This window comes from the organism of the source record quoted next, unplaced genomic scaffold (genome assembly GCF_019419815.1).
Source record: "Pyrus x bretschneideri cultivar Hongxiangsu unplaced genomic scaffold, Pyrus_bretschneideri_v1 Contig5, whole genome shotgun sequence".
Taxonomy (NCBI): Eukaryota; Viridiplantae; Streptophyta; class Magnoliopsida; order Rosales; family Rosaceae; genus Pyrus; species Pyrus x bretschneideri.
The window spans coordinates 514,680-579,292 of NW_025999787.1; the positions used below are offsets into that span (position 1 = coordinate 514,680).

General features: G+C 37.0%; 3 protein-coding genes and 1 pseudogene across 3 annotated transcripts; 2 read left to right on the forward strand and 2 right to left on the reverse strand.

Moving 5' to 3' along the window:
- Window positions 1–22,038: 22,038 nt before the first annotated feature.
- On the reverse strand, window positions 22,039–22,647 carry LOC103966391 (annotated as a pseudogene).
- Window positions 22,648–23,091: 444 nt separating this feature from the next.
- Window positions 23,092–24,894, reverse strand: LOC103966401 (peroxidase 60). Its single transcript, XM_048569041.1, has 4 exons — window positions 24,667–24,894; window positions 24,367–24,546; window positions 23,761–23,920; window positions 23,092–23,610 (listed from the first exon to the last, which is right to left on the reverse strand). Exons 1-4 carry the CDS (start codon window positions 24,892–24,894, stop codon window positions 23,168–23,170), a joined length of 1,011 nt encoding a protein of 336 aa, XP_048424998.1. The 3' UTR covers window positions 23,092–23,167.
- Window positions 24,895–30,166: 5,272 nt separating this feature from the next.
- Window positions 30,167–30,816, forward strand: LOC103966392. Its single transcript, XM_009379549.3, has one exon. The coding sequence runs from the start codon at window positions 30,182–30,184 to the stop codon at window positions 30,731–30,733; it is 552 nt and encodes a 183-aa protein (XP_009377824.2). The 5' UTR covers window positions 30,167–30,181; the 3' UTR covers window positions 30,734–30,816.
- A 10,684-nt stretch (window positions 30,817–41,500) lies between these two features.
- Window positions 41,501–48,928, forward strand: LOC125470199 (rho GTPase-activating protein 1-like). The gene is given in 7 exon segments (XM_048568873.1): window positions 41,501–43,013; window positions 43,016–43,297; window positions 43,300–43,318; window positions 44,020–44,140; window positions 44,310–44,429; window positions 47,315–47,545; window positions 48,056–48,928. Coding segments are annotated over 7 exon segments (1,488 nt in total). The 5' UTR covers window positions 41,501–42,898; the 3' UTR covers window positions 48,656–48,928.
- The last annotated feature ends 15,685 nt before the right edge of the window (window positions 48,929–64,613 follow it).

Here is a 64,613-nt window from a genome sequence, read left to right on the forward strand (position 1 = left end):
ATGGTGGGAATTATGGTGGATGGATGGTTTAGTGGATGTAGTTTAGGGTTTATTTAGGTGAATGTGGATGCATGGTTTAGTGGATGTAAAGGATAATGGGATGGTGTGGAATTAAAAGCTAAAAAAATGGGATAATGGGCATTTAAGTGTGAATGGAATGGTGGGATGCACTAATGGAAATTATGGAATGGAATGGTGGGATGCACTAATTAGGAGGAAGAATTAGGGTGAAGGGCTTAATGCATGGATTTTGGGCCTAAAATGCCCCCCCTTGCATGGCAAGGGAAAGGACTTGGGCTAAAGCCCACGACAATGGCTCTAAAATGGGCTAAGGTTAGGGTTTAGGTGCGGCATAGGCTTAGGGTCCACAAAGAGTTAGGGTTTAGGTCATCTAAAAGCCCAAAGCCAAGAATAGAAACTCACGACAATGGAAACCTCCAAGAATAGAAACTTCCAACTTTAGAAACTTTGGTTGCCAATTCCGACTTCTTTGCTCTTCACTTTCATTTCTTCATTTCTTGAACTCCTTTGACCTTCAACCACGTTCATTCCTCGTGCTCCATTTACATACACCACATTCCAGCTCAGTTTTGCTCCAAAAGCTCCAAATTGCATCATTTCATGTAATATGTCCTTTAAACCTGAAAACACATGAAAGTAGCTTAAAAGACTACTTTCAGGAAGAAAACATAACAAAAATGCATAAGAACTAGCTAACTAAGGCGCATAAATATGCTTCTATCATTGCGCAAACTGTTTAATTTAGTAATGATATATTAAACGAGAAATCAAATCAATACAAGTAACTAAACTGCTTGCTATACCATACAGAGGTATCTCCAACCGAACAGTTAGGCAAGACTACGATGCCGGGGTAAACATTCCGTTTACCAAACAAGACGTCGAGAGTTTCACTAAACCATTCCCCTAGGCCTACAGGCAAAGTGTTAGCAGGTGTAGCATCAACCAGTAATGCGTGGAGGATGGTAAGCTTTCTATGTGGATGGGACATATCAACAACGCTTGTGCGGGCCCCTGTCAATTCCATCTACTTGAATTTTCCGTAGGAGTAGCTAGGATCCACATACCAATCAAATTTTCACGACGTACCGGATTCCAGCGTCAATCCGATTTTATTGGTTGAACTATTGGCTGACAGACAGTATCGGACAGCAGGGGGAGTCAAATTTTCGACAAAAAAATTAATTTCAGTGCAGGAAGGTGGTTGATTGTTTTCAGTACTTACATATCATCTCAACATTGTACCAACCCTACCGGGCGGTTGCATTAGGTCGACGTTCAAAACAGTGTAATTACGTAACAAAGAAAGTAGTTTGTACTTTTATCCTTCATATATCTAAACTGTAATATGTGTCAAAAGAGAGATGGCAAGTAAAATACATGTAAAATGAGTAAATGTATTCATTCAGAAAATTGTGCAAAGGAATATGGTGAAAATTTAGGCCATTATATGATATTTTTAATATTAAAAAAAAACATTTATCACAAACAATTTTCTGTATTTTGTCAACTCATTAGTATGGTTATTTATGCTCATCAGTTCCGTCTCCTATTTTATACTCTGACCATTAATGTTGTTCATACCATTCAACTACGTAAAAAAACATGTTAGTTGATTGATGTGGCACCCATGTAGAGCTCATATTTGAGTAATGTTATTCATATTATATTTTCATATCATCTTAAATGGTATTTTATATGGACAGCCACATCATTTGAATTAATCAGATTTTTAAATTTAGTTCATTATTTAATAAACTAATAATTAAGAATTAAATAATAATTGCAGTATACAAGGAGCCTTTCTCCTTCATTTCCTTGTATTTTGAAAAATTTTCAAATGATGTGCTTGTTTACATCAAACCATCTCAGATGATATAGAAATACGATATAAAAACAAAGTATGAATAACATTACCCCATGTATGCTTAGCTAAATTGTATCATGGACCGGATTTGGAGTTCGAGATTTGAATCCGTAATAGGACGGGATTTGGGTCCATAACACGACCAAGGGTTATGAAGCCGATCACCTCCCCCTTCGTTGTCGTCCTCTCTACTTTCTTTGTTTTGGCAACAAATTATAATGTTCTTGCTTCCTCAACTTCGGCAAACTCACCTATTCGTTTCGCGGGACGGTTTCTCACCTCCCCTCTTCTGGTGAAATGGAGATTTGGTTTATTCGGTGTGGGTCGCGGGTCGTTGATTGTGGGTCGCGTGTTAAGAGCGGTCTGCGAGGGTTGCGGGTCTCGAGCAGCGGCGTCGCGAGTTGATTGCTGCTTCTAGGTAGGTCGCTAGCGGTTGTTGCGGAGAGAAGTACCAGCCTTTGTGCCTCTTTGTTGTTATTACCTTTTTATTTTTATTTGGTTTCGTTAATTTATTTTTCTGATTAGTTTTATTAGGGAAATGTTATTAATACTCCAAAAATTATATTTTATATTCCATATAAGTAGGCCTAGTAATTATTGACACAACTCGATAACCTAACACGACACGACATAAAATTAACAGGTGTTCGAGTTAACACGATAATGAATCGGGTCATTATCGGGTAACCCGATAAGCGTCTGTTAAGACAACGGGTTAGTTCGGATATACACGTGGGTAATACGATACACGATAAGCAAAATATTAATTTTATAATTTCATAATCCTAAAAAAACTATTATAATTATTTATATGTATATTAAAGTAAATATTAAAAATTGGTGACCATTGGATCGGCTTAAATATACATACCATTCAATTTCTTAAATATTATACGTACAAAATAAATAAATTTAAATTTACTTAATATATATATATATACCATTGAACTTGATGGGATACGAATTCTACGAAACTAATTTCAACGATCCAACCGTCAAACTTGTTTGTATATGCTTCAAGATCGTATCAGCAAAAAATCGCAAAAAACAAAAATTCAGAGATCAAGTAACGAAAAAAAACTTTTCAACGGTTATCAACGAAAAATCACGATTTAACGATTATTTTAACTCCGATTTTCATGATTTTTTACAACTACACTCCTTGATCCTATATGAATACAATGAATAAACTTGATCTTCAATTTAATATATTTACGTTGGTCGATACTACAAAATCTTATGTTATACTTAATGAAAGTACAAATAAACTCTTAAGTGTTAGTGAATCTATTGTTTTGATTGGATACGCATTTTACGAAACTAGTTTCAACGATCCAACAGTCAAATATGTTTGTATATATTTTGAGATAGCATATGCCAAAATTTGCAAACAACAAACATTTAAAGATCAAGTAACGGGACAAACTTTTTAACAGTTATAAATGTAAAATCACAATTTAACGGTTATTTTAACTCTGATTTTCATGATTTTTTATAGCTACACTCCTTGACCCTATACGAATACAATGCATGAACTAGACCTTCAATTTAAAATATTTACACTAGTGGATACCACAAAATCTTATGTTATACTTAATAAAAGTATGAATAAACTCTTTAAGTGTTAGTGAATATATTGTTTTGATGAGATATGCATTCTAGGAAACTAGTTTCAACTATCCAACCATCAAACATGTTTGTATATACTTCGAGATAGCATACATCAAAAATCACGAAAAACAAACATTCAGAGATCAATTAACTGGACAAAACTTTTCGACGATTATCAACAAAAAATCACGATTTAACGGTTATTTTAACTCCGATTTTCATGATTTTTTACATCTACACTCCTTGACCCCTATATGAATACAATGAACGAACTCGATCTTCAATTTAAAATATTTACACTAATGGATACTACAAAATCTTATGTTATATTTAATGAAAGTATAAATAAAGGGGTGTGATATCTCTCTCCGTCCTTTTCCTTCTATTTGAATAGTTACGGTTTAACTATGTTAACATCTTATATTGATTTTTTTATAAAAATAATAAGACAAAAAATAATATGTGAGAAGAAGGAAGGGAATGAGATAAGAATAGGAGGGAAAAGAATCCTACTCCATTCAAGATAGCTAGGTTCCCTTCAGACAGGACATGCCTAATAAATGTCGCACAGATTTAGGTCATAAAATTAATACTAACCAGGTATTAATAGGCCAATTTGTCAAGGAGATGGATCCATTTGTCAAACCACACGACCAGATGATCTATGCATCCAACTGATCAAGTGGTACTTGTATCGGGTAGGTCTTTTCAGAAAATTGGGTGGCGACTGTCCCTCCACCTCCGTGAACTGGTTATTCAAGATGGCTACGTTCCCTTCAGACAGCACACGCCTTGTAAATGGCTCACAGTTTTAGGTCCTATGCTGTGTTCAAGGCTGGGGTCTATCCATGTTTTTAGGAAAAGGATTCTCGTGGAATACTTTTTTAGGGGATCCGGAGATTTCGTAATTGTGTCTATCAATCGTACACTGTACGATCAATTTTCGTTAAGTAATATTTATATTTAATTTTAAATCTTAAATAATTTATGATCGCACGATATATAATAGATAAACACGATCATAAGATCCCTTGGATCTCCAGAAAAAGAATCCAATGAGGATCCTCTTCCATGTTTTTAAGTTTTCAGTCCCAACGTATCAATGTTCAAGGGTAATACCAAAATGGATTTAATTTAATCTCACTAGGGTAAAAATTCACTTTTACCGTTAGTTTCCTTGTCAAAAAAATTGTAATTTTCCTTGTCTCTTTTCTAGTCATCACAACATGGATCCATCTATTTATATTTATATCAGTGAGGAATCAGGGACACACTTTTGATGTATATTCTAACTAACGTTTTTGTGAAGCTTACTCTGTAATGCATTTCAATGACAGAAAACTGTCTATCTTTTTAAATCTTCTCTAAAAAATCATGTCTACCAAAAACCACTAAAATTCAAAATCATATGACTGTTCAATTAAATTTAGTGGTTTTTTTTTTTTTTTTTTTTTGTAGAACCGTATTCATCCATTTTTTAATTACAAATGAATGTCTTATTAATGAACCACAAAAACGTGATACAAAAGTGTGTGATCTCAGATCCTAACCCTACACACATGCTTGTGACATACATTTGTTCATCCATTTTTAGTCCCCCTTCGTAATGTATATCAGCGATCGGAACCGTTTATCTTTCATGTCTTACCTCAAACATCAAGTATACTAAAAATTATTGAAAACCATATGACCATTGAATTAAATTTACTAGTTCCTTGTAGAACCATATTCAATGTTCTTCACTAAGAATGTATTATTTGTTTTGAATTTGTCTACTTTTTTGCAAGAATGGTTTATGAATAATGTACTAAAATATAGATGGTTAGAATAGTTGAGATCCATTACGAAGTGAGACCCTACAAAATGACTGTCAAAATGTGTGTTAAACACGTGTGTCTCGAGATAGTCAACTAAGCTAGACTAATAGAAATAAAATACTAAAGCCATAGAGATATATAATATATATGCCTCACTTAAGAGAAAAATATAGATACATATTATGCCTACCCAATATATAGGCTTTTAGGTATTCGGAAATTTTCTATTCATTACATAGTTCCTCAAATCATGTGTTTTCTAATAGTCGGTTAGCTGGACCAACACATCCATCTCAACTTATATGTTTGTCTAACATTTGGTTGGCCAGACCAACAAATATGTTGGAACTTAATTCGCATACTGCTGAAGGAGGTAGAGATGCTTAAATCGAAGTAACCTGTAAAGAACACACAACCATGAGCAAGCCAAAGATCCCAGGGGCTGGGTGTGCCGGTCAAAGGTTCTCCGATTATCAAATTAGTGAGCAATACAACATTCAAGCAATGGACAAGAGAATAAGTATAGAATAATTGTGTTACTAAAGATGAACTCTACAAAGGTGTATTTATACTAGTCGATGATGAGACATTTTAGGATCGTAGAATTCTTATTAAATCAGGGAAATCCCATAAGATATCTAAGGAAAGATGTTGCATCTTCTTATGAGCATGAGTACTTGCGGCACACATTTATCCTTAGATTGTAAAGACTCCAAGCTTATAGGAAACCTGTTGATTCCTTGTTGGATTAGATTTCCGTATCTTGTGAAGGCCACTGATTCCAAAATAGGATGATGGTGGCGACGGTGCTCCATGTATTTAGCTCCGCAGTGGAGGTTATCGAATCCATGACCCAACTTCTGAGGGATGCGTATTCCAATCTGTCCTAGTTCGGTCCTAGAAAATCATGGTCCCACAATTGGCCCTAGCTATGTAACTGAAAGGATTTGAACCTCTTGAGGATGGATAGTTACCCAAAGACCATGCCTTTGGGAGTAAGTCAAAATGTGTACCATTTTAGTTCTTTTGACGTGTGTCATCTTGGCTTCAAACCTTATGAACCATGTGAATGTTATGATATACCGAATCGTTCTGCATTCATTTCCTTGCAAACCGTGCCATCAATATCTCAATGATGAAGAAGTCTTTGTTGCATGTGCACGAAGAACGAAGGTTTATATGTTACTTTCGCCAATTAAATTTAGCCGCCAAATTTGCTGATATCGAGGTATGATGATTTGGATTCAATGGTAAAATGATTCTAATATATCTCCTTTCAATATCTTTGAATTTCTTCCTCTAAAATCCCCAAATCACTTTCATTGAAGGATAAACACTGAACTTTTTCCCACTCTTTTGCCTGAAATTGATCACTTTTCCATCAACATCTTCTTGAATTTCTTCATTCTTTTTAATGGCTAAGTCTTCAAGAAAAACACCTGCAACGGTGCCCAATTCTCTTTAGGACCTTCCATTAATGAGAATAAGCAGTTAACAGGAGGGTTAAGCATTTGTCTACCGCCACAAGGATTTAGGTTGCCATGCCTAGACCTTCAAATCCTTTACGCTTATGCCCTAGAATCCACCCCTGATACTTGAACTTTAGAAAGGTATCTTGATTTGTTATGACATGGCCCTCTGTAACTTAGCTTCACCAGTCTTCAGGCTTATAACTTGCTTTAAATTACTAGACCAGTGGTATGGGGCTAATCTTAAACTTCAAAAATTTCGTATACTATACAGTGTGCGAAGAAGCTCTGATGGCCATTACTTTTTCTAGCCTATACCCAGTCTCATGTTGTCTTTATACATGGTAGAACAAAGATTGGTAGAAAGACATTCTTGTCATGGACGGCGACTGAAAAGGTGATATCTCCAGAGTTCGAGTTAAAAGCGTCCCCATGTCCAATCTTCGCCCTGACAGTGACTTGAAGAGTATCAGGCTTTGTCGACTGTAGTTAATAAAGTGTGCCTTAAAAGTTCTAGCGAAACACTATAGTTGGAAGTGGTGGACTTCTCCTGCTTAATTTACGGAGTGCCAAAAATATGCGAGAAGCATTGTTCCAAGTCTCCTAACCCTGATTTGGATTGGATTGTCACAAAAAAAAGTTCAGAAAGAAGTCCACACACTCAAGACCGCCAATTCCCTAAACCCAAACAAGAAAAAATGAAAGCAATCCAATGCGTATCTCTCAAGCCTCTTATAGAGTGGTCCCAAAAGAGAAAGCATTCAAGAGAGGAGGTTCCGAAGTTGTACTTAAGGACCTTGAAGTTAAGGAACCAAAAGAAGTTCCTCTAATAAGAATAATAGGTCTTCTAAGGCCTGAACGAGTGCAACTCGTGAAGTGGTGGACTAGCAACCCCTATTGGAAAAGCACCATTCTCCTCATTCTCTTCTTATACAACAAACTAACGCAACATCATCATTCACTCCTTATTCTCCACCGCAGCAACCAATACAACAACATCATGATCCTTTTTCTTCTCCGCAACAGCAGTGTTAAGCCTCTCAACCCAAGTCCAAACCTCTTTTGCTACAACAACAAACTACTCCATTACTAGCTCAAAGTGAAGTTTGGTACCCCAAATCTTCCTTTGCTCCAATTCTTTCTCTTCCCATAATCGAGAGCATACCCAGATCTATGCCATCGTTTATCAAAACTTAAGCTAAATGGGTGACACAACCGCTATTAGTTATTAGATTCTCATTGGATCTTGCTGTTATTCCCACAAATGCGAGTGGATTCCAAAACACAGATCATGCACATGTTCTTCTTTAGGCTGTAATCGCTCCAATAGACTACAAGGAAACCCGCTTATCCTTTGAAGACTTCTTCATGAAATGCCACAAACGCTGATACGCGGTTATTCTCTTCCTTGCTATTTGTTCACGTTTTGAATAATTGTTTATTTATATGCCCTATTGTTCATGTTTATGACAGCCATGCTCATGTTTGGACGCATGCGACCCTTTTAAGTCAAACAATATGGTTTCGTAACTTCGAAGTGGCTCAGCGAAACGGGTCTGAGATCAAGACTCAACTGGAAGAACAAATACTTGCCCAATCAGAGGAGCTATAAAAGGCATGCGTGAAGCAATAGGCTGTGTTTAAAGCATAAGAAGTTGAGGTAGAGAAGCTATATGAAGTCTAGATTTAAGTGTTTTGGCTTTCCTTGTTAAGATTGTATATATGTACCACATATTCTATAGTTAGTTTTCAGGATATATTAAGCCTTGTTGCTATTGGAAACCAATGTTCAAGAGGTTGGCTTATCTTTTCTAAGGTTTGTTCATGCATATGCATTTCACGTTTAAATTCCTGTTACATTATTTCTAGTTTTATTGTCTCGTCAGAATTACTCTTATTGTCTTGCGAGCTAGGCACGCAATTTAAGACAGCCCACATAGGCTGACTGACACATTTTTTACGAGAGTAAGCTTTTCACCCTTGATCTGCTCATATTGCTTTTCCCTTTCACAAGTGTCATTTCGTTCTTGTTGGCTGAAAATAGACAAGCCCTTGTGATAAAATATTCGTAGGTTTTCATCTACTATTTGGTTTATCTAGTTTTAGTTTTGCAAATAGAGAGATAAAGTGCATTCAAGCCTTAAGCTTCACCTCTTCCTCATTTCTGGAACCCTAGCTATCGAACTGTTTTTCAAGCAGAATATTCGTATTAACTTTCCTAATCATTGAGAAATAGGTTTGCACTGTTTCATAGTCTAGATTTAAGTTTCAAATCTTCATATAGACCTAGGTTGGATTCACATCAGTTTTTCTTCCTTCAATTGTTTGACTGGAAAAACCGACTCGTCATTTTTGAATCCATGTTACATATCATCTTCATCATCATATCATTTTGCATAGGTCATGTTTGGTCTCGATGCCACAAGGAGATAAGCTCAAAGGATGAAGTTGCCCTATTGTGAAAACTAAAGATTTCGCCAGCTACATGCAAAGTAAAGTTGCACAAAGGCAAGAGCTATTTCTTAGATTTAGGATTTGAGATTGTGGTGCTACATTGTATGAATTTTATTAGCACTAGTGGATTGGACTTTGTGGAGTCCCCAATTTTTGAACCCAGTTAAGGGTTTTTCCGGTCAAAATTTATTTTGTTCTTTCTTACTTAAACTTGTTCACATATCTAGTTTATAATCATATGTTGCACGCATTGTATGGTCTGTTATTTGATGTGTTTGTGTTCAAGTTATACTGCTTGATTATGATTAAAGAGCTATGTTGTTGTTGACTAGGCTAACTTCTTGTAAACTAAGTTCATTTCTTAAAATAAACTTAAAAAGAAGAAAATGAATCAATAGAAATTATACTAATTCAATAAAATAAAACCTTAATCATAATAAGAATGATTGAAATGTAATATTCCCCAGATTAAAGGCGCAGCTTCAAGAGTGTGTTGATAACGTGTTGTAGGCCTATTTAATTGAATTATAGAGAGGAGAGACAGGGTGCAGAGACAAGGTAGAGAGAGAATTGGTGAATTATGAGGTGTGTATTATCTCACCCCAATGTGCCATTATTTATAGTAGTATGGAAGTAAATTCCTTACCCATTAGGTATTACAATACAATCAATAAACTATCTAAAAGATGTTGTAGAATCCCAATAGGTTTTATTAGGATTTACACAATTACATTCCTAACTAAATTAGGTCTACAATAAATATGTCATTTTTTTAGTACCTTCAAGTTTCTCCAAAATTCAAGTTCAAATTTATCAACCTCGATAATGCTAGTCATGATGCCCTAAAATTTTAACCAGCTCGAAGGTTTGTGAAAAAGATTTACAATGGCTAACATATTCATTAGGGTAATCCTAAGAAAGCCAACTTTTTAGATCAAATTTTGTAAGTCATATGACGTGCTTGTTAATGATTGAATTAATACTTAAGTGTTGATTGATTAACATACTTATTTCCTATTGTGACCATATAATTTGCTTTTTTCCTATTGGTGACCATATAATTTGCAAATTTAGCCTACGAACTTGGTTTACTTAACATTACTCTATTTATTATGATTGTAAGACTTGTTTATGATATTTGCATTTATTATGATCATAGCCAGTTCCTTGATTGTAAAAGTTAGAGTTGAGAGTGAATCTCACATCGGGGGAAAAGAGACTTTGTATATTTATAAGTAGTTGGGTTACTTTCTATATTGCCATTGGTTTTATGGTAGAACCCCAACTTTCTTTATGGTATCAGAGCAAGTTGTCCCAATTGTGAAACTTAATGGCTACATGCGTTCTACGCCATTCGATTTGTTGCCCACGTGTTAGGCTTGATAATTCGTCACACAAGAAGGGGCATGTTGAGAGTGAATTCCCCATAAGGAAAAGAATGTACTTACACATGCTTATAAATAGTTGGATTACTCATTATATTACATCAGGGGCAGATCTACTAAGGGATCTGAATGATTCTGGGACCACTCAAAAGCTCAAATAAATAGTTGTGAGAACATCTGAAGACCACCCAAGAGTGGTGGAAGAGAGGAAGAGCTGCATAGTGTTCTAGGTGAGTCTTCTGCAAACTATAAGTTGAAAGAAGAAGAAAATGACCTTTTTTTTTTTTTTTTTTTGAAAACGAGCTAAGTCATTTAAGTAAAATAATGTATTTTGATGTATGGTTTGAAAACACCCTCCTTGGTCCTATCCCAAGCCATGTTTTTTTTTTTTCTTTTGTTTTTTTTTTCTTTTTGTGAACTGGAAATTCTCATTACCAAGGCAAAGATGCCAAAAGTACAAACAAAAGCCTACTGCGAGGCAAGCAAAATAACAAGGATGAAAACTAAGCAATGTAAAGGGGTTAAAGAGAAACCGACATTGCTAACAAAGCTAAGACGCCACCCGTTACACTACCAATACATTAATTTAAGGGGGGCAAGAGAATATAGGGGTCAATCAACCCAAGTAAAGTCACACATATCCAAACATCTTCGCGACGCCAGGTGGTTTGCCACCATATTGGCTGATCTTAGGATCCAAGATCAGCGACAATCTTGAAAGGATTCTCCCAGTTTCTTACTTTTTACCAGAGCGGGAAAAGCCTCCCAACTGCCATTTGTTAGCGTATCCCTAAGGCATGAAATTGACTCCGACGAATTAGATTCAATGATAACTGAGTTCAGACCCAAGGAAATACCCAACTTGCACCCCTGAAGAATGGTCAGTGCCTTAATCGTCGCAACGCATGAAGCAGAGAGACGATACCTACGAGCTGCAACGAAGCTACCATTTTGGTCCCGTGCAACAACCCCAGTAAACCCCACATGCGAAGTAGCCAACCAACATGCATTAACATTAATTTTGATGAACTGGGGGCCCAGTGGAAACCATTGGGCTGTCGTGGCTGCTTGACACCAAATTCAGAGTGAGAACACGAGAAGCTTCCATAAACACACTAGCGTTGGTGGAAATGGCTGCAATCACCTGTCTAGGGTTAATCGGTTGTTGTTGGAAAAGAAAGCAACATCTAGCTTTCTAGATATGCCAACATGAAAACGCAACATACAATAAGAATAGTCCTCGATCACATTTTGAGCCACTATTAAAGTTGATAAAAGCAAGAAACCAAGTAGCCCAAGTTTTGACTTCACCACGGTTAATTTTGTAGTTTAAAGCTCCACCAAACCACATCGTCTCCACCTATAGGCACAGTAGAAAAATGTGTTCTACCGATTCCTCTTGGGAGTTGCAAAGGGGCATAGTGGTGATGGAGCGGTTTTCCGCTTGAAGAGGACCGCCGTTGTAGCAAGGGTCTTATGAAGCATCTTCCACATGAAGCAACGTATTTTTAGGTGGGTTTCTAGCTTCCACACAGCTTTTCAAATAGGACCCGGGATGGATGTGGAAAAAGATGATCCGTAGTTTACCCTCAGGAACGCCTATGAGCGAGCCAATGATATCCTAACTTAACGGAGTAGATCTCCCTCTTATCAAGTGGCCGAACCAATCTTTCTCTAAGCATATGGTCTCCAATATAAGTGTCCAGGATTGCATCGCACTCCACTATCAAAATGAAAGGTCTCAAAAAATCAATATCCCACTCCTCATTTATCTAGCAAATTAAAGACTCTACCTAAGTATTTTGACTTACTTGGGCAGTGCCATGTGGGAAAGGGTGCCCAGTAGGAAGGGAGGGAAGCCATCTGTCAATCCACACCCGCACCTCCTTACCATTCATGATCTGCCAGTGCAACCTTTAAAGCAATAAATCTCTTTCGAAGAATAGACCAGACCATGCCCATGATGCACGCCATCCATGCTTAGCATTAATGAATGAACAATGTGGAAAGTAGCGGGCTTTCAAAACCGTTGCCCATAGGGAATTTGGATCTTAGATCAGTCGCCAACATTTCTTAGCCAGCAGGGCATCATTAAAATGCATAAAACATCTGAACCTAAGCCCCTCATTCCCCTTTGGCAGGCCCATCATCTCCTTTGAAACCGAATGAATGTGTCTTTCATCCCCTTTTGATCCCACCAAAAGTTGACAATAAGAGCATCCATTTCTTTACACTATAAGATGAGCACATACTTTGTGTGTGACCAATTTCATTTTCATTTTTGTTTTTTTATTAAGGAGTGTGATTATTTTTTAAATTTTTAAAAAGAGTATGAGACAATGATGATGAGATCTCTTAATAAAGGCATATTTTTCTTAATATTACCTAATTACCATTTTACCCTCTTTATGTAAATATTGTATACCAAAAGTGAGGGTAAAATAAGAAAAATGGGGATATGCTTGTCATTTTGTCAGAAGATACAAAATTACTATTTTGCCCTCATCATGTCAACATTGTGTATTGAAAACTAAGGGGCAAAAGTGAAAAAAAAAGGGAAAAAAAGTTGACAAGGGTCTTCTCTTAGAGCATTCCCACCGTTGGGTTTGGCTCGGGGGACAGGCTCCAAAACAAGGGCCCGAGGGCCGATGGGAGGGCTCCAGTGTGGGGTAGCCCGATGGAAGGGGGAGGCCCGAGCTCCGAGCCCGTGAGGGATTGCCAGCCCAAGAGCCCGAGGTGGGCGTGACGTCAGGCTGACGCCAAGGTGACGTCAGGCTGACGCCAAGGTGGCGTCAGCGCAGTATTTAATTTTTTTTGTGTCAGGCGCGTGCACCCCACCTGCGCGTGGGGGCGCATCGCCGACACAAAAATCAGAAGAAAAAAAAAAGCTGTCAGTTACTGTTGGGAAGCCACGTGGCTTCCCACGGTGCGTTAGATCTCAACAGTCAGTTAATTTGGACCGTTCGATCTCAACGGTAAAAAAAAAAAAATAAGTCAGATTTAATATCCACCGTTCGATCTGAGATCAACGATGGATATTAAAATGCTTTATAAATGAAAAAAATAAATGAAAAAATAGTTTTAAAAATCTGAAAAGTTACCGTTGTGACACGTGGCACAATCTGGAGTGTTGGAATTCAAATTTTTTTATATCCAACGGTAGAGATTAATTAATTGAATAAAAATTTAAAAAAAATGTAAAAAATTCAAAAAAAATCAAAAAAATATCTGAAATATCTGAAAAAAATTGTAAAAAAAATTGTTTTTACTTTTCTATAAATACCTTCTCATTATCATCTACCTTACACAACAATTTCATATTTTCTCAACTACTTTTAATCACATTCCTTTCTTTGTCTCAAAGTTTGAATCCATTTTTTTTCAACAAAACGACCATTGGTGCAGGTACGAATTGGTCGCTTATTGAAGATGTTGCGTTATGTACTAGTTGGGTTGAAGTTACTCATAGTTCGCTTACGGGTAATGAGATGCAGTTGCGAGAAATGTGGAGTCTTATTCATACCAATTTTCTTGAGAAAATTGGTGGGAAAAGAACCAAAGAATCGATGTCCAGTCGTTGGAAATTACTTAGCCAATCGTTTAGTACATAGAGAGACGCCTTGACACAAGCTAGTAGTAATATTCGAAGTGGGGAAAATTACTCGGATCAAGTAACAATATATTATTTATTTGATACCCAAATTTACATTATAATTATTTGTTTGTATTATTTATTTGTTATCTACATAATTTATTATTTATTGTTTGTATTATTTATTTGTTACGTACAAAATTTATTATTTATTGTTACTTATTTGTTACATTATAATTATGTTGTTTCTTACATTATAATTATGTTGTTTCTTACATTATAATTATGTTGTTTGTATTATTTATTTGTTTGTTACATTATAATTATGTTATTGTTACTTATTTGTTACATTTATTTGTTACATTATAATTATGTTGTTTGTATTATTTATTTGTTACTTATTTTCATTATAATTATTTATTTGTATTATTTATTTGTTACTTATTTTTATTGTGTAGGAACTTCAAGCACAAGCTTGGTACGCTGCCAAAACCAAAAGCAAAAATAATCATTCAATCGGTGGGAATGTTGGAATATTGTCAAAGATTGTCCTAAATTTAGAGTTGTGCCAGTCGGTCTAGAAGTGCACATGAACAGCACCCCTCTACACTCTACACCTGATCATGTTCATGAAGATGATGCAGAAGAAGTGCCCGAAACGCCCCTCCCTGAACAAGCGTCGGGTTCGACCCATTATCCAATTAGGCCTCAAGGTAAGAAAGCTTCAAAGAGAAAAGGGGGTGCTTCCAAGAATGATTATGCAAAGTTCATGGAAGAACTTACTCGCCAAGGTGAATTGACTTTGGCGAGGGAAATGGCGAAAGATGAGGCTGATAAGGCTAGAGAGGCAGCAAAAGCAACAGCTGTTGAGAGAGAATTTTATGCTAATGAGAGAGAAAGAGAGCTACTTAGGCAAGAAAGGGAACATGTTAGAGAAGAAAGACGGGCTCAACAAGATCATGAGATTATGAACATATCTTTAGAAGGGAAGTCTCCAAATTCTAAATTTTTTTGGAAGTCAGAGAAAGCGGACGTGGTGCGAAGGAGGCGTGCAAGAGAAACGATAGCAAGCCAAGGTGGTTCTAGCACCACAAGAGAAGATCATCCTAGCACCACAAATTGGTTAAGTGATGATGAATAGAGTACTTTTTGTAATCGGAGCCCATAATTTTCCAATCACTTTGGGTTGTAATTTATTATTTATTGTTTATATTATTTATGTTGTTTCCAATTTCTTGAATATTTATTCAAATTAATTTGGTAAGTTATTTATACTAAGAATTACCCTCTGCCTCCTTGGTAAGTTATTAACAAACCCTCTGCCTCCTTGCTTTATGCCAATTGTGATTTATTATTGTTTAAGCCCACTCTAATATTTTCTTTTATTGAAAAAAAAAAAGTGATTTTCTACTTGTATAAAATAATTAAAAGTCCATGACCATCGTTCTAATTATCTTCTTTTTTACATAGATTAAAACCCACACGAAGTGTGACTCTGTTTTCTTCTTATAATAAGAATTACATAAACATATACTAAGAATTACATAAACATAAACGTAAAAAAATTACATATACTAAGAATTACATAAACATAAACATAAAAAAATTACATAAACATAAACATAAACATACTAAGAATTACATAAACATAAACATAAAAAAAATTACATAAACATACCAAATAATAAAACACACCAAATAAAATAACATAAACATATCAAATTCAAAAAAACACACTAAATGAACTTAATTATCTTCAGCTTGTTTCAATGCCCACTGGTGCTCTATCAGGTCAATTTGTCGGGCATTGTGCATGTCTGGCATTTGAAATGCAGTATATCGTTGAATGAGCCTTTCATTGTAACGTCCATCCTTTGTAATGGATCATGTTGCACGGGCTCATCGGTGGCGTCGTGAGCACAATATATACGTGTTCTTGAATTGTTCATCGGGTCTGGCTCATATTCATCAACAGCTTCATAATCGTACTCATCTTCCACAATCATGTTGTGAAGAATGATGCACGTCATCATGATGGATCGAAACGACTCTACATCAAACAATCTGGCAGCACCCTTTACGATCGCCCAGCGAGCTTAGAGGATACCAGAACAACGCTCCACATCCTTCCTGCACCCCTCTTGACAGCTTGCAAAGTGTTTTTCCTTTGCACTCCGCAGACATGGCACTGTTTTGACAAATGTTGACCATCGCGGGTAAATGTCGTCAGCTAGGTAGTATGGCCCGTCGTACATACGTCCGTTGACCTCATACGTAACTTTTGGTGCCTTTCCTTGCAGGACATCCTTGAACACAGGGGATTGGCCAAGGACGTTGATGTCATTTTGAGCTCCCGGGACCCCTAAAAAGGCGTGCCAAATCCATGTATCAAAAAATGCCACCGCCTCCAGAATGATACTTTTTGCTCATTTTCTGTCCCCGTAAGTGCCTTGCCATACACTTGGACAGTTTTTCCACGTCCAGTGCATACAATCAATGCTTCCAATCATCCCAGGAAAGCACGCATCTCCGCCTTCTTCAACAGCCGCTCCAAGTCCATGTGTGTAGGTTTGCGGAGGTACTCAGCGGTGTAGATAGATTCGATTGCTTCGCAAAACCTCATCAGGGACTCAAGAATGGTTGATTTCCCCATCCTCGTTATCTCATCCACTTGGTCTGCAGATGCTCCATATGCAAGCATCCGCAAGGCAGCAGTAATTTTTTGCTCAGGCAGTAGACCCATAGCACCAAAAGCATCTTTCTTTTGCGCAAAATAAGAATCATGGTTGCAAATAGCAATCATGATTTTGTTGAACAAATGTTGTTCCATTCTAAAACGACGTCTAAAGTATGTATCAGGGAATGCACTATTAGGAACAAAATAATCATCCAAGAGTTCCACACCTCGTCGTTGCCTGCTTCTATCAAGGTTTCCGGAACTGCTGGGCCTGCAGATCTGAGCTGCAGCTTGGATGACTCGACAGGAATGTGAGGCTCTGCCCTTTCTTACTTTGTTATCTTTCCTTGGACACTCCTCATCCTCTTCCCTCTCATTTCTTACCCCCTGGTGATTGAACATTGCTTCTGATTCGTTAAACAATTCTTCCTCTTCCTGATTGAATTCCCACATCATCCTTGAGGAAGAAAAAGAAGACATTGTAAGAAAGAAACAGAAACTATGAATAATGATACAGATTTTTGTGAATAAGGAAGCAGAAACTATGAATAATGATAGAGATCTTGAAAAAATTGGTGTGAGATTTGTGAGGATGGATGGTGGATTATATAGAGGATTCAGAAAGGATTAGGTTGTACATAATGCCACGTGGCATGCCGTCATTCGTTACAAATCTGATGGAAATCTATCCTCAAAGATTGTGAACAGATTATGACATGTGGCATGCCGTCATTCGTTAAAAATCTGATGGAAATCTATCCTCAAAGATTGTGAACAGATTATGACACGTGGCGCGACGTGATTGGTTAATAATCTTATCAGAAATCCATCACCAATAATTGTATTTTCAGATAATGACACGTGACATAACGAGTACGATTAAAAAATTTATCGGAAATCCATCCCCAATAATTGTCTTTTCGGATTTTATGACAAGTGGCGTAACGACAACGATTAAAAATCTTATCCGAAATTACAAATAAAATTATTTTGTATTATTTAATAATACTTCGGATAATGACATGTGGCGCAACGAGAACGATTAAAAATCTTATCCGATATTACAATTAAAATTATTTTGTATTATTTTATAAATAAAAACATACTAATATTTTATTGCCTATTGCCAGGGCTATTTACTGTTCATTAAGGGCAGTTACTGTTCATTAGGTGGATTGAATAGTGCATTGCCAGGAGGAGGGCTCCAACGCTGGAGTTGCTCTTAATAGAATTTCTTTACATATGGTCCCAAGCCATGTTCTTTGATATAAGTTTTCACCATTTTTTATTAATAAAACAATAGGATTCAACTTCTAAAAAAGTCAAAACTTTTCCAATTCCAATTCTCTCTCCCATTCCCAATCCCCAAACCCCAACCTACCCAACCGAAGACCTCCAGCACAGCACCAGTCTCCTCTCCAGTCTCCGACCACGATCAGGTTCATCGCACGGTCCAAACCAGTGACACAACCTACCATTCTGTTGTCCCTTCTCCACCACCACTTAATCCCCTCATTTATAATTTAAGTGACAGTTTTATTTTAATCTAAATTAATCACATAGAATTTTAAACTCATAATATATAGTTATTGTTAATTTTTTTTATGATTTTTTATATTGTTTGGATCATGTGTTGGCTAGTTCATTTATATATTTTTTTTTAGCTTCATCAATTGATATAGTTTTTTGTTTTGATTAATTAATATGTGTAGAAATTAAAAGTATGGAACGATATTACAAGCGAAAATTATATCTCGTTGTTGACAAATTAGTCTTTGTAGCTTGTCATATTGTTTGCACAAAAATTATGAATTAAAAGTTGTAGTCTATTCTTTAATTTTTCAATGTTATATTTAACATTTTTTAAAGCCTTTATATTGGGAGTACTCGATTTTAAAATCTTGGATCCGCCACTATATTACATGGTTAAATAGTGAAATTGCAAATTCATGGGTGGCATTTTTGCTCACCACCTTTAAATGATATTAATACTCACCACCTTACTTATTATCATTAGATGAATTTGAATTTCAATATTTGTGTAGTTAATAGATATAAATCTCAAAATTTAAACTCATTCAATGATTATAATTAAGATGATAAGTATTACAATCACTTGAAAATTATGAACAAAAATAATCATTTTCTTACAGCTAGACTAGAAAGTGAGAATGACTTCCCATGCATTTAACAGCAAGCAGAATTAAATGTACAACCACTTCGGGGTTGATAAATATTGCTGCAACTTTTTCTTCAGGAGATGGATTGTCTGCCCTCTTATTCTCATATTCTTCTCATGTTCTTCTGTTTTGTGTGATCATGGTTAAGTCACGTTAACATTTTATATTAATTTTTTTATAAAAATAATAAGCCAAAAAGCAAATATTGATGTGCCTTAATCGTGACCGTACAAAACAAAAGGGTATGAAAAGGGTACGGGATGGGGATGGCAGACAATCCATCTCCTTTTCTTCGATGTGGCTGACAAATTATTTATTGGGGAAGGTTTGAACGTCCTTCTCTAGGCCTGTATGCCATCCATGAATCATACATACTGGATATTATTCTTATTTTAATTCTTGGAATAATGCAACTTGCAAGTATACATACATACATACATACATACATACATACATACATACATATATATATATATATATATATATATATATATATGTCCCTCATTGAGTTCTTAGCTAGGGCTACCAACTTGCAACTTGCTGTTTCACATGAATTTTTTCTACAGTGAAAGTGACAGTTCCATGCATGCATACATATGCCATACCCAGTATTTCCTCCACCCACTTATCACAATAACATCTGGTCATTCCAGTAGGCGTATGAATTGTTTGACCGATGACAAAAGAGTGTGTTGAGGGTATGAATTTCACTTGGAGGCAAAAAAAAAAAAAAAAAAAAAAAAAATCATTTTATGTGCTTATAAAGAGTTCAGCTATTCTTCATTTTGCTAGAATGATTTACCAACAACTCGACCAATGCTTTTGAATCTTGTGAGTGAACGTTCCATATATTCTAGCACATAGAGGTTGCTAGTAATGAAGTGAAGTTGGCGCCGAAAATATAGAAAGGCATTGCACGTTAAGTTGTCTCAACATCTCAATTGTAGTTTACCTATCAGAAATTTGCGTTGTCAATGAATCCCTGTATTAGGAGAACATCTATATCTCTTACCAGTTGCACATGCCTAATGGGTTGGTTTGCACATGTTCAGGAAGTAGTTTGCCGATGTTAATCTAAACTAACTATTAATAGAATGCTCTTTGTCAACTAAAAGAGGGTAAAAAGATTATTTAGTCTTTTATCACACAAAACTAAAAAGTGTTTATACACACAAAGTATGTAGACATATGCTAGTTATAATTAATCAAGTGTTTTGCACGTGCTTAATTAAGCTTTCTATCCTGAATGTCGGGGTTCATATACATTACAGATCAGCAGTGAATCTGCTAAGTCCATGAACGATGCAGTACCCAAAGGATAGTTTAATGAGCTCAGCCATGTCCAACCGGCTTGGTAATGAATACTAGTCCTGCCCTCTGGGTAATAGATCGCCTCAATCTAAAAGAACAATACTTGGGTACCTTATGTATTTATTTTTTATTCAGTCTAATTAAAAGATGTTACGTATTTTTTGTTTATAAAGTCTAAAAAAATTAATTAACAGTCTATTATATTTTAAAACAATAAAATATGTGTTAAAATACCATTGAACCAAAATCAAAAAGTGAATATATGTTGTACTTAATAGTGAGCATCTAAGTATTATCCAAATTAAATTTGGACAACTATAATTTAGCTTTCGATACTCATAATGACCCAATATTATCATATAGCGTATGCTAATTTAGGATGTGTTGTAAATCAACATGTCATTGCTGATCATCGATTTGAGACCCCACAACTCTCTTTATGCACAAATGATATAGATATCTTCACAGTCACTGAGGGGGTGTATTCAAGTATATTGGAAGGTCCATTGGCTAGAATACCATTTTAACAAACTTCATTCTTACAACAAACTCAACCAATCACAAACTAACAAATGTCACAATCTCATAACCGTATAGGTTTTAATTTGCACCTTACAGTTAGTTTTGAAACATCCTTATACGAACATAATACAATGGGTTAAGTGAGGCTTATAATGAAATCTTTACTTCCAACTTTCCTTGGTTTTTACTTGTAGCTTTCTTCGCTAGTTATCTAATGATATTTGTAAATTGATGATGATTTTTATTATTCGATAATCATTGTTAAAATTTGCTTCAGTTTTAATCATAAGTTTTCCTTCTAGCATGAATACGTTATTTAGAAGAATTTATTTCTTGAAAATATTATCTTAAGGAGGGGTCTCCTTTTAAATTTTCGCATAGGGCCCTAAAAATACTGTCTGAGATGCCGGTGTCTCTCCCTTTTGATATATCTCCCATCTGCAAGATGGCTTGGATCTGAGGCAACAATTTTCACTTTTACAAAAGAGTAAGTAGCTTTTGACACATTGAGAAAACTTCTCGTCTGCTCAATATTGGGGTGTGAAATCATTATTTGGAGCTTTACTTAAGGTTTCTAGTCTCAAATTGTCCAATCCATTGAATTTTAGATTTTCAGTTAAGACCTAATCGAAGAATCATTATATACCTTGACTCATCAATATTCCTGTCAATTCATGGGGTCAAAATTGAAAATAAAAAAAAAAATTGAACAGAAGTGAGGTTTTCTCACCTTCAGCCTTTAAGATATGTGTATGTATGTATGTATGTATGTATATATGTATATATATGTGTGTATACACACACACACACACACACACACACACACACACTTACATTTATATACCACATGAATGAATAACTTTCTCACATATTCATATGACAGGGTGGAGATTTTGCAAATAAGACAATGAAGGGTTTTAGGATGTGTTGGTAATTAAACTTATCCAGTTTGAGTTCTTGTCGTGTTTTGTTTATCTTTTTCCCAGACCACAATTACTGAATGAACTATGACAAACAATGTGTCATTACAACTTGATGATGACATACCCTTCAACCTATAACGGGTAATTATTTACAGCAGATAAAGATGAGTACAAAGATATATTGCTCCAATTAAATGAGCCTCTATTTCTCATGGCCTGGTGGCAAGACTAGCCTTGAGCTTTTGAATGGTGGCCACATCAGTCTTGAAGGAGATAGCTAAGACATTGTCGTGGATAACGGTTGGGAACAAGGTGGAGGGGATTGATACAGTTCCTGCATATGCACTTCCAAAGGCAGAAGTTGCAAGAGCTGGTTTTTGTGAATCAGCATTGTACTGGAAGTGCAGAAGTCCCTTTGGAAACACAAACAAATCACCCGCTTTAAGTGTTTGGTGTCAACGAAACCGACCTCAAGGGTACCGTAAGCAAGGAAAAGGAGTTCAGCGGAGCGAGGATGAGTGTGTGGTGGGTTAGTAGTGCCGGATGGGAATTCAATGACGGCATAGGAAACACTCTGCCCATTGAGAGCAGGGAACTGAGCCAAGCTTGCCTTTAGTATCTTGAAGTCTGCGGGAGGGCCTCCTCCGACAACACGAAAGCCAGTGTATATATGTGAAGAAGTTTCCGTCTACGGTTCCATTTGGGGGCGCTATGAAGTCAGAAATAATGTCTGGGTCTCCAGCCATTGTCATTTGAACAATGGCAAATGAAAAGATTAGTAGTGACAAGAATTTGAGGGTCTAAGTTCTTGAGGCCATGGTTGGAGTAACAGGTTCTCCTTCCCAAAAACTCGATTAACCTGTTTCGGGTGGTTGGATCAGGTTTTCGGGCTTATTATGGAAACTATTTATACAGTTGGGATTGAGTCAAACATAATGCCAAGAAGATGCAAGGGGGTCATCATTATATTATTGAAGCATGGCCTATCTAACGTTAACTATAGATGGAGGTTACAATGTCCTCCTTGTATCGTTTAATGTTGTTTTACAGTTGTTAATTTGTTTGATAATTGTCGTGAATAACATACCGAAGAACTGCTTTTAACTTTTGCAGCTTTTCTTATCTTCATCAACATCAGATATTATACTAATTGGTTGTATATTCCTAGACGTACGTTGGGATCATCTTCGAGTACATTTTATTGCTTTGTATGTCGAAACTAAAGAGACAGGCAAGTAAAGTCGAATGAATTATATGTTTCATTGTCCATAACAAACATGAAGGCAAAAGGGATTTAAATTAAATTGTACAAAACAACCCAGCAGTTAATCTGTCTCATCAATTAAAATTCAAAAAACCGCCAAGGTTATTAATTGCCCGGCATGATCTCCTAATCTCTCCTTGTTTTTCAGTAGTAAGGACTCCAACTGCTCCCAACTTAACCATGGCCTGCCCAAATGTCGTGGAGAAGCTGTTTGTATCGCTGGCTAAGGTTTTCACCATAGCCTGAGTTATGGGGTCCCCAGCTAGTTCTTGGTCGATTTGAAGAATTCCTCTGTGGGCTACTATCTCCTTGTAGAATGAGTTATCAACAATAAATGAACTTTGAGGGTTCTGGTCCAGATTAGTAACATTGGTGCCTTCTGAGTTTTCAGGGCATATAAGTCTCAGCCTTTCCAATAATGAAGATTCCATGTCGGGGTCAGGTTTTCCGGTGCTTTTGAAATTGTAAAGACGATCTTGGAAGAGGTTACAATGTGCCACCCCAACAGTGTGACCACCTACATCATTACAGCGCGCATACTTTAACAAAATCAGCAAGCCAGGCATATAACACATCACGACTTTATTTTAACAAAAAAAATTCAAAAATTTGAAGAACACGAAATGAGAGAGCTGAAGCATATATATTGTTTTAGAACCAACTTTACCCAGAAGATAAACCATGTCACTTGCATTGAGTCCTTTTCTAGCAAATGCTGCAACGGAATCAGACACTGACATTGAGGGATTTGGGAGGTCAACATCTGATGCTTGAGACACGAAGCCATCCCTTCTCCCTGTTTGTACTTCGTATCGCCCTCCTCCACCCTGAAAGACATAAATAAAAATTTCACGTTGTTAATGTAATTTTAATAGGTTGCCCTATTAACAAAGTTTAAGGCGTGATTATTTTCGACTTCACCACAGTGGTGATACGAACAATTGATATATCACCCAGTATACTTAGTTTTCACCATATACAATCACTCACTTTAATCATCTGTCAGTTACAAGTTCACACTAAGTCTTGTCAAATTACATGATCGAATTTCATCGTGAAGAACTAGCTATGATTGTCGTTGTCATTATTTACATAATTACATACCATGATATCTAAATGCTATTTAGCATTAATCCATGATTATTGGTGCAATTAACTATGTTATAAGAGCTTATAATGATCAAGCTTAGGTACGATAATAAAGTAATTTAGTTTGGATTCCAAATAAATTAAAATCAGAATCAAATTTTAAACAGAAAAAGATTTTATTTACCCAAAATACAGCTTCTCTGGTAGCAATTGCAATGATATCAGCGCAAGAGACAACTCCTCGGCATTTGCTTTCCACGGCGGTCTTGGCAGCATCAATGACATCATAACCCCGTACACTTAGGTTCGGAGGAGCTGTTTTCTCAGTGGAGCTTCCATCTAGTAGAATGGATGCATCACATCCCTTTTCAAGAAACACAGTAGCATATTAGCCTATGCTGATCTTACTCATATTAGAAACGTGGGCAGTAAATGGGATCCAAATAACCTAACCCTTTGCCTTACTAAAAATAAAGAAACTTACATTGACAAAGCAATCGTGAAAATGCATGCGAATGAGGGCAGCAACAATTGTCTGATTTTTGAAAAACTCTTCCTTTACTACACGCGCTACAATTTCTTCAACATCTATAGACCGGCCACATTTCCCCTTGTAAAATCCTACCTCCAGTGCCCCGGAACAGTGGCCTGAGAGTGCCACGAGTACGAGCCCAATTGCTAGTGCCACTGCAGCTGTGCTAGACATTTTCATATTGATCTTAATTGAATTGTGGAAATGCTAATTGATGAACAATATATATGCATGGAATACCATGAGTTTAGTACTGTTTCAAGTTGTATGGTTTGCACATCTTCTTGCCTACCAAACATGCAGTCATGTATGCTGTAACTTGCCGACTAAACGTGCAGTCATGTAAGGGTACAATGGAGTTTGGAATATACATCTGAAAGAACAGCCAAGAGTTTCCTATGAGAATTAGAAAATGGGAAGGTCAAAGATTGCGTTTTTAGGTATCATTGAAATCTTGCTTTAGCTGGTCCTTGATTTAATAAATAATTACAGTGTGGACCTTCATGACCAGTGGGGTCATGTCTAACTTTCTTATTTCTTATATTTATTTTCATCTCTTGATCCGGTGTCACTTGATGACCATGAGCCATTTGCGTGTGGATATATATATATGTCAATAGGTGCTAATTTGCCTAAAATGTCTATGCTCAACGGTTTGAGTATTTTTTTTGACAAGAAAGAAAGGGAATTGTTATTAGCACTCCAAAAATCTCATTCTACACTCATCACAAGTGTATTTTTCTTTCTAATATAGAAAGTTTGGAGTGCCAAATGAGATTTTTGGAGTGCTAATAACAATTCCCAAAAGAAAAGCATTGTTTTGAGCATTACGCAAATTTATTTCCTAAACTTGTACTTCATTGGTTGCTTACCCCCTTGAACTTTTAATTTGACTATATTTTCCCTAAACTCTTATAAATAGCCAATTTCGCTCTACGGTCATGTTACCTTATGTAGGAGGGTTTTTGTATTGAAGGCGTTGATGGGCTTGTGTTATACATAGACAAGCCGAAACCTTCATGTTCCCTATTTATGAGTTATCAAGGACTAGGCCCAAAGCATCTTGAAGGAAAAGCAAGTCCTAGGGAATGCTTTATTGTTCTTCCAGCAACTCCTAGGTGTTTGGTCTAGTGTTATGTTGAGTGCTTACGGTGCTGATAAGGTGCTTCCACTGTTGATGAGGTGTTTCTGCGGTAGCTAATAATCTTCCCGTGATTGTGGAAGTTCTTTCCGCAACCAAAGAAGTTCTTCCATTGGAATGCTTCCCACGGTAGTCGCATGTTTTCCTCGCTGATAAAGTGTTTTCCATGATAGACGAATTTTTCCCTCACTAATTCTGGCGGCTTTGAGGAGTATTTGTTAAACTAACAAACACCGGGAATGACTAAGTAATCACAATAAACTATGACTTGCCCGAATGATGCGTGGTGTGGAAGCTAATGGTATGAATCAGAGTGAAGGAAAAGGTTTGGAACTCTTGAGTTAGGGTTTCCAACATGTAGAGATAGTTTTTTCTCTGCTTGGTGCCTTCTTTCCCGCTTCCTTCCTCCTTTTTCCAACATATTGGTCCCTTTAATTCTTCCAAATATGTTAATTCTTCCCTTATTATTTCGGTGGCTGCAACTACCAAGTTCCCTTTTCGTGTAACACTACAAAAGGCTGGGAGTTTCTTCTTTCCTGCATCAAGTACCACAACACCTTTCCTGCACCAAGTCTTATAGCATGATTCCATCTTTGGCAACCCTCCCCTTGGTTTCTCGTCTTGTTTTCCTGTATGAGCTTGGAAAGGAAAGATTCTTTTCTCCACAATAAAAGGGTGCACAACTCTAGGTCAAAAAGTGACAGTTTTAGTTTGGTCAGCTTTAGGTTTTTGGGGACCTGATTTAGCTTGGTCAGCCTTGGGTTTTTGGTTGGTTCCTGAATATCTTAGCTGGTTTGTAAAGGAAATGGTAAGGATAAAGCAGTTCTTTCTCAAGCCTTCCCACATGAAGCCAAAATCATGGGTTTTAACTTTTGGTGCTCTCAAGCAGCTCAAAATCTTTCACAATTCTGAATCCACATAGGCCCAATAAACTTTGTAACCATCCACACCGTGACCCACTCGGCAAGCCCGTTACGTGGCTTGGGCTCATTTAAGCGTTGCATGCTTGGCACCACTCGAATTATAATATCAATACATTAATATTATAATACGGCTTGGCACGATTTGGCATGATTTTACAAACGTCAAATAAACTATTATTTTATTGGCATGGCATGATCGTAAATTCGTATACTCCTCGTTTTCGCACTTTGCATGGATTTAACTTGGCTTGTGACGCTTTTGCAATGATTGGGTTCTGGGACATGATTGGACCTGTAGGCGAGATTTTTGGGACCCAATACCTTACATTATTTAAATTTTCATTAAAAATTGTCACGTTTCAAGAAATGTAGAGTATCAATAACATTAAGAAATCATAAACAAAAAATAACAAAGAATGAATGAGAATATAAAGGAATGGGTATGGGTATGGGATAAACAACTCCTCTCCATCCCTCCTCATCCTCCACCTCTTCTTCCTCGTCCTCCATGGTAATCCCATTCATTGACTTTTCAGGTATGAAATATCTAAAGGCATTTATTTTTTTCATTCCTTGACATGTTAGCAAATACATTTACTTTTTCATTCCTTGACATGTTGGTAAACACATGTGATATGGATTTTACCACATACGCAAAAGGGTTAAAAACTCCTATATTACTTGCAAGAATGACAAGGTTATTGTAATATAAATGGATCTTGCAAGGTCGCTCTCCATAAGGATTATTAAATAAATCAAAGCAAATCAAATTCCAATTAATTGTTGTAAAGGAGAAAATTGAGGTGATTGATTTTCATGAACTAATTTAATAAAACGAATTTGACTAATAAAAATAAGACAATCTGCAATATTAAAGCTGAAGGGAAAAGAAAACAGTTTTGGAAAAATCAAATTAAGAAAGCACTACGGATCCGCTGTCACCTTAACAATCCTATATAGTTCTCCCAATTACTTATGACTTATACATGCATATTTCAAAGGTTAGGTTTTCCTAATATATGCCTACTTGGACCCCCAACATAGAGCGTATATCAAACATGCAATCCGTCTATGGTATTCAGATCAAATCTAAACATGCATGACTCATTAAGTATTGTGAAACCTTTTGAAAAACCGTGCAACCCTTAAGACGCGATATTCATCCTAAGTGAACTTGCACATATTAATCACAAGAAGCCTTCGTCAATTTCAGGGATCGATCTCCGACCAAAATTGCATCAAATTACTTTTCTAAAAAATCCTAATGGTTATCAAGTATTAAGGCAATTAGATAGTTTAAACCAGTGATTAATAATTCGAAAACCTGCATGCATCTAATTATAAGCAAATTGAAGAGAAACTACATATTCTTGCTAAGGCTCGTGGCCTCACCATAGCAAAAAGAGAATTAGTTACGCATATTCATAATAAAAATCATAAAGTTCCTTATTGAAATAATAAAAGATCGACAACACCTAGAATAGAAAAAGTTTGAAAACCTCTATGCTTGGCCAATTTCCTCTCTTCAAGAACGCACGGAGAAGAAGTTATAAGAATAAAGCCAGCCAAACTTATTTAACCTAGCAGAAATTAAATCCTCCTAATAAAAGGTCTTCCAATCGAACTAGGAAACTAAATACTAAAATAAAATAGGAAACATAATCCTAAATTAAATGGTAAAATTCACCTAAAATCTGAACAGCCACGTTTTGGACCCCTAAAATTCTCCAAAACCGGCCCAATATAGCTGGATTTAAGGTTTGAAATATTCTGAACACTTTTCCAGAAGGCCACGAACCTATCAGAGGTCATCTCGGGCTCCAAAAACGCAATTTAAGCCCGGAAACGTTATTTTCCAGCACTGCACACTGCTCCTTTATTTCGTCGCCAGAAAATAACCGCTTAGTAGAAAAATCCCAAATTTTGATACAAACACGCCAAGAGATACACAAACGTCCTCTAATTTGAATCACTCTAAAATTCGTCCGTTTGATGATATTGTGCTCCAGAGGAAATCGAATATCTTATATTGAAAATATAAATCAAAATATCAAAATTCTGCCAAAATAATTACCAAAACATAATAAGAATAGGGTAAAATATATAATATAAAATTAACTCATCAACATGAATGTGAAGCACTCCCATTTTCTTGGTTATTAGTAAACCTAATAATGGACACGACACCCATTCCTTACAAATCCATTCTTTCTAAGTAAACATGCTCTTAATGAGATGCATGTAAACTTTTTTTCATGGTAGATTGGATGAAATGCGGGAAAACTTGAGAATAGGAAGAAATTAGCCCTTTATAATAGTTCAAGAGTAAAATTGTCCAAAATAAAATTTTAGCTGGCAAATCAATAATAAGGTACACGCAGTTAATTATTGGGGAAAATTGATTAGATACTCTAGTTTTGCATCTTGATTTTAGCTTAGAGTGTTTAATCTTGGGTAACAAAGAAAATCACTGCTTGCACTTTACTATCCTTAGATAATCTCATACACATACAATCACTAACAAATTAAACATGTCATGCAGATTCACATTCGTTTATAAATTCATCTATAGTTATTGGTTGCTATGAGTAATATTACTATTTCAAAACTAGACTAAGACGAAGAAGATGAATTTGAACAACCATTTTAAGAGAGATTAATATTTTTCTATCAAGTATTAGTGGTGTGTCAAAAAATATTAAAAAAATAAAAAGCTGTTGGGAAAATAACCTAGGATGTGTGAATATAATCTCTCAATTTCAAACCTGCAAATTTCAACTTATAAACCACTATTCTTGAATTTCTTTTTTTTTTTTGGACAACGATATTTTTATACTAAGCGGGAGCGATGTAGCACTTCACACTAGGCTTGTAGTAATATGATTCAAATTTGTTTTTGATGAGACTTGAACCTAAGACTTTTCACTTGAAATTGAAAAGAAATATCATTAAACCGTAATATGGTACCACTATTTTTGAATTAAGAACAAAATCAGATGCTAAATAATTTCTCGTTCAAGAAATGAATAAGGAATAACAAAAGTTGGAAACCTAGTGGACCAAAATAAAAGGGAATTGTTATTCGTATTCTAAAATTTTCATTTTATACTCCAAACTTTCTATAATTAAAAAAAAATTAAACTTATAAAAAAATGTAAAATGAAAATTTTAAAGTAGTAATAATAGTTTCCAAATAAAAAGGTTGAAAACTTGGAAACCTTTTCATGCGACACCGACTCTATACGCGATCTCCTACTGCCATCTGTCCACATTGTCTTGGATCCAAAACGACATCAGATTGGACTATCACTCCAAGTATCCAATTCAAACCCTCAAAAATCCCAACCCACTCTTGCTCTCTGTCCGAACTCCCAAAAAAGAGTGGTAATTTGGCCGGCACTCCATGGGCAAAAAGGTCAAATGGAGCTGGACCTCCGCCGCAATCGGAGCGGCATCGGCTCTAGCCATGACGGCGCTCTTGTCGTCAAAGCCCAAAGACCCAACCTTCCACCTCATCTCAATCAACCTCACCTCCTTCAAGCTCAACCTCCCAGTCGTCGAAGCCGATCTCATCCTCACCGTACATGTCACCAACCCCAACATCACCCCCGTCCACTACTCCTCCACCGCCATGTCCATCTTCTACCACGGCTCCCTTCTCGGCTCTGCCCAAGTTCAGGCGGGCTCTCAGCCCCCCAAATCGTGCCAGCTGCTCCGGCTGCCAGCTCGGCTCGACGGGCTGCAGCTGGCCCAGCACGCTGCTAGCTTTGTTGCCGACGTGGCGAAGCGGGAGATGGTGCTCGACGCCGCTGTGGATATCGCCGGCACGGCGAGGGTTTTGCTGTGGGATCACAAGTTTAAGGTGCATGTGGATAGTCACGTGACGGTTGATCCGGTTTTTCTTGATGTCATTGAACAGGAAAATAAGTCCGAGATGGAGATTTTTGTTGCTTGATTAGTGGTTGGGATCATGAACTATAACTCTGTGTTATGCAAAATGCATTTAGTTAATGCAATGAAAAATATGATTTTATTTTATTTTCTTTTTATTCTAGCAGGGAAGCCTAGAAAAAATTCGACATAAAAGTACAAAATCTACATAGCGCCCAGTCTAGTAACTATTATGCTAACTACGACCTTCTTCCTCTATAGTTGCAGGTGTGTCAAATTGCAACCGAACTTGGTCGAGCAAATATGTCTATTCTAAAGTTGGGGAGAAAGTGACTATAACTTGGCTACAGTGAAATTTGGAATTAGGGGATTTCACTTTATTTATGAAATTGCTTTTTTTCTTTTTTTGGGCCGAAGGTCTTGATTTTGCTCTTTGGTCCCTTATTTGGGCTGTTAAAGAGTGAAGCATTTGTGTTAAACTGACTGTAATGCCTATTTTGATTTGAGATCCAAAAGCCGATAATAAAAGATTGGTGGGCATTAGTGTCATTCTCGGTTTGGGAGAGGGTGGGGTTCTGTTGCTGAAATCTAGGGGCGGGTCTGAGATTCGGTGAGGGGAAATCAGAAAGAGAGAGCGAGGTAGGTAGGTGGGTTTAACTTGGCATTTTCAATCTGATCCGTTAATCCGATCCAATTTAATCTGTTAAAATTACTATTCGGGTGAGTGATAAATGGGTTGGGTGATTAATGGATCAACCCGTTAATTATCCGTTAAATAACGGAACATTTTGGGGTGAATCCGTTAACCACCCATTATGGAGGAACATTGGCCTCGCAAACGAAGTCGACCATGATTGCGGTGCCGCTGATGTTTTGGGTAATTTTATTTGTGACGCAAGGGAATTGGCGGAAGGAAATGGAAGGATGGGACTCCCACCGTGGGAGTGGAAGATGCGGAAGATGTAGGCGGGGCCTGAGCTCTTTGTTTGCTTCAAAATTCTCAATTCTTTCCCTTTTTTGCTTCTGGGTTTTTGTTTTCTGCATCAGTTTTGCATTAAATTTTTACATTTACCAGAAAAATAAACATGCAACTCACCTGGGTTCTTAATTTTTTCCATTGATGGTATCTTTTTTGTTCCCAAAGACTGTGTTTTTGACTTATGAACTAAAGATGAAATTTGAAATATTTTATCTGATTGATGATTATAAATATAAAACTTGAATTTTTGTTTTGTTTTATCCCATTGAATGTGAAATGTGTTAATTTGTTGTCTTGATCATGTATGTATGTCAATGCCATGGTGTTTTATGCTGTGAGACAATAGTTGGGTAGGCAATCATCAACCATGACGGTGACACCGCAGATTTGGATCAATGATGGGAACCTTGTGGTTCCTGGAAGGACTAGTTTGATTGGAGTTCCAGACAACATTGTACATAGGGGTGTCGAAGAAGCTGTCATAGGTGTAAAGAATGGTGAGGGAGAACTTGTGGGGGCAGTAGGGGTGGATGAGCTTGCCAAGCTCCATCATGGAGATGATGTGACCCATTCCTACAGCTATGTACAACATTATTACGTCTCCCATGGCGACTACTACTGCTCATTTGTTTGTGTTTGGTGTTTATGTGTTGTGTTTTCTCTTGAAATTATTTGATTTGATTTGATTTGACAGAAAAGAAAAGAAAGGTAAAAAAACTTGTTAATAGGGGAAACAGATGATCCGTTAGTTTAACGGGTTGAGTTTGGATAACCCGTTAGATTAACGGGTCGGGTAAAACCCGACCCAAACCCAGTAAACCCGACCCGTTTACAGGTCTAGGTGGGTTGTAGAGGTAGAGGGAAAGCGGGTGGGGTAGGGGCACTAAACAGGAAGAAGTAAGGCTTTGAACAGAAGCACGCAAGGTGTCTTTGTGCTTTATTTCAATTCGGTGAGAGAGAAAGAGATCTTATGGAGAAAGAAAGAGACGGATGAGTCGGAATCTTGGTGACGCGTGTTATTTTCACTGCTTTTTTCCCTCTCCTTCCTCGCCTAATCTGGTAAAAATTCATCATCTTCATCTCCGTCACTCACATTATCGTAAAAAATTTCAAAACCTCAAACCAATAAATCGCAAAAAACCTCAAACCCTCAAATCAACAAAGAGAAATCCCACATTTAATCAAACTTTTAAAATAATTGTCAGTATCCCAAAATATGGGTTTAACCTTGACCTGCAACAATGGTGAAATTGCAGAGAGAAGAAGAGAACAATTGAAAAGTGCGTGAACAATGGGTTTAACCTTAACCTTGACCGTTGCCTCATTCAAAGAGGATATAACAACTTTTGTTGCCTTCACCAAGTGGGTGAACGCCAGCATAGCACAAAAAATCAAAAGTCTATTAAACTAGCCCTATTTAGACTTTATTACAAAAATACCCACAAATTCTACTAACAATTAACTCCCTATTACAATTTCGTCTAATGTCCTGCGATTAAGGCAATCTCAAAATTGGGATCATAACAATACTTCCCCCTTCAAGAACCTTGTCCACAAGGTTTTTATAGAGAAAAATCTGAAAATTATGCTTTAAATTCTTCAAAATCCTCCCAAGATGCATCAGCAACCTTTTGTCTCATCTAATGAACCAATAGTTATACTCCAACTGAGATACCCTTCTGGCCAGAATTTCTTTGGGAATTTTCAAGGATAATCCATCATCAAGGACCTATGGAAAGGTAGCATGCAACTCAGTACCTGTTCCCAACTTCTTCTTGAGGCAACCACATAGAAGACGAATGAATCTTGCTCTCTATAGGAAACCTGAGCTTATAAGCCACTTCTCCCACCCTTTCAATCACTTCATAGGGTCCATAATACCTTGGTTGTAGTTTGTGGTAGCTATATGTTGCCAAAGATTGTAACTGATATGGAATTGATTTCAAGAAAACTGAATCTCCCACTATAAATTTTCTTTCACTTCACTTTTTATCACCTTTAACTTTCTTTCGATTTTGAGCCAACTCCAAATTACACTTCAACATAGCTAACACCTTGCCTCTCTCTATAAGACTTTGTTCCACTAAGTCTATGGTAATACTGCCCACTTCATAAGCAACCATGCGTGGTGGGGGATAATTGTACACCAATTCAAAAGGGCTGAACTTAGAAAAAGTGTGATATGAAGTATTAAATCACTATTCAGCCCAAGCAAGCCATTTAACCCAAGACCTATGATGTCCTCCCACAAAGCATCTCATATAGGTTTCTAAACACTTATTCATCACCTTAATTTGCCTATCACTCTGAGGATGATAACCATAGCTCATACATAATTTAGAATTCTACAATTTAAAGAACTTTTTTTCAAAATGCACTAATAAAGATGAGGTCCCTATCACTAACAATAGATTGAGGCATGCCATGCAATTTAAACACATTGTCAATGAAAACCTGTGCAACTCTAGCAGCTGTGTAAGGATGAGACAAAGCTATAAAGTGTGAGTACTTAGGCCATCTCCAACCAAAGGGTTCAGAGGGCCGAAAATAGCCTGAAACCCGTCTCTAACCGAAGGCTAGGCCAGATAGCTCGTGGGCCCCATAAAATCTGAAAGAGCCAAAGGGCTGGCCCAATCCAACCAGCCTGCCAGCCCTGGGCTGGGCCGGAAATCTGAGCATTCATGTCGGATATAACCAACATCAATATAATATATTCCTGTTGGTTATATCCGACAGGAATGCTAGACCAAATTTTCAAATGCAACAGCTAGACGTTATTTTTTTATTTATTTTTATAGTTTTTTTTTCCTATAACTTCTATTGTACAAAATTTAAATTTAAATTGTTGTTTTTAAATTTAAGTTGTAGTTTTTAAACATAAGTTGTAGTTTTTTAAATTTAAGTTGTTGTAGTTTTTAAATTTAAATAATAAATTATGTTTGGCCCTATAGCTCTTGGGCCCTCAGTTAGAGACGGTTTTTTGTGACAGGGCTAAAACGAGCCCTATGGCCAGCCTTCGGTTGGAGATGGCCTTAGATAGCCCATCTACCATAACCATGATCACTGATTTACCTTTACACAAAGGCAGCCCAACTATGAAGTCCATACTGATATAAGTCCACACCTTAAGTGGAATAGGCAGTGGGTGCAACAAGCCTGGAGCAGAGGTTGTTTCGAACTTATTTTGCTGACACACATGGCAATTAGCTATGAATTTTCTAACTCCTTCTTCAACCCATGCCAATAGAACCTTTTCTTCAACCTATGATATGTTTTCACCACTCTTTGATGACGCAGCAGGAGTAGAGTGATGCTTGTCTAACAATCTGCTTCTCCACTCAGATCTGGACTTAGAACAATTCGTTTCTTGTAGCATAAGAATCCAATTTCAAGTGAGAATCTAGCAAGTGTTAAGCTACTATTGCCAGTATCAAGACTCTCTAAAACCTTCCTTGTCTTTGCTACAATCCAACTATCATGTTCATTGTTCCTCCTGAGATCATCCAACCATCCACCATAGGGGTATGAAATGGATGCACATTTAGCAGAAGCAAGAAGAGGATATTCATGAAGTTGAGAAGTTCCATGGACTTTAGATAATGCATCTGCTACAACATTGTCATGCCCTGATTTGTATTGGATCTCATAATCAAAACCTAAGAGTTTAGACACCTATTTTTGTTGGAAAAGTGTGTTAGCCCTTTGGCTCAAGAAGTATTTAAGACTGTTATGGTCTATTTTAATCACAAAATGTCTACCTTGGAGGTAACTTTGCCATTTCTTAATTGCATAAACAATGACAATCAATTCCTTCTCATAAGTGGATAGAGCTTGATTTCGAGGACCCAATGACTAACTAGTGAAAGTTATGGGCCTCCTTCCTTGCTACAATATTACACCAATACCATAACCCGAAGCATCACATTCAATTTCAAAGGGTTTAGAAAAATCAAGGAGTGCCAAGACTTGAGGGGAGGCCATCGTAGCCTTAAGTTTTTGAAAAACTTCAGCAACAGCACTATTCCATTCAAAATTGTCTTTTTTGGTAAGATTGTACAAGGGTTGACAAATTCCCCCATACCCTGGTATAAACTTCTTGTAATAACTTATTAATCCCAAAAAACCTCTTAATTGCTTGACATTTTTTGGCACATGCCAGTCTTTGATTGCCTGCATCTTATTTGGGTCAACTTCCACCCTATCTTGAGACATAATATGGCCTAAATACTCAACCCTACTTTGCCCAAATGAACATTTAGACCTCTTAAGGTACAACTTGTGGTGCTGCAATATGTCAAATATCATTCTTAGATGTGCTAAATGATCAGAACAACGTTTACTATAAATCAACAAATCATCAAAGAAGATAAACACAAACTTCCTCAAATAAGGTTTAAAGGTCATTCATTAAGTTTTGAAAGGTTGACAGGGCATTAGTGAGGCCAAAAGGCATGACCAAGAATTCATAATGCCTTTCATGCGTCTTGAAAGTAGTTTTATTCACATCAGCTGGATTCATTAGAATTTGATGGTACCCGGACCTTAAATCTAGTTTGGAGAAGTAATTGACACCAAACAATTCATCTAGTAAATCATCAATCAAGGGAATAGGGTACTTATCCTTAGTTGTGAAGGCATTAAGTTCTCTATAATCAATGCACATCCTCCAACTGCCCTTTTTCTTCTTCACCAAAAACACTGGAAAAGCAAAAGGACTATGACTAAGCCTAATAAATCATGCATCCAAGAGCTCTTGCACAACCTCCTTAATCTCATTTTTCTGTAAATGACCATAGTGATAAGGCCTAATGTTAGGGGGTTTGGCATCAGGAAGCAAATGAATATGGTGATCATGTATTCTAGAAGAAGGTAATTAGGAAGGGACAACAAACAACTTATCAAAGTCACCAAGGAGAGACTGCATCTCTTGTAATTAGTGTTGAGTAAGCTCACTAGCCTCAAGCTTCCTAGTCTTAATGGAATACGAAAACAATCCTAGATTAGAATTGTAAAGTTCCTTGTCCAAGTGTTGTAGGGTAACTTCTTGAATAGATGGATCCACAAGAGGAGTGTGGTACAATTTAAACTATTGTTGATCTTTAGTAAATGCCATGGTAAGTTGTTGGAAGTCCCGTAAAACTGGACTAACTGTGGACAGTGATAGAGATTTTACCACACACACATAAAGGGTTAAAAACTCCTATAATACTTGCAAGAATGACAAGGTTATTGTAGTATAAAAGAATCTCGCAAGGTCATTCTCCACAGGGATTATTAAATAATTCGAAGCAAACCAAATTCCAATTGATTATTGTAAAACATAAATTTGAGATGATTGATTTTTATGACCTATTTTAATAAAAACGAATTTAACTAATAAAAATAAACTAATTTGCAATATTAAAGATGAAGAAAAAGGAAACAGTTTTGTAGAAATCAAATTAAGAAAACACTAGGGATCTGCCGTCACCTTAACAATCCTATATAGTTCTCTCAATTACTTATGACTTATACATGCATATTTCGAAGGTTAGGTTTTCCTAATATATGCCTACTTCGACCTCCAACATAGAACATATATCAAACATGCAATCTGGCTGTGGTATTGAAATCAAATCTAAACAAGCATGACTCATTAAGTTCTATGAAACCTTTTGAAAAACCATGCAACCCTCAAGATGTAGTATTCATCCTAAGGGAACTTGCACATATTAATCACAAGAAGCCTTCGTCAATTTCAGGGACCGACCTCCGACCAAAATTACATCAAATTACTTTTCTAAACATCATAATGGTGATCAAGCATTAAGATAATTAGATAGTTTAAATCAATAATTAATAATTCAAAAACTTGCATGCATATAATCATAAGCAAATTGAAGAGAAACTACATATTTTTGCGGAGGCTTGTGGCCTCACCCTAGCAAAAAGAGAATTAGTTACGCATATTGATAATAAAAATCATAAATTTCTTTATTGAAATAATAAAAGATTGAGAACACCTAGAATGGAAAAAGTCTGAAAATCTCTACGCTTGGCCAATTTTCTCTCTTCAAGGAACGCACAGAGAAGAAGTAGCAAGAATAAAGCCGGCCAAGCTTATTTAACCTAGAAGAAATTAAATCATCCTAATAAAAGGTCTTCCAATCGAACTAGGAAACTAAATAACTAAAATAAAATAGGAAACATAACTCTAAACTAAATGATAAAATTTGCCTAAAATCTGAACAGCCACGTTTTGGACTCCTAAACTGCTCCAAAACAGGCCCAATACAGATTTCAGGTTTCAAATATTCTGAACACTTTTCCAAAAGGCCACAAACCCATCAGAGGTCATCTCAGGCTCCAAAAATGCAATTTAAGCCCAAAAACGTCATTTTCTAGCACTGCACACTGCTCATTTATTCCGTTGCCAGAAAATAATTGTTTGGTATAAAAATCCCAAATTTTGACACGAACATGCCAAGAGACACGAAAACATCCTCCAATTTGAATCACTCCAAAATTCGTCCGTTTGACCACGTTTTGCTTCAAAGGAATTTGAATGTCCTATATTGAAAAGATAAATCAAAGTATCAAATTCTACCAAAATAATTACCAAAGCATACTAAGAATAAGGTAAAATATTCATCAGACAACCAATGAACACCCAAAACTACATCACAGTCCCCCAATGGTAGTGAGTACAAATCCACTGTGTAATTATAACCACCCAAAGAAAAAGCAGCATACTCATAGCACCCTGAGCCTTTTACTCGACCCCCCATCACAGTCCCCCCATACACCACCGTTTCAACAAAGATTATCCCATCTGATTGTTGGAAATATGCCTTAAAATCAATCAAATCTATAGGGAAAACAAGGTTAGTCCATAATCTATTCATTGGGCAAGATCGCAATAGGTAAGTTACCAATGCAATATCATTAGTGAGCCCATGTATAACGATTATATATATGTGTAAGATGTAACTTTGAAATAAGGGTGAAGTGTCGATTTAGTCCCTGAACTATCCTCTCAGTGAAAATTAGGTCACTAAATTATTTTTTTGGTAAAATGAGTCCCTAAATTCATTAAAAATTACTAATTTCATCCCTACTATTATATGCAAAGCTATTTTATCCATTTTTTTTGTCAACTTAAGTCACTCGACAAACTTTAGAATGTAATACAGTCATTTTCTCGCCTATAAGCCCTTAACATTTCATATAGGTTGTGAATCTAACGTCTATTTTACCCTCCAAAGTTAACTCCATACACTTTCTTTATGAAAAATTATCAATCTACCCCCTAATGTGTATCACATGCAAGTAATTTGACTTATATTTACAAAAATTTGAATATAGTAGCTTCGAATATAATATTAAGGCTGTAGTTGGCAAATTTTTATAATTCAAACACTGATTTTTCTGAAAAAAAAAAAAAAAAAAAGTTTAGGAACCTAATTTTCACTCAAGTGATAATTTAGGGACTAAATTGATAGTTCACCCTTGAGATAATGTTAAAGAGACCCTCTTCATATGTGTTGATCCTAAACATTGTTCCTGGACGTTGTCTTTGTTTGAGTGGATATCATATACTATGGTAAGATTGGTACACACTATGTCTACACAATTGTCTAGTCTCAAGTCATTAGTGAGAGTAGCTAAAACAAATATGTAGGTGCTTAATAAGGATTAAGTTTACCAAACGTGATCTCCTTGAGATCCTATTTATGTATACTAGATACGTACTCATGTCAATAAGAACTTGATTGCTACAATAATGCATATTAATCATTGGATATGAGGCATCACACATGTCTTGTGATTTGGTCCTTATTCTTAGATTATGTTAAAGACACTCCGATGTAAGAGGGTATCCACGACATCATTAGAGTTAAGCTACCTAATCATAGAGGCAGATGAATGTACAACAAAGAATCCCTAATCTTCACAATTGAAGGAGAACGCTTATCAACATGATTCAAAAGTCGTTGCCCAAAGCATCATGATTTAGAATGAAGTTCCAAACCTATCGAGTTAAATCATAAGTGATCACTTAAGCACTTGACATAAAATAAGCTAACTAATGTGATCGAGAGCATTGTATTAGATAATGATTGCATTACATTGTAGTTTCAACGCAATAGGTTCTCTCGTAATTAGTACATTAATCACCATGATATGCAACTACGCCTCTCTCATGGTCTATGAGATCCTCAAAGACGATCATTGTTGTCTTCACAAAAAGGTAGATTAAAAGATGAGTTTCAAATCCAACAAAAGAATTAGAACAATCTAATTCATCTCACAACCTCGTCAATGAGAACTTAAAATATCGCACACCCTATTCTAGGTTAAAGATGATGGAAATAATATATTAGATTAATTAACATGGAAAAATAATTAATTAAACAATTTAATTAACTATTATGATGGTTATATGTCTCAAACTGGCCTTGAAATAGTTTTGACAGTTAGATGGGATTTTCACTTCAATAGGAGGACCCACCACCAAAGATGTAAAATAAATATGTACATTTAGGTTTTTATTTTTATTTCTAGTCAAAATATATCTTTTACATCTCTCTCCACCAATGCAAAATACACATTTCAAGTCATTTTGCATCTTCCATCGAAGATGCCCTAATGACTGGGAGATTATTAGGCAATACTATCACGCCGTACATGATACTTCCTTTTAAAATTTGACATGTGGACCTATTTAACAAAACTGGATTTATAATTTATTTTAGGAATTAAAAATAAATAAAATACTTGAAAATTTTTAAAAAACCTAGACTGATCCTCTTTCTCTCTTCTTCCTCCGCCAGTCTGATCCTATTTTATGTATAAACGATTTGGCTCTAGCTCTGTCTGGTCCTAACAAAATTCCTCCCAATTGATCCTCATCTGGTCCTAGCAGATTACAAAATTTCGAAGAATTGTTTGTGTTTTGGCTTGTGATTCGAGGAAAACCCAGACGGTGAAGGACGTGTCTGTACCGACGTCAGAGTGTCGTGTTGCATAATTCAGGCGGCGAAGGATGTGTCTGTACCGGCGTCGATGCGACCTACCTGAGTAACCAGCTGGGCGGGCGGAACACGATGGTGATGCTGGAGACAGAAGGACACTTACCCTATCTGAAGGACACTTACCCTATCTGGGCGCCTCCGGTCTACTAGCTCGGAAGCTCTGCTACGCCCTTGCATCGTGGGTGGGGCTTGTCGTAAAGGAGGGTGGAGGGTGGTCGCTGGAGGACGGAGGGATGATAGCTGGGTTTTTTTTTTATTTTTCAAAGTATTTAATTTATTTTTAGTTTCTAAAATCTTTAATATTAGAATGTAAATTATAAATTCAGTTGTGTTAAAAAGAGTCCAAATGTCAAATTTTATAAGGAAGTTTCACGGATGACAGCATAGACCAAATAATTTCTCCTAATCACCCCCTCATTACAATTCTCATTTTCTTTAGGCCTAATCGAATAAATGGTCCATGTGGTGCTAATGTAATTGGAAGATGATCCCTATGGTAAAAAAATTAGAATTTAAACCCTCGAGGTGTTAGTTAGTTAGCAAATTTAGTTCATAAGTGATTTTTCTGTTAAATGTTCGTTACATACAGGGGTAAAAATGTACACCTTCTTCCTTGTCTCTCTGCTGTCTCTCTCTGCAATTTGTATTTTCTTGCATGAGGTCATCATTGGCAGCGCCCATAACTTGAGGTTCTTCGAACGATTGTGAGCACGTGAGCTTCTTTGGAATTTGACAGTAGCCGTTGCCCTAACCAACGAACCTTCACCTCGTTCCAAGCTTTTAGGCTCACGCCCTTCTTCCTCCTCCCAACACAACAACGGATCCGTTCAATCGGGACCCAACTCCGGTCAAATCCTCAGGCCCCTTAGCTCCACAACTCCAGGTAGCTGGCCTTATCACCTCCAGGCCATTGGGCTCGGGCCCATTAAGTTCCGGGGCCAGAAGGTCGTCCGGTCACATTGGCTCGATGAGCAAAGTGTTGTATGGTTTGTCGATGACCACTTTGAGCAAGGAGGTGAAAGTGGAGTTTCAGGTGTCAAACGTGGTGATTTGGGTGTTCATGGTGGTGGCAGCGATGAGGTTGCTAGTGGGTGGGTTTCTAATGGTGGCCGTCAAGAAATGGGTGATGTTGGTGGCGGTGGTGCTCTTTCTGGTGCTGGTGTTGGTGGTTGTTGTCTGGAATTGTATTTGGGGAAGAGAAAGGCTACTAGGGTTTGTGAGGAGGTACCTAGATGTTGAGCTCAGAGGTCCCATTGACGGACAGTACATCAAGGTTACAGGGGTAATCACTTTCCCCATCTCTCTTAGATTTTCCTTTCCTTTTTCATATTTATTTATTTAGTTGCTTGCCCACTCTTAAAATAATTGCGTTATCTTGCTATTTAAATTAGATACCTTCCCAATTTTTTTATTGATATTACACAAAGAATTCCAAAAAAGCTCACATGCTCACAATCGTTCGAAGAACCTCAAGTTCTGGGCGCTGCCAATGATGACCTCAAGCAAGAAAATACAAATGGCAGAGAGAGAGCAGAGAGACAAGGAAGAAGGTGTATATTTTTACCCCTGTATTTAACGGACGTTTAACAGAAAAACCACTTATGGACTCAATTTGCTAACAAACTAACACCACGAGGGTTTAAATCCTAATTTTTTTTTACCATGGGGACCATCTTCCGATTACATTAGCACCACAGGGACCATTTATCCGATTATGCCTTTTCTTTATTTCTTCATTAATAACAAAGTTTAGCATTATCGTGCATTTTTAATGCCAACCCCAGCCGTATTTTATTGGAAGTTTTAATGAAAAACCTGCGGTACTGTTTATTTTAACGAAAAATCATATTTTTATACTAAAAAGTCAAACCTGATACCATTTACTTTACCTTTTATTTTATCTTTATTGTTAAACCTCAAAGTTTTCAAAATCTTTTCCTTAGTTTCTTATTTTATTTCCCTCTCAAGACTTCCACCAAATCACCAAGTCTCTGTGCGTCTCTCTCCACCATCTGCAAACAAAAATATTTACTTCAGTTAATGATACTCACGTCCCACATTGCTCATCTCTCCCAATTAGAGCCTTTCCCTTTCCTTTCAATCCAATTATCATCCAACTCTCGCTTTCTACTCTGTAAAACCTTGAACAAGACCAAGCCAAAGAAACAATCTTTGAAAGCGCTTTCTTTTGTTTTTTAATCGAGTTAAAGCAAAAGGGTTGCATTCGTTGCCAGCCATGACTGAGGTCCTCCATTCCCCTTCCCATTTTTCTTCCTCCCCAAGACCCAGCTCCTCTTCTTCTTCCTCTCCTCCTCCTTCCAATTCTTCCTTATCCTGCGCACCCCCGTCTTCTTATCCGGCCCACCCCGGCCCACCGAAGACGACGACGATTGCGACTCTGCGGTGACTTACTGTGAGGCGAAGGACCGTGACAAGCGCAGAAGGGAGCAGCTTTCTCTGTTGGCGTTGCTGGTAACCTTTTTCAGGAAATCTTTGATTCCTTGCAAGAGTGACAGAAGGGAGTTTTGCGCTATGGAGATCGGCTGGCCAACCAATGTGCGACACGTGGCACATGTAACCTTTGATTGGTTCAATGGGTTCTTGGGTTTGCCTGTGGAGTTTGAACCCGAAGTGCCAGGAGACCTCCCAGTGCAAGGTAACTTTATGTTTTACTTTTCTGGGTGAAATTATGTCAATGTGGGTTTGACCCAATTACTGCGATTGATAAATTATTGGTTTTGGTTGATGGGTTTATGGGTTTTGCTTGCATTTGGTTTTAGTTGAAGGGTTTTGCTTGCATTTGGTTTTGGTTGATATTAAAAAATATTGTGAATTTCTTGAACTTAACTATTGCATGTTTTATAGTATTGTTTTCTTTTGCTATGGCATTGTTGAGATTCGGAGGGTGCACTACAACCGATTTCTGATTTTGTGTGTTCGGTCGGGTTTGATTAAACCTCGACATTGTGAGGGTACATGCACTGCCTGATTATGTTCTATTGACCTCCTTGATTTTGGTCTAGTTATGACTTGTTCAAAAGTGTTGCTTAGTATAATCTTCTCAATGGGTTGATCAAGGTGGTGTCTTTAATGCAGTAAGGGCAATGACATTGACAATTGCGGATTCCATCTCATTCAGCATCATGGCAGGTGAATGAGACTAAACTTTGCAATTGTACAATGTGTAAGGAACCCTTTACAACTTTACATGAGCTCAACTATTTGTTTTTAAATTTATTTGTTCCCGACTCAAAGCTTGGTAGTGCTTGTTTTCCTTAGAAAGATATCATGTATCATTCAAGTATTATCATTTCTGCCCTTCTGTTTATCCCTTGACCTTAAGTTTTTAATATGTAGTACAACTGTTTTTGGAGTATCCACGGAGTCCATGCAGTTGTCATACGACTCTAGAGGTAATAGTGTGCCAACAATTCTCTTGCTTATGCAAGGACGGTTATATGCAGAAGGAGGCCTTCAGGTATTCACTTCCCTCCATGCTTTCCAGGTTCATATCATGAATTCTGATTTAAGAATTTGTAAAACTATAGTTCTGGTTCATCTGTTGTATTTCTTATGTGATATGGGGTAGTTCCTGTTCTATATTATTGCCCCCGACGTTTTCTCAAATTGTTCAATTATACATGTAGGCGGAAGGGATTTTCAGAATTAATGCCGAAAACAGTCAAGAGGAGCATGTAAGGGACCAATTAAATAGGGGAGATGTACCAGAAGGCATTGATATACACTGTCTGGCAGGACTGATCAAGGTAGAGTTATGATTGATAGTTAATGTATTGCATCATTTTTGGCATATCCTTGTTCGCATGAAATATGTGAAGGTTAGCTGATTTGAGTGATGAATTAGGATAGTCCAAAAAGGGTTGTACTTAATAGCTTCTTTTGGACTAATTATTTCCTTTTCAAGTTTTCAGAAATTACGTGCCAAAAAAATCCCAAAAGAAGTTCAATGTATATATGAATTTAATATGTCTTAAACAACTCTATGTGTTTTAAGACTTAAACAATGAACTTCAAGTGTATGTTTTTGTCAGCTTGTTTTACAAACTCTTAATTTCAGTGTCAATCTTACACTATTTCACACAACCATTGCAGTTATACATCTGAACAAAATGAAACATACAAAGCTAGAGTCCTTTATATTATATAACTAAAGCAAACTTGTTTGCAGAAGACGTGTTTTGTAGATGACCCTTTTACCATTTTTGGCGGAATGGATTTTGAGTACGTCTAAATAATCAGCTTTTTGTGCCCCTCAACTATATGGATGTTTACACACTGGCAGCCGCATTGTACATTATTATGTTGCAATGTAGAGCAAGGAGTTCAAAAGCGTCCTATATTATTTAATACAGGTGTTGTGTCTATGAAGTTCATCCTATTAAAGGAAAAGTTAAAAGGAAATCCTATTCTACTATGATTTCTAAGTGTTGCATTAGGTTAAAGTCACCACTGATGCTGCTTTTGTGATCCACCTCCACCCTTGCCACCTTGGTACATGTACCACCACTTTTCGAATAGCCTGGTCACAAAGTTCTTGACTATTCTAGGCCATTGCACTAATATTGTGCTTAATTTTGTCATGCTATGATTGTTTCTATGAGTACATTAGCCCTTTGATTATCATGGTAGTTGGGTTGATGAATCTTGATAGGAAAAAACACCTCTTTTATAGAAAGACAATTATAACAGGAAAATTAAGTTCGATGATGTACTGGTATGTATCGTTTCCAAGTAGTTATTTGTCCTTTGTAATCTGGTTCAGCTTATCTTCAAGATACAGCATCCATATGGTTTGTAATGTGGGCAAACACTGGTGAATGTGGGCAAACACTGGTGTAGGCTACCATGGGAGTAGGGTAGCCAGCCCTGAAACCAAGGAGTATTGTCTTCCACAGTTAGTTGTCACCTTTTGCCAAATATGCTCTTAGGAAAGGACCAAGAACGATCAGAAGGAATCCTATAAATACCACATTGCTGTTGAAGGGTAGTGTATGCTCACTTTAGTCTTTTGCTAAGCCAAATCTCTGCCTCTGTGCTTTCTCACATTGGCTTGACTGATTTGATTGTTGGGGTTGTTGGCTGACTTGACTCTACACTGTCCCCCTCAATGATCCCACTTTCCCCCTTGATTTAATGAATGTTCAAGGCACAAAGAATTGCGTGAAAAGAATGGAATGGTTGATCTAATTTTGGCATCAACATGTATAAATTTAAATGTATTTCCGTAGTTAGTTTGTGAAAAAGAAATTTTCAAATTGCCATATTTGACATTGATTTGAATATAGTTTCTAAATAAATGTCCAGGTAATGAAGGTCCTGCGATAATTACTCAACTATTTTCAGACTTTTAGTAGTACTCAATTAGTGATTCAATTTCAAGGGAGTTGTCTATGGGATTTGATTGAGTGGGAGTTTCAGTCTGGCTCTATAAAGTCAGGGACAAACAATAAAGTTAAATAGAAAAACAGGTGACATTCCACTATGGTTTGAAGATGCCCTTACAGAAGCCCTTAGAAAAGCATTTCACTGGGAATTCATTCTCTCTCTCAAATCCATCTTATTTTTCAGATTGGGTTTATGGAAGATGAAAGGGTTGGATAATTTTTTCTGTGTTCGTTGTTTATATGCCTCTGTGAATTGTCTTCTACTTAGAATGTGTTTAACTTTATTGTGAATTCTATTTAAAAAGTAAAAACCACAAAGGCTCATGCTAAAAGCACAGTATGAACTTAATTAAGGCGCAACAGTTGACAAATGGGAGCATGATCGTTGTTTTGTTGAGGAACCCTTGAGCCTCCTTTGTTGCACTTGCTTTAACTCCAGGTATAGTTGGTCAGTTGTCACTATCTTATATACCTTTCCTCGATATCGAATGGAAGTGCTCGAGAGTGATTTTGAAGTTTATATACTTGCAGCATCACATGCTCATTTTTTGTTCTCAACCAGAACATTAACTCGCAGGAGACAAGTTCCTCCAGCTGGGGTCCATGTAGAGTGATGAAGAATATAAAAGAATTATTACTATTTTGAGACCTTTTATCATATTTTATGGGTCTGTTTAGAAGTAAATTAAGGATTCGATTACTGATTTGATTTTGTTAGAGTTTTGACAAAGGAGTTTGTTCTCAAATTAGGTTATGGTGCAACTTTTGTGGGACAGATTGATTTATGAAATTATGAAATCATATGGGCTCCCTTTTGATCTTCGCTTCCTTTCTTCTGTTTACCTGGTCTCTCTTCTATATCTTCTTCTCTTTATACTTTACTAAGGTCCGTATTTTAGTTTGCAAAGTCAAAACTTCTTGGATTTTCATTCACTTTTAATTTTGCAATCAGTGCATTTTTTATCGCAATCATTACATTTCTTTTACAAGTCAAACTTCATTGTCTAGTTTTCTTCTGGTGCACGTTTTCTAATGCTGCTCTTGAGTTTAGTGGAAATTCTAGGACTTGTGAGTTCCCATGAGTTGAATGTTATCTTCAATTGTTTTCTCATGGTTGTGACTCCCACGATGAGGCATCCATGGTTTTTGTGAGCAGCCATAAGGAAAAGTGCTTTCTTGCTGTTTACTTCATCCTGCATCATCTTGATTCTTGATACATTCACCTGATGTTTGATTTGATTTTTTAGGCTTGGTTTAGGGAACTCCCAGCAGGGGTTCTGGATTCTCTATCGCCTGAGCAGGTAATGCAATGCCAGTCACAAGATGACTGTTCCCAGCTTGTGAGGCTTCTACCGCCGACTGAAGTTTCTCTACTGGATTGGGCCATCAACCTTATGGCTGATGTTGTCCAACAGGAACATCTAAACAAGATGAATGCACACAATATAGCCTTGGTTTTTGCACCAAACATGACTCAGGTGTGTATAGTTTCCTGTTTTTTCTGTCTTGCCTGAAGAGTGCGTTTGATATACCAGTACTGTGGCAAGCATAACTAATATATCTTCCGAAAGATCGCATGTAGGCTTTCTTATAATCAAATTGCTGACTTGAATGCATGCTTTCGCTGCATGTATGAGTTCTTTATTCTTTTCATTCTTTACTTTGGTACATGTAGTAAGTTTTTCAAGTTCCAGTTAGTTCTCATCTTCTTTTTGTTTAATGTTGAAGATGTTACTATGTCATATGTTGTATGCTAAGCTTTGTACTATGACTGTCATAGGTGTAAACCATCAGCGGGACACCTCCCTCTGCTCTAGTTTTACATACATAGAAGGTCATTAAATGTTTTCTGACTAAGTTTGTAATCCCTTATAAAAATAGAAGTAAAACATAAGAATACAATGTTGACAGCAGTGAGCCACCGAGGATCACAGATTACTGAATGGTTGGAGCGTTTGACGGATATTAACTGAGTTTTTTGGATTCAGATGGCAGATCCATTGACTGCATTGATGTATGCAGTCCAAGTGATGAACTTCCTGATAACACTTATTTTGAAGACACTGCGCGAAAGGAAGGATTCTGTTGTAGAGCCTCCCTTGTGCTATGTAGAACCCTCTGATGAGGATGGACACCAGAGCCCTTCACAATCCTTAAAGGAAGGTATTGGCAAACTTAATGAAGGGAAAGAACAGTCGGTGTTCACTAAAGAACCTCGATCTGGAAGTTCCTCCAACTCTAATCAAGTCAGTGACCTAACCAATAGAGAGGCTAGCAGTTTGGTGAGCCTGGTTAAGAAGCTAAATCCTGATAACAGTGGGTGTTGCGATGATGCGGTGCAAGATGACTCGTTGGTTAATGAAATGGAAGCTGGCAGAGTCTACAACATGACTTCTGAAGTTCAAGCGCACAACTTCTCTAAGAGCGTGCCTGGTCAATCGAGTGATTCAAATATCAAAATGGTGCCTAAAAGACCAAGTGAACAGCAGTCTGTAATATGCGGAACAGGGCCTATTCAGAAGGCTAGGGGAATCAGCACTCTGAGTCGCATAGATTCTACGATGGAGCGGATTGAAGCCTGGCGGTGAAGAAAGGCTCGACCCAACAATTCCGGATTTAACCGATTCTACAACATTGTGTGAATATAAAGTTTGGATGATTTGCAAGACTGGGAAGAGTGCATTGTTCATGTATGTGTTTTCTGTCTTGCTGGGTGGTGGTTTGCTTAACCTGTTTTGTATTTGTTAGTATCAACCGACATTGTTAATAGGAGTCTCCATTGGCGTGGTTCCTGGTGTATGAGTGTGATCAAACATTTCTTTTTACCTTCTCATTTGGTCAGTGAAAAATGAATTCTAGAACCATTTTTCTCACTTTCAGAAACTATACTAGTATCAGTCGCTCACGAGCAGTGCATGGCCAGGGACCCTCTTAACGTTGTCTATCATTAACAATCAATGGGAACTTGGTCAGGAGTGATGCACAAATCTACCAGAAAATTTTAGTGTTAAAAACTTTAGCACATGTTTGATAGCCATTTCGTATTTAGCTTTTGGTTTTTATTTTTGTGTTATGATAGAGGTGAAGCACGTGAAAGAAATGAGGGTCTAGAAGAGCGGGAGAAGGTTGGTTGGAGGTATGTAGAAGAAAGGTAATAGGAAAGCACACAAATTGATAACCGCAAACTATATTAAGTTGTTTTTACTTTTAGATTTTGTTTCCTTTCTTTTTTTTTTATTTTCCCCATGTCTCAAGTAAAGATGTAAAAATTAAAGACTAAATTGTCAACAAACGAGAGTTTTTCGCATACTATTAATTTAAGTTACCATTGTAGTGGTATCTCAAATTAGTATCACAATTCCATGTAGATAAAGATATACACATATACCCCAATAAGTTGGTACAGTGGAAAGCAATTAAGGTCTTGGATCCCCATCCCAAGTTCAAACTCCAATTAATGCATTTTTTGGAGCTATTGACTCTGCTTTGGTTTATCATTTGATCTGGGAGCCAAAAGTATGTTGCTGCCAAGAGGGAAATGATTCTTTCGTTAATGTATAGTAAGATACTTTTTATATTAAAAAAAAGAAGATATACATATGACATAACATTATTTCATTCTGAAACACCATGGAATATTAACGTGACGTCGAGTATGTAAGTCCTTTCCCATCATATGCGCAGTGGGACCACAAATCCATGGCCAATAAACACGACGTGGGAAAGAAAATTATAACAAGACGATACAAAAACTATCGGATTGTGGAACTCTCCACAAACACTAGCAGTCGGCATCCATCAAATATCAAAGGCTTGTTTGTTATAAATTAATGTATATTTAGACGAGGCATCAGACTACGGTGTGATGGGAGCCAACTATTGTCTTATAAAACAGGTGGCTACTGTAAATGAACCACTGGGATATTCCTCACCATGCCATTGAAAATTAGAGGAGGAAATGTAGGACCATGGTTGGATGTGGTGCACCCAACTAGGCATTGAGTTCAAAATTGTTAAATTTTGGTATAGATTCAATCTAACTAGATTAACTTATGGAGCCTTCTTTCTATGAACAAAAAGAAAATTGAAACAAACAAATAATTTTAGAATCACATTCAGACGCATAACATGATCTGAGTCCAAACTATCTGTGAAATAAATAAATTAAACACAAGTAACTACTCGTAAGTGCAAAAGATTAATAAGAGTACAAGAAGAGAAAAATAAGGTTGTTTCCATGATAATTGACCAATTAATCACTCAAATCTTAATAAATAAAAAAGAAAACTTTTGATTGATGTGAATGGTTGCTTAGTACTAAAATTAACAAGAAATTTAAGATGACAATTATACAAGAAGAGCTTTGAAAATCAAGTCCAATGTAGCCTCATATTTACCTATCCGTTGATTAATCAAATTGATGTTATTGGTTTGTTTTCCTTTCGTATAGATAACCTATTGTATTTAGACTAATATATCTCTACATACAACTTTTTCATAGTATTGAGTACAAGAGCGAACACCTAGTACTCCTAGGAATATGATAGTTTGTCCTAAAAGAATTACCACTCTTATGCACAAGAAGCAAGCCTCAAATTTGGTATGGTATGGTATTTGACCCAAAAAAAAAAAAAAAAATTGGCATGGTATTTACTCTAGTTTGCATCAAGTAACTAATTAAAAATATTAAAGGTAGCTAAGAACTGAAAACTGAAAACAAAATTAGAGTAATCAACAGCTAGACAAAATAAGAAACTAGACCATCATACCTTAGATAAGATGTTTATCTACAGTCACAAAAATAAAAGAAGGAATGTGTTATCCACACACCTCATTTTACTTCTCACACACCTTTTGATAATTTATGTTTGTTGATCTTCTTCAATTCATGCGATCCGACGGCCGAAAGTTGAAAAGGTGTGTGAGAAGTAAAATAGGATGTGTGGATATCACACCCCATAAAAGAAATACTAAAGAGAATGATTAAGCTTGATTTGCTTTGGATATAACAAAATAACAACCCATCAATGTCATGAACGTTGCATACACATCAATACCCTTATAATTTGTTAGGAAGTTTTCTTTTCCTCATGTACGAAATTATAAAATTCGTTGAACGGTATTGTGTGATCAAATTTGACGAAAGCAAATCCTATTCATACATATTCGTACATAATTGATGTTTGTGGCATACATTTGAAAGCATATGATTCATCTTGTTTATTTACATCAAAGTTCTGAGATATTTCATTAAAAGAAAATTTCCAACCTTAAAAATGATAAAAATGGTGGATTTAGATTGGAAATTTTAGTGGAAACTGTTAATTAACTTTCAAAAATATTAAGAGCCGTTTGATACCATTTTGTTGTATTTGATTTTTTTTTTAAAATTGAAAACTTATTTAGTAACTACTTTTTTTTTTCAACCACAAGAAAATACTTAGTTTAAAAACAATAAAAAAAATTGAAAGCAACTTCTTTGAGATTACAAATTTTAGCTTTCAGTTTTCATTTGTTTGAAAATTGAAAGTAGTTACCAAATATGAAACACCTTGACCCGGAATGACCACTTGGACTCTGAATTGAGCCGTGCGGGTCGACACCTGGAGGATGACGAAGCCATAATGTGTAGTGACGTGGAAAATGTGAGTAAATTTAAACCTAAAAGTGCCTGAATGTAAGAGTGCGCTGGTGAGCGGGAATGAACCCATTTCACACACGATATCAGAGCATAAGTAAAGTACAGTAGAGTAGGATGAGAATTGTACCATCGAAGGTAATCTCCAATACCAAGATTTTCCAAGAATCCTTGTCGATACGAAAGCTCAGCTACTAAAACCTGGAGGGGCGAAAAATAAGGGTGAGTGGGCCTAAAAATAAAGCGTTGTAAAGACCTTTTCAAAAACATAGCCAAACCAGAATAATAATTGTCGTCGTACGCAACATAAGAAAAGATAGGTGTCTAACATAACAAGCTAAAACTATAAAACATTCAAAAGCAATATGTCCTCTAAGGTCCGGATAGTTCATTCAGACTAGCCGTTAGTTTGAGGGTGAAATGTGGTATTAGACAAAAACTTAGTACGTATAGCCTTCAAGAAGACTTCCCTAAACCTGGAAGTGAAACACGTATCATTGTGAGGTACAATAGTGACCTGCACACTATATAGCTGAACCATGTAGTCTACAACGCCTAAGCAAGCCGATTCATAGTGAATTTCTCTTGAATTTAGTGAAAACTATGTTGGGAAGACTAAAAGAATAATCAAGAATTTGAGGGTCAAGACAAATCCATCAATTTTAGAATACAAGGTAATTGGAATTAATGCATGACATCTCGCTACAATGGTAGTTTCAGAAATATTCAATCACCAATGGTAAAGATTCACTCAGTAGAGTATTTGTTAGGTGATTGAAAAATTAATGGTCACAACTAAAACTTCAATGTCTGAGCAATTCTCCTAGATAGTTTGTCTACATAAAAAATAATACAAAGTGCAGTGGGGTGGACACGTACCCAAGGATGACTGGAAGGCCTTCTGGCACAAAGATGTGAATATGGAATCACAGTCAGAATAGATGCTGATCAAAATGCCATAAAATCTAGTAAATTCAAGAATGAGAAATTTTACTAAATGGTCAAAAATATAGTCCTGATTTGTCAAATCGGTCAATAATTGCTGAAATATCATTATAATCTCCATATGTACAAAATACCTCGTACCAGAAGTTTATGGTGATATTTCCCATCTCCATTCAGATACGAAAAGTGATTATAACTACTTGAAAAATTTCTTGATGATTTGTAAGTAACATCGTACCAATATTCATGAATTCTAACTAGAATGGGATAGGATGAGCTGAAGATGATGAATGATAGATACGTCTTTTGATGCAGTAATCCGCAATTAGTTTGCACGGCCAGGGTAATACATGATAATACAATCGTGGATGTTGATTTGGTTCATCCATCCTCGCTATCAAAAATTTAGGTCATCTTAAATGAAAATTTATTTGAGAAGTTTGCGAGGTTGATAAAGATTCTAGGAAAGTTTCCCCACTAAAACTTGTCATTGAATTTTCAAGTAAAAACGGTAAATGTTGACTTTAAGTCGAGAGTAAGGTAATTCACTTCATGCAGCCATCGATAGACATAAGCAAGACTCCATCATGCTGCATCAGCATGCAGCTGAAACATTCAGAGAAAACGTCATCATGGATTTCAAATTTATCAATATTATCAAAAAGTATAAGAATGAGGGTAGGAAATAGACAACACCTCGGTTGTCGCAACTTTATCATAAATGTCACAAACGAAACTAACTTTCCTCGATCTACAAGTGAGGAAAATGCTATAGCTGAAAAATTGCTAACAATTTGCCGATAAAATCGACAAGGTCAAGAATAATTTGAATTTCATAGTAATTCATGGGAATTTGGTATAAAGCTGATTGCCGATGTTTAGAGAATTTGGTCGCGCTGCCGAGGTAAATAAAAAAAGTCGTTGATGATACTACTACAAATTCGTCAGGCTATGGAAGAAAACTCGGGCTACAAAAGTGGGTCAGGTAGACCATCAATTCAAAGTATAGGTTAACGATTTTAGTCGTTACTTGATTGAGTTGCTAAAATGTAGGTACGATCCTAAGGTTCAATCTATTGTCTCTAAGGTTAGGTTTGGGATACCCTAGATAGTTTAATTGGGTAAATTCCTAATAGGTAAGCTTTTGTAACTAAGTTTTCATGATGATGTAGGAGTTGTTTGAAAGATGCAAGGATAACTGGTGTAGTATGAGAAGGTAGATCAATGGTGTACTTTACTTCACAATTTGGTGATATCGCAAGTAGAATTTTGAGAAATGACGCCTAAGGTATATGTCCTTGAAATGTACCATACTACTTCATTTTTCAACAACACGTACTAATAGGTCTTCATAGCTTTCTCAAGACTCAGTTCGCTCTTACAGCGAAGATTAACTTGTGCTCCAAATCTAATATTTGTCGATGGATGTGACCATAGGAATGACTGGTCGAGAATGTTCGGGTTACCTAACTGGGTAATATGGTTAACACAGCTGTGAGTTTATTATCCTAATACAAGGCTTACTCCTAAGTTTCCACGATTTTAGTTTCTTCTGCTCAAGTAGTCACTGCTAATCAATCTATCAGTCGTGTCACTAATTAACGTATTTTAAATATTTTGATATTGTTCATTACCCTAAAACTATGAATCGGCATTCTAGCACGAAGGTATCACTCCTAGATACTAGCACATATATCCGGTATCAAAAATCATACTGCCTGAATACTAGTTGACAGATACTAGATATCGGACAATATTGTCAATAGTAGCGTCACCGTAGGCTGATTACAGGTTAGAGCCCTCCCGGGTAGATGGTTTCAGATGATTCGTAAGGAACTGGTCCAATGAGGTGGTTTTGTTGATTCTAAGGAAATTGATTACTACTTCTGGTATCTCTGCTAACCGTAGGTATAACAACTCGTACTCTCTACTGATTGAAATGACGAGTACAATATCGAATGAATTTTGGGAACTAGTATTAGTTGAGATGCCCTAAGGCCGGAAAAAGAAATTTGCTAATGATCTACTTTAGAACGGACTAAACGGGAATCAATCTTCCTCCTGAAGATCCGAAATGATAACTAGTGCGTTTAAGAAGATTAGTGTTATCGGGGACCAAAAGTGACTGTCCTCCAAATGTTCTTCCATCGAGTGCTAACCCTTTAGCACCCCATTGTCATTCTGGACATTTCTGGAAATTTTGAGAAAACTAAAACTTCGTAGGAATTCTGATAGGTGATAAACTAACGAGTACTGCCAAAGAATTAAAACTAATTGTGGTTTCCTATCTCAAAAGGTTTGGTAATGATGACGAGATAATAGTAATGAGATTGATGAATAAAGTCTTCGGTGGTACACAATTACCATCACATTAGCCCTACTTCAGGGCCACAAACTCGTCTCTGAATTGGGATTTTCCTTGGTAGGAAGATTCTTTGTTTAAAGTCTAGAGATGGTCTCCAAAATGTTCTTCTAGAAGGTTGAAAAGTTGACTAAGTCACAGAAAAACTTAGGAAACATTAACACATTTTTCGTGCTCGACGAGGTGGCAAGATTCGAAAATTAGGCTCAAGAACCAAGAATACTTACATCATGCATGTGATGAACACAATACTGCCCAAACTTATGCTCTGATACGAAATTGACACACCCCGACCCGGAATGTCCACCTAGACTCCGAATCAAGATGTGTTGGTCGATATCTAGAGGGTGACGAAGCCATAATATGTAGTGATGTGGAAAATGTGAGTAAATTTAAGCTTAAAAGTGCCTAAATGTAAGAGTGCGTTGGTGAGCAGGAATGAACCCATTTCACATGTAATGTCAAAGCATAAGTAAAGTATAGTAAAGTAGGATGAGAATTATACCATCGAAGGTAATCTCCAATACCAAGATTTGCCAAGAATCTTTGTCAATACGAAAGCTCATTGTAAACACGAAAATTCCTGACGACGAACGAGACAAGAACACGTGTACAAAATATATTTTGTATTAATTAATGATTTTGGGGTTATAATCTCTTTGTACTTTGATCATCTGATTCGATCTCTGTAAGGTGTTGATTTGTGGATGTGCGATTGATCCAAGGGCCGTCGAGGCTTAATCTTGGATGAATGGTTTGAAGTTTCTTCAAAGGCCGTTCCTAGTGTTGAAAAATGGCAGCGCCACATATGGGTTCGACAAGTCTCCATCGTGGGTCGGCGGAGTGGCTTTCGCACTGGGCCTTCAGGAATTGTTTATCCTCCAAATGTTGATTCTGGAGTCCTCCATTCACACACACACACACACACACACACACACACACATATATATATATATATATATATATATATATATATATTTGTTTCTTTTTCTTTTTCTTTTTCTTTTTTTTTTCTTTGTGTGTACAAAGAAATTGTAACAACATCAGACTTTTAATAAAAAAAAAAAATTTATTCTTTATTTTGATGTGACTGAACTCGAAGTTGAATGTTTGAGCTGCCTACATACCCTTCCAAAGAAGAGATCAAGTCATAACGTAGTTCAAATGAGTGATGGTTTTGATGATGATTTTGCCGTACACAGTTTATGCTCTTGCGGGCCAGGAGCGTTTGGTGCCATTTGCAGTTTCAACTCGTGCAAGCTAAGAGCATTTGGTGCAGTTTGCAGTTTCAGCTTGTGCAGGCAAGGAACGTTTGGTGTCATTTGTAGTTTCAACTCGTGTAGGCAATGAGCGTTTGTTGTCGCCTTTTAGGCTCTTGCGAACGAGGAGCTTTGTGAATTTGTCAAATGATCTTGGAGAGGCATTCCTTGCAATCTTCATAGCAAAGAGTCTTGACTGAGTGATTGAAGAAGTCTTTGGGGAAGAAATCGCGCATTGTGATGGCAACGGACGATCTTCGTGTCACAATTTCATCATCCTTAACACTTTCATGTTGCTTTGGAGGTTGACGAGAGCTGGTTTGCCCCCTTTTTGATTTGTGAACTTGTGAAGGAGACGTATGCTTCTTGTGCATTTTCTTTGGAGTGACATGAGTTCATCCTTCAACTTCACTTGACTGACATGGTTTTGGAGCATGCCCCCAGCAGTTGAGGTGAATATTTTGAGTCAAAAAAGCCATAAGTGATGGTGGTATAGTTTGACTTCACCACATCGTCAAGATCTAGCTCGATGATTCCTTTCTGAGCCAGCTTCATGATGAGATTTTTCAGCACGAAGCATTTTTCCGTTGGATGACTGATGAAGCGGTGGAATTTACAGTACCTTGGATTGTCAGTATAATTCATCTCTTTTGGCTGTTTGCACTCAGGTAGGTCGATCACCTTTTTGTCAAGCAAGTTTTTCAACATAGCAACCACATTAGATTCGGGGAATGGATAAGTCTTCTCCTCAAGCTCCTTCAAAGTGCGTCTATGCATATCTTGATCACGAGAATCTTTGGTTTGAATCGCCTTGCCTCGTGTAGGGATTTTGACTAAAGTTGTGTTGACCATCATTGCTTCCTTAGTGGGTTTCCATGCAGCTTTATCCACCTTTGGCCCCAAAACTTTGTCGTTCTTGTAGTTAACAATCGGTTCTTTCGTCCCATGATAGGTGATGCTTAACTCTATATCATAGGTGCGGGTGGCTAAATCCTCAAAGGTTCGTGGTTTGATGCCTTGAAGGATGTAGGGTAGTCCCCACTGCATGCCTTGAACGCACATCTCAATGGCGGAGGTTTCAAAAAGCTGATCTTTGTAATCCAGACTTAATGAACGTCATCTGTTAATGTAGTCGACAACAGGTTCATCCTTCCACTGTTTCGTACTGGTCAACTCCAGTATGTTCATAGTGCGGCAAATGTTGTAGAAGTGGTTGAGAAATTCCCTTTTTAGCTGATCCCAACTGTTTATAGACTTGGGTTCGAGGTCGGTGTACCAGTCAAAGACGTTACCTTTCAGCGAGCGCACGAACTACTTGACGAGGTAGACTCGCTTCGTCCCAGCATTGTTGCAAGTTTCAATGAAATGGGCGACATATTGCTTTGGTTTTCCCTTCCCATCGAATTGCATGAATTTTGGCGGCTAATAACCCTTCGGCATCTTCAAGGCGTCAATCTTCTTGGAGTAGGGTTTCGAATACAACATGGAGGTGGGGGAGCTCACTTTGTACTATGCCTTGATGGTGTCGGTGATCATCTCTTGTAGCTGATGGATAAAAAAAGGTTTTCTCAGCCTGGTCTCAGCTCGTGAGTCAGTCAACGGTCGTCGAGGAGAGAGTCCGTGAAGGTGGTGGCGATGGCCGTTGTTGTCGCCGGAAAGGTATATGGGAGATGTGACGAAAAAAGGTTAGGATGGAGAGAGAAAGAGAGAGAGAGAAAGTCTAAGTGAGAAAGAAGAGAGGGAAAGAAAGAGAGTGCCTGAGATTGGGGAAGGGACACGCAGGAGAGATTGAGAGGTGAGTGTAGGCCCCATGGGCCACAAAATAAATTAATAAAATATTAAAATATCCTTTTAAAAAATATTAAAATAAAGAGATAATAATATAAAATTTTGAAATAAATATATATAATATAAAACAGTAATTTTTACAAAAGCATTTTTGAATTCGTTGTTCTGTAAAATTGACACACCCCAACCGAGATCAGGGCATGCTGGCCGTCACGTGGAAGTGACGTAGCCATGTGCACAGTGCGGAAGCTAAAAACAGTAATATAAAAGTACGAATAATTTAAAACTAGCAAATATAATGTGATAAAGTATGTGCTAGCGAAAGTAAGATGCTGAATTCAGAGCTTTAAGCCTACAGTAGTCCAAAAGAAATGATACAACAATAGTGCACCCGAAGGTGACCCTATGTAGGTGAGTGTCTGTCAGAATGCCGGGACGTCCTCCGGGAAAACCACCAAACCCGCTAAGCTACTAGAACCTGGAGGGGCGCAAAACAAAAGCGTGAGTGGGCAAAAACAAAGCTCTTTGAAAACCATTTAGTAAAATACATTCTAACCCCTCGCCGTAAAACCTGTATACTTCCCAGAAAATAAACATATATACGTATGAATAAATATGCCAATCATGTTCAAGGGTATGCAAATCATGCTCAAAGGTATGCCATATCAAAGCCTCGTAATGATATGCAAGTGCACAGGTATAATTCACATCAATATCGTGACATCTGACAGCCGGAGTCCCCTAAGTGACCTGTATGGCTGAATCTAGAGCCCAAATCTCAGTTTCCATAACTAAACCTGCCCACGAGTCGAAACCACCTAAAGTGGTCTGTACGACAAGCCTGGGTGTAAAACATATAAACGCTCTAGTGCTACGATCACGTGAAGGCTATGCGAATAATCGCGGGTCACCTACGAGTCGGAACCACCTATAGTGGTCTGTACGACAGGACTGTGCACCTAACTTGGATTCAAGCTGAGCGTGTGGTGCGGGAGGTGAACAACACGTGAAGGACTGTGCCCTACTCTGGGCAGGAGCACTAACACCGGGGGTGCAGGTTATGAGCTCTCTAAGCATCTCTTACCACTATTTAATGCAATCGTTAAATAACGCTTACCTGGCACTTACCTGCGCCTCCTCAGCACCAAATATAAGTATGCATATGTATGCCACTACTAATGCATATGATAATGCGTAAACAATAAGGATACGGTGCATGGCATAAACAAATAATCCCTTTTTAAACAATTTCTGGGAATATAAATGTATATAGTATATACGGAAAACCAAAAGCCCACTCACTGGTATGTGGAAGGGTCGTAGCCCCCCTGCCTCGAGTGTGCATGCTCGTCCTCGGGATACGTGTCACCTATATGCGAATTAACTATAAAAACGTTAACTTTAAAGCACACAACCGTCCGTTCAAAATAACTTCTCATACATTGCTCAAAATGGACAAATGAATATACCAACGTGATCTACACAACCTCACGATCACACCCATATTTTTAAAATAATTTTTGGACCTCCCACGCGCCCTCACGCGCCAAAATAGGCACAGACCCACGCGCGGCCACGTGCCAGGCACACTGACGTCAGGAATATTCCGTTGAACTGACGGAATATTCCGTTAACCGTAAACTGACGCCGTCAACGTCCGTTAGGAATATTCCGTTAAACTCAACGGAATATTCCCCTTTCTTCTCCGGCCAGTCCCCCTCGCCGGCGCCGTCGCCGGAAAACCTGCAACTCGCCATAACTCGCTCGTTTTTCCACCTTTTTTCACGTTTCTTGCACCAAAATCAACCTTAGAGCTAGTAGAACACGATCCTACAAGTTTTAAGGCCTAAAACTACAAGATTATACTTGTCCAAAACTCCAAAACTCGGCCAACTTCGAACCAAGCTTTCCCGACGTCCAAATTTGTCCAACGAAGCACTCCCAAGCTCCTGGGAACCTCACAAACACAACTATAAGCTTCAAATGTCCAAAAACTCACTAAATTAATCTTGCATGAACAGTAGCTAAAACGGACATGGCGATTTCGACGTGAAAACGTCGAAGTTCTTACCTGAAAATGGCACCACTGGACTCCTCTCAGCCTCACAAGCACGATGGTGGTCTTGGATCCCTCGATCTGTGATGTTTTAGGGTAGTTGTGTGTGTGTCCGTACACTTTCAAAAGGAAGAGGAAGGATAGAGACTCGGGAGAGCGAGAGAGGGACAGGGAAAGAGACTGAGAAAGGGATAGGGACAAGGTGTGTGTGTGTGTGGTCCAACTCTGGCCAACACCACACAAAACAACCAAAACATAACAAAAACAAACTAGGGGTAAAATGGTAATTTCACACGTACGTTTCAATAATTCCGGGACAGGATGTCACAAAAATCTTCATCGAAACTCTAATTTTGATTCCTCTTGCGCCTACACGTTCATACCATCGAGTACTTCGAGACTGTGGTAAAATAGTAGCTCGTACATGTCACAAAATGATGGTCAATGAAAGTCAACAATCTCATCGCTAGGGCATTTTTGTCAATTCACTCTTTTAAAATTAATAACATTGTAAAAGTAGGGGCGGTTTATCATAAAATATGTAGTTTTTAGTTTTTAAGCAAATGAAAATTGAAAACTAAAACAAATTGGTAATCAAATGTTCCCTAAGCTTTTTATGTGATCTTCCTTATGAGATCTTGGTATTTGAAAGTACTAGATTGTATTCTTTTTCATATTGGCTATACTGAAGAATGTGGAAATTGAAACACAAGAACTCATGTGCAACTATAACTCTCAACGACTTGCGCTAAACTACCATTGCAAGAAAGAAATAGATTTCAAGTCTAAGGAGAATGTTATTTCAAATTTCATTTCTAACATAAATATAGAGTTTGCTTTGTTTTTTTTTTCTTGGGTAGTTTTGATATAGGCGTCTTTTTTTTTAATTTCTTGGATGAAACATCTAATTTGATTAAACATTCTTCCTACAACTAAGGTACCACTTATTTTATAAGTAACATCTTTTTAATGCCATATTACACAATTTGGCATTATAATGTACCTTTGATTAATTAATAATTATCATGTTAATATCCCAAATCTCCTAAAATGTAGTAGATTAGTTTTAAAAATCTTAACACATCAAACTTGATCTAATTATGCTTCTAACGTGCATTTTATTCCTAACTCCACACCATACAATTAACTAACATGCTATCTTCTTCTACAACCTTTAGCAATTTTTTCATGCTATTGCTTTCCTCGATCGGCCGATCATACCCTCTTTCGTTCTCACTTATTGGCCATATTCATTTCCTTCATATTTCATTTTATGCACACCGCTTGATCTGAGTATCCATATCAAAGGGTATGCTTTTTGTTTTAGCACACTTTTTACTCATCTTTCCATCTTTTTCACATACCATGGTACATTTGGAAAATAGAATTTAGTGGTACATTTTCTTTTAAAGGATAATTTGGTACGTTTTAAGTTAGAATGGGTACGTTTTAATTTAGCATCGGTACGTTTTAAGTTGTTATTGAACATTTCAAGGTGAAATGGGTACGTTTCAATTTAGCATCGGTATGTTTCAAGTTGTTATTGGTACGTTTCAAATTGACCTGAATACGTTTCAAATTGATTTGAATTTAAAATTCATTTATATACGGGTACGTTTCAATTTCGTATTGGTACGTTTCAAGTTATTATTGAACGTTTCAAGGTGAAATGGATACGTTTCAATTGAGCATCGGTACGTTTCAATTTGTTATTGGTACATTTCAAATTGATTTCAATTTAAAATTCACATTGATATATTTCATGCCGAATAGCACTAATCTCATTCCAAAGACTCCAAACTCATCATTTTTATCAACAAGTTTTATATTTCAATAATAATTTTATGATGTGGACGAGCCAACAAAAGGGTATAAACCCTGATGCCCAAAAAAATTTCAAAATTCAAAGTTTATAGATAATATTGGTGATTTAGTTAATAGCCATTAATAATATCCTTAAAAAAAAGGTATAAATCCTGACAAGCCAAAAAAATTCCCCTTATCAACTAAAAGGATAAAGTGGGAAATCAACATATAGCATTTTTATTTTAAAAAATAAACTAATGACATGTAAATAAAATAAATTTAAAAATGATTAGGTGGACACTAGTTGAAGCGTCTTAATCAAATTTTTAAAAGAAACAAATGTTTAATAAAAATTATGTAAAAAAAGAGTGGGGGATTCTTATTTTTTTTTTTCTTTTCTCTTTTCAATTTCTGATTCAATTATTAAAATGAGTAATATCACTAATCATCCATTAATATACACATATCCAATAACAAATCAAGAATAACCACCACGGGATGGTCCAGTGGTTGGAATTAATTTCAGGCCTGTATTCCACATAACACGTCCTAGGTTCGATTTCTGGTACTGGTGAATCACACAATGGTAGTCAAGATGAGGCTGAAATACCTTTGTGAGTCTTTCCAGCTCCCGAAAAGGTGGACGGCTGCGGCCTAGCCACTAGTTGGTCCCTTTTTTTTTTTTTTTTTTTTTATAACAAATCAAGAACAATTCCTAATTCCATTGTGTATAGTGTTTATACCAAGTCACTTTCGTTTCTGATATCACAAGCACGTAGTGGGGACGCATCGACAAGAAATGTAGAGATGATATAAAGACGGAAGAACTATGCTGAAAGGCTATGGGTTCAAATCCTCTAGCAAATCACGTCAGAACCCTCGACAGCAGCACCCATATTATAATATCAAAATTATATCAAAAGGAGAGTCTCGATCTTAAGAGGCATCAAGATGACATTTGTTGCGAAATATGATTTGATTATCAAAACCGTTTAATTTCCAGATTTATATTTTAAATATTATTGCTTCAAACTCAGAAACCATATTTCCATTATCTTTTGAACATTTCGATTGGTCTTATTCATTGTGTTTGTCAATATATTTTGATATTTTAAAATAAAATTATTAGAATAGTCTGTCTTTGAAATAGGGACTTGACAATTGATGGTTTGAATTGTTAGAAGGATATGGGGTTGAGCTTACTTGTGGTTCCTTTTGATCAAAGGAATTGTTAATAAAAAACAAGTCGCGGGTTTTGATTTTTTAAACTAATTTGAACTATTAGATCAAATTTTAATGCACTTCACAACCAATGCTAATTCACATTTAGGTACATGTTCATAAGAATCACATAATAAAGCACAATTTCCCATGATCAACTATTCTAGCTAATTAGGAAAAATAATTTACACGCATATTATTTGCGAGGAAAATAGACTTATACGTGTTTCAACTAAATAGACTTATAAGATATGATCACATTCCAACTATAATCGATTGCGGAGAAATTATTGCGCAGTACTGTATAAGCTGAAATATAGATACTAGAAAAGCGGGAGTTTGCTGTATAAAGCTAAAACGTAGCTAGGCCTTGTGAAATGTAACAATACTGCGTAGTTGAAGAAATGAAGTAACAATAAAACCCCAAATAAAAAAAAGGTACAACAATAACCACCAAATTTAGGTGTAGAAGAACCAACTCGTACCACCAATCTTTATTAATAGCAACAAAACCTTTTGATTTTTTCAACTCACACCACACGTCTGATCCCGTGCCTCTTTCTCTCGACCATGAAAATCTCATCGTCTTCTATTTCTTTCTCGAAAGTTATAGTACCCTTTTTATTTCCTTCTTTCTTTCGTCCCAAGCATCATCTTGTAGAGAGAGAGAGAGAGTAGGAGTACTCCAGTTGAGAACAAATCTAGGCCATGGCTGCCTGTGGAAGCCTCCAACACATCTTTGAAACCCCATTACCTGATATCCCGACAACACTTCTTGAATCCTTCTCCTCCTCATGGAACCAAATCCAGCCTCTCAAATCATCCAACATCGACAATAATCCATCGTCGACCCTCACTGAGATGTTTGGGGAGCTTCATTTCAAAGAGAATAACAATGTTAGTTCTCCAATATTTTCATCACCTTCCATGTCGTCCTCCTCATCGTCCTCATTGACGTTGTCCAATGTAGGATTTGACCCCGAAACCAAGATTGAGAAAATTGAGGAGGAGATGAAGAAGAAGAACGGCCAGAAGAGCCCCTCAAAAGAGTCCCTTTCGAGCAATTACAATATATCTCAGTCTCACAAAAGCAGTGATAGCTTTTCATCAATGAATTCGGAGAGCTTGCAGCTGTGCACGGAGGGACTCGGATTCGAAAGCTCGGACGAAGTTGAGGAGTTTTTCAAGGAAAGGCCTCCTAGTGATCATGGATATCGTGAGGATGAAGAAAATATTATTGTCCAAGAGGAGAAGATTAGTTTTACAAAACAATATTTTCCAATATCAGAAATTAGTTATCATACAAATAATAATTGTTCTGGTGGTAAATTAGGGTTTAGGAGGTCAAGGAGTACTAGTGTTGGGGGATTCCCTCCGCCGATATCTTGCATAAGCAAGAATGGGAAGCCTTGGGTTTGTTTCAAGTCTTACAGGCATGATGGCAGATTTGTCCTCAAAGAAATCAGAATTC

Excerpts from the sequence above, each read along its gene's own strand:
- LOC103966401 (XM_048569041.1), bottom strand. The coding sequence starts at position 24,894 with ATGAAAATGTCTAGCACAGCTGCAGTGGCACTAGCAATTGGGCTCGTA. Across the intron at positions 24,547-24,666 it reads TTCACGATTGCTTTGTCAAT|GGATGTGATGCATCCATTCT; the intron begins GTAAGTTTCTTT and ends TTTCTTGAAAAG. Across the intron at positions 23,611-23,760 it reads TGACATGGTTTATCTTCTGG|GTGGTCACACTGTTGGGGTG; the intron begins GTAAAGTTGGTT and ends GTAATGATGTAG.
- LOC103966392 (XM_009379549.3), top strand. The coding sequence starts at position 30,182 with ATGGGCAAAAAGGTCAAATGGAGCTGGACCTCCGCCGCAATCGGAGCG.